The sequence below is a fragment of the Lutra lutra genome, chromosome 10 (genome assembly GCF_902655055.1).
Source record: "Lutra lutra chromosome 10, mLutLut1.2, whole genome shotgun sequence".
Taxonomy (NCBI): Eukaryota; Metazoa; Chordata; class Mammalia; order Carnivora; family Mustelidae; genus Lutra; species Lutra lutra.
Window position 1 is genome coordinate 19,237,815 of NC_062287.1, and position 70,998 is coordinate 19,308,812.

The 70,998-nt window shown below is 40.2% G+C and overlaps 6 protein-coding genes and 1 non-coding gene across 8 annotated transcripts; 2 read left to right on the plus strand and 5 right to left on the minus strand.

Moving 5' to 3' along the window:
• Positions 1 to 872: 872 nt before the first annotated feature.
• Positions 873 to 974, minus strand: LOC125080257 (U6 spliceosomal RNA). Its single transcript, XR_007121281.1, has one exon. It is a non-coding gene; the product is annotated as a U6 spliceosomal RNA (small nuclear RNA).
• Positions 975 to 1,523: 549 nt separating this feature from the next.
• On the minus strand, positions 1,524 to 2,465 carry LOC125080092 (olfactory receptor 6M1). The gene has a single exon (XM_047693935.1). The coding sequence runs from the start codon at positions 2,463 to 2,465 to the stop codon at positions 1,524 to 1,526; it is 942 nt and encodes a 313-aa protein (XP_047549891.1).
• A 10,052-nt stretch (positions 2,466 to 12,517) lies between these two features.
• On the plus strand, positions 12,518 to 13,815 carry LOC125079951 (olfactory receptor 6M1-like). The gene is made up of 2 exons (XM_047693696.1): positions 12,518 to 12,632; positions 12,839 to 13,815. Exon 2 carries the CDS (start codon positions 12,868 to 12,870, stop codon positions 13,813 to 13,815), a length of 948 nt encoding a protein of 315 aa, XP_047549652.1. The 5' UTR covers positions 12,518 to 12,632; positions 12,839 to 12,867.
• Positions 13,816 to 21,828: 8,013 nt separating this feature from the next.
• Positions 21,829 to 23,126, minus strand: LOC125079649 (olfactory receptor 6M1-like). Its single transcript, XM_047693454.1, has 2 exons — positions 23,012 to 23,126; positions 21,829 to 22,805 (listed from the first exon to the last, which is right to left on the minus strand). The coding sequence occupies exon 2, from the start codon at positions 22,774 to 22,776 to the stop codon at positions 21,829 to 21,831; it is 948 nt and encodes a 315-aa protein (XP_047549410.1). The 5' UTR covers positions 22,777 to 22,805; positions 23,012 to 23,126.
• A 16,634-nt stretch (positions 23,127 to 39,760) lies between these two features.
• On the minus strand, positions 39,761 to 40,753 carry LOC125079664 (olfactory receptor 6M1-like). Its single transcript, XM_047693471.1, has one exon. It carries the CDS (start codon positions 40,751 to 40,753, stop codon positions 39,761 to 39,763), a length of 993 nt encoding a protein of 330 aa, XP_047549427.1.
• A 7,143-nt stretch (positions 40,754 to 47,896) lies between these two features.
• On the minus strand, positions 47,897 to 49,576 carry LOC125079251 (olfactory receptor 8D4). Its single transcript, XM_047692738.1, has 2 exons — positions 48,600 to 49,576; positions 47,897 to 47,899 (listed from the first exon to the last, which is right to left on the minus strand). The coding sequence occupies exons 1-2, from the start codon at positions 49,500 to 49,502 to the stop codon at positions 47,897 to 47,899; spliced, it is 906 nt and encodes a 301-aa protein (XP_047548694.1). The 5' UTR covers positions 49,503 to 49,576.
• A 13,880-nt stretch (positions 49,577 to 63,456) lies between these two features.
• TMEM225 (transmembrane protein 225) lies at positions 63,457 to 66,223 on the plus strand. Of its 2 annotated transcripts, none has more exons than XM_047693119.1 (4): positions 63,457 to 63,842; positions 64,452 to 64,598; positions 64,855 to 64,989; positions 65,715 to 66,223. In XM_047693119.1, the coding sequence occupies exons 1-4, from the start codon at positions 63,665 to 63,667 to the stop codon at positions 65,930 to 65,932; spliced, it is 678 nt and encodes a 225-aa protein (XP_047549075.1). In that variant the 5' UTR covers positions 63,457 to 63,664; the 3' UTR covers positions 65,933 to 66,223. The 2 variants fall into 2 exon arrangements, with proteins under 2 accessions (XP_047549075.1, XP_047549077.1); XM_047693121.1 differs by having other exon boundaries at positions 63,729 to 63,842; positions 64,435 to 64,598.
• Positions 66,224 to 70,998: the final 4,775 nt, after the last annotated feature.

Genomic DNA, 70,998 nt, shown 5'->3' on the forward strand with positions numbered 1-70,998 from the left:
GGCCATGACTTTACTCCTCTAATCAATATTTTAAAAAGCAAACACATCTACTGTCAGAAAATAATATTTTCTAACCCATGTTACCTTTATATTACCTTACTGTTTATTTTCTCAGCTAACCTTCTTGAAAGTGTTGACTATATTTATATTCTGTTTCTTTATATATGCAGGCTATTCTCCTTACTCTATTTTGGCTTTCACCCCCCAAATTGTATTAAACATTTTACCAAAGTCACTCATGACCTGCCCTTCTTATGTTCCTTTTCTTAGCAAATATCTCCATTTTTCACTCAGGTTTTCTTTCTTTCTTTCTTTCCTTCTTTTTTTTTTTTTTAAAGATTTTATTTATTTATTTGACAGAGAGAGAGAAAGAGATTACAAGTAGCCAGAGAGGCAGGCAGAGAGAGGGAGAAGCAGGCTCCCCACTGAGCAGAAAGCCCAATGCGGGGCTCGATCCCAGGACCCTGAGATCATGACCTGAGCCGAAGGCAGAGGCTTAACCCACTGAGCCACCTAGGCACACCTTCTTTTTTATTTTTTTTTATTTTTTTATTTTTTTTTTAAAGATTTTATTTATTTATTTGTCAGAGAGAGAGCGAGCACAGGCAGACAGAATGGCAGGCAGAGGGAGAAGCAGGTTCCCTGACAAGCAAGGAGCCCGATGTGGGACTCGATCCCAGGACGCTGGGATCATGACCTGAGCCGAAGGCAGCTGCTTAACCAACTGAGCCACCCAGGCGTCCCACACCTTCTTTTTTAAATTGAAGTGTAAATGACATACAAGTTATTTTCAGGTATACATCTTAGTGATTTCATATTTTTAGACATTATGAAATGGTCCCCATGATAAGTCTAGTTATCATCTGCCACCAAATGATATGGAATGCTTCACAGATTTGCATATTTTCCTTGTGCAGGAAAGGTGATCTTCTTTGCATTGTTTTAATTTTAGTGTATGTCCTGCCGAAGAGAGCACTCACTCAGGTTTATAGCCAGAAGCTTGATGGCATCCTGAGTCTCACTTACCTCTTTCCCCTCACTTCTCACATCATATTTACTTGATCTAGGTAAATGGAACAAAAGGTGAAAACTGAATCTCTTGAAATTTTCAAGAGTGCCTAACCCAAGAAATTAAAATGCTCTAACTTCACATGTCTTGCTATGAGTTGTGATACACTATTATCTATTATTTCATTTAGAGATGGAAACATCAAGGCTCAGATGAGTTGTGACATGGTCAAAGTCACCTGGAAAATAAACTGATGGAGCCAAGACTGGATTTGGAAACCTCTGGATATTATTTAGGTGATGTTTCATGATTTAAAGCCATGAATATACAAGGGTTGGTGGGTTAGATTTTTTTTTTCCCCTAGATGTAAGCAGAATGTCCTTCAGTTTGCTGTGGCCATTGCTCATTCTGTTGACACAGTCTCAGGTTTCTGAAATGTCCACCTGGCACTATATTGATGCAGAATGAATGTGCTGAAGATAAAAAATGTTGTGTGATATAATGAACACTAATGTCAAGTTTTCCTAAGTATCAAGGACATGACTCTGTTCATTGTCTCTCTCAACATTTCTTTCACCTTTTCATTTCTCAAGCTATAAATAAAAGGGTTCAGAAGAGGAGTCACCACTGTAATGAGAACAGCAGCTACCTTGTCAAAATCCAGGGAATAGTTCTGATTGGGTCTCACGTACACAAAGATGTTGCTCCCATAGGCAATGGACACAACCGTGATGTGAGAAGCGCAGGTCGAAAAAGCTTTTCGACGGCCTTGGGCTGAGGGGATGCGCACGATGGTAGAGATGATATAGGTGTAGGACCCAGTCGTGAATGTCAGAGAGCTCAGAATGACAAGGGCAGATAGGAGAAAGTTGATCTGCTCAATGAGGTGCGTATCTACACAGGCCACCTGCAGAAGAGGGGCAATGTCACAGAAAAAATGATTAATTTCTTTTTTACAGTAAGGTAGCCTTGTCACCACAATGGTTGGTACCAGCACGGACAGGAAGGCACCCACCCAGCAGCCCAGGACCAGCAGGAGACAGACCCTGCTGTTCATGATGATGGTATAGCGCAAGGGTTTACAGATGGCCACATAGCGGTCAAAGGACATCACCGCCAGGAGGATAAACTCCACTGTCCCCAGAAAGAAGTAGAAATATGTTTGAGTGATGCAGCCAACAAAAGGTATGGTCTTCTTCTCTCCTAGGAGGCAGGCTAGCAACTTTGGAGTGACAACCGTGGTGTATAAAATATCTAAACAGGACAAATTACTGAGGAAAATGTACATTGGGGTTTGCAGACGATTATTGGTCCATGTTAGGAAGATGATAATAATGTTTCCTGTGACTGTTAATGTGTAAGTTGGCAAAAGAACCACAAAGAGGAAGATTCGAAGCTCTAGGAGAGCAGGAAAGGCGATCAGGGTGAATTCAGTCACTGTGCTCCGATTTCCCATGGCTGTGGCTACACGCGGTAGGCATGGTCTCCCTTAAAAAACAAGAAAAGGAAAATCAGCCTAGGAGGTACGTTTATAAATATCTGTAGAAAATGTGTTATGGAGCATGTCTTCCATTGGGAGATGGGTCAAGGGCTTAGCCGTTGATTGGAAGATCATTATTGGGCATCCTTGGGAAAATGAAAATACCATTTAGACACAACTTTTTCCATAAAACGACGAGAGAAGAATGGTTTAAAAAATCCTCTCAGCTTCCTTCCTCTGATAAAATTCTATTCATTCTCATTAAATGAAATTTCTCTTCTCTTCAGTGCACCCAGCTTCATTTTCCAGGTTAAAAATGTGCTATAAAGTACTGACTCACACTTTAACAAGAACTATTTTTTTTGAAGTTTACAGTCATTGAGAGGGAAATTCTTTTAAATACTTTCTGGCCTTTTCTATAACAAATTTTCTTTCACTTGAGCAGTTGACATTGGTGACCCGCCACAAGAGATAAAGGTTGATTTCTTTTTTCCCATATTTGGTGATCTCCAGAGTCTCAACTTTGAAAGTCTTTTCCTTGCATATATAGATCTATGGAAACAGACCGGAAGTATCTGAAAGGAACAATGGTTCATGGCTCCTGCTAATCACTTTAGATGACACATCAAAAGGGCATAGTGAGTATCTTATATTTAGGTTACACCCTGGGTCCACAACCTACCTTCTCCAAATTCTGTGAAGTATGTAAGCTATACATCACATATCTGGCTGATTATTTTTTTATTGAAGTATAATGAACATATAATGTTTCAGGTGTACAACATATTCATCCAATAATTCTATGCATTACTTGGTTTCATCACGATAAGTATAGCTACCATGGGACACCATATGTTACTGCAATATTATTGATTATATTCCATATACTATACTTTTCATCTCTGTGACCTATATATTTTATGACTAGAAGTTTAGCCCTCTTAATCCCATTTTCCCACCTCCTCCCCTCTGACAACCACCAGCTTGTTGTCTGTATTTACAATCCTGTTATTTTGTTCATTTGTTTTGTTTTTTAGATTCCACACATAAGTAAAATTGTACGATATTTGTCTTTGTCTGATTTATTTCTGGCTGATTATTTAAGGGGACACTAAACAATGTGATAAAATCAAAGAGGTACAGATTATACACAGGAGGTAAAATAGAGATAACGTAGCTCACTTTATTTACTTGATTAGTTGAAATAATAAAACTACATCAAGATCATCTAGTTGTTCTTTATCCCAGGATCTGAGAAATATTCTCTGGCACCGGTATCCTCATTTTAGGTTAAAAGCACCCATGCTCTAACGCCCATGCTCTCTTTGTCTAGATTTTACTGAGCACCTCCTTAACAAATAAGTTAGAGGTTATTCCCCTCTTTTTCCTTTTGCCCACCTCCCCTCATACTCCTTTACTAAGATAAAAATTTTGCCTTCCTATTTCATTTTTTAAGTGTTTCCCATTACAAAAAAAAACCCACAAAAAACCTCACATTTTTCAGTGGAAAGAATTTGAATATGCAAATGCAAAAAAGAAAATTACATTCTGTAAGCAAACCTGTTATATATTTTGGTGAATGTATTTCCATGCCATTTCAAAATTAAATTACTTACATATGTATCTAAAATAAATGAGGCTGACATACTATTTTATAACGGGCTTTTCTTCTTTTTCTTTTTTCTTTTTTTAAATAATAATCATCCTTCCATGTCAATTACTAGAACGCTGCACACTCATTTTTTAATATCAGCTTTTTTGAGGTACAATTGATACACAAAGAACATCACATGGGGTCCCTGGTTGGCTCATTTGGTGGAGCATGGGACTGCTGATCTCGGGGTCATGAGTTTAAGCCCCATCTTGCACGTAGAGATTACTTAAAAATAAAATCTTAAAAAACAACAGCGAAGAACAGCCCATATTTAATAGGCACAATTTGATGAGTTTTGTGTGATTTATGTGCAAGAATATTTACTCAGTCATTATCTATACAGGAAGGAAATGTTGATCATCTAAGTTAACCAACACCAAACAACCGGCTGACCTTCTCACGGGGCCATTGATGGAATCAGACAGTATATGACCCTTACAAGTGATTGTGTGAAGGAAACTCTGGGAGGTCTGGCGTGTGTCTGTCTCCTTAATTGTGGTGATGATATTATGGATGTGTGTATGTGCTCAAACTCATACAAGCTCTCAAATGTTTCTATAAATCATCGCACAGAAGTGGCTAATCATGAATACTGATACCAACGTAATAGCAAGTGAAATCTCATGTGAACTTTCTGTCTGAGGCACTGAGAGTCTGTTTTGTGTGTGTGTTTTATTATTTCCATGAGGCTGTTCAAAATGATAATTCACACTTCCAGATTCAAGTGTTAGATGAATATAACATTCAAGATGAGCTACTGCGAAGTTTAAATTAAATCATATGTGTGGCAATATCTAACAGAATCTTGCTAAAAAATATGGCTTCGTTCAGAAAGGATTGCAATAAACTCAAAGGAGATGAAAAATTAGAGTGATCTGTTTCTTGAATAAATAACAACAAATTATGGAAAGTTTAATTTGAGGAATATTCTTAGTGCATCCTTAATCTGAATCCCCCAGATTTGCATCTGACCCCACTAAGAATATGACAGATCAGAGAGACTACACACGAGAAGATACATTTAACAAAAGTGCTATATTAGTCAATAAAACATAGGTGAAAAGGTATACTTACATTTTATCGATTGTATAGATGATGCAAGATTCGTCCAGCATGTTTCGTACATGGAGACAGCAAGAGGGTCCAACTGTGATTATTGTGTGTGCATGAATCTACTCTAGATATTGTACTTTGAAATTGTTCTCTTGCCATTTCTATTTCTACGTCTAGCTCCTAGAAACATCTCTTAAAGATAAAATAAAATTGACTAGGTCACTGAACCACCTAACCCCAGTGTGTGTCCCTGTGATTACCAGCCTCATCACATATCCATCCAGCCATGGCTTGGATGACTTCAGTGAGTGGGAAATCTCTACCTTGCTTTAGCACTGGCTGAATGAAAAGCTCTCATCTTGAACGGAAAATTCTGTCTTTGTAAATTCCAAATACACGTTCATGTTCTGGCCTTTCCAACCAAACACTTTTTTCACCATAGTAGCCCTTAAACACCCTAATGATCTAGGTACCCCGATGAGTTCCACACAAAATGATTGTAGAGTCTGGTTTTGCAGTAGAAAATGTGGTAGTAAAGTGTTAAGAACCTGGAAAACCTTGCAGGAATAATCAGCTGGATAAGAGTAGATCGTCCCTGACTTTTTAAAAAAATTATCCTGGAAAATCATTGATTCTCAATTCACAGGTATTTTCCCTCTTACAAGAAGGCTAGTTCTGAGTCTTTGGTTAATTCTCCATCATTCGAATTATTTAGTAACTGGGCTGTTTTGGATATAAAACCAACTAACTCAGATGTGGCTGATGCAGAATCCTTCTTACGCCACCCTTGCCAAGTGACAGCCCAGTGAGGGGAACTTAGTGTAGTTTTTGGTATCGTGGTCCCTCTTTACGGTTACTAGAATACTAAATTTTCCACCGGAGATTTTACTAAATAGTCTTGAATACACTGAATTGCCAAGATTAAAGGTGAGTTGTATATTTTCTAAAAAGTTACCCTATTCTTTTTCTCTATAAAGTTTCCTCTCTTCTATGAATTTTTTTTCATAAGTGGATGAACTGTGCTTTTTCATGGGCTTATTTTCCTTAGAGATTTAGATGAAAACAGCTCTTGGGGATATGGGTCAAAGGAAGTTAATTAATAATATTGTTACAAAAGAATGTTGGTTTTGAACGACCTAATCACAATTACAAAGTTTTAGACGGTGCCAAATTGACCTGCTAGGGTTTCCTTGGGGATTTTCATGATATTTTGCTTTATCTATTTAAAAGAAAATTAATGCTTAAAAAACTTTTCATCCTTTTAAAGTCATTGACCAATAGAAAGTGTTCTCCACCAATAATTATTCTAGAGTTTCAGATGCCATTTAGGACCTCTGTATCAGCACAGCAAGTTTTTTAAGTTTTTTTTTTTTTAATCTTTTAAAAAAAGTTTTATTTAAATTCCTACTTGTTAACATACAAAGTAATATTAATTTCAGGTATTCAATATAGTGATACCACACTTCCGTACAACACCCAGTGCTCATCACAACAACGTGCTTCTGAATCCCCAAAACATATTTCACCCCTCCCCCCACCCACCTCCCCTCTGGGAACGGTCTCTTCTCTACAGTTAAGAGTCTGTTTCTTCACTTACCTCTCTTTCCCTATCCCCCCTGTTCATCTGTTTTGTTTCTTTTCTTTTTTTCTTTTTAAAAATATTTTATTTATTTATTTGACAGAGATCACAAGTAGGCAGAGAGGCAGGCAGATGGGGATGGGGGGATGGAAGCAGGCTTCCCGCTGAGCTGAGAGCCCGATGTGGGGCTCGATCCCAGAACACTGAGACCATGACCTGAGGCGAAGGCAGAGGCTTTAACCCACTGAGCCACCCAGGCGCCCCTGTTCATTTGTTTTGTTTCTTAAATTCCACAGAAGAGTGAAGTCATATGGCATTTGTCTTTCTCTTACTGATTTCGTTTAGTATTATACTTTATAGTTCCAACCATGTTGTTGCAAAACGTGGCAAGATTTCATTCTTTTCTTACGGCTGAATAATATCCCATCATTACGCCACCTCTTCTTTATCCATTCATCGGTCAGTGGACACTTGAGTTGTTTCATAATTTGACTATTGTAGATAATGCTGCTATAAACATGTCAGACAAATACCTTATGATTTCACGCACATGTGGAATAGAGGAAAATGTGGAGATGGTAGCCAAGGGCACAAAGCCTTCCATTATAAGATGAATAAACACTGGGTGTCTAACATACAGCGTGGTGACCACACTTAATAATACTGTATTGTGTACTTGAAATTTGCTAAATAGTAGCTAGTTTAAACACACTTACCAAAAAAAAAAAGTAACAATATGAGGTGAAGAATGTGTCAGGTAATTTATTGTGATAATCATTTCCCAAAATATAGATTTATGTCAAGTCTTCATGATGAACACTTTACATATATGCAATTTTATTTGTCAATTATACATCCCATAAACTGAAAAAGTAAAAAAAAAATATAATGCATCAGATATTTCCATCAACATGCACTAGACTGGCTAGAATTTAGAAGACTGCTAACACCCAGCATTAGTAAGGATATGGAAGTGTGAGAGTCACTCTATTACCAATACAACGGAAAATGATACAATGACTTTGGAGATCATCTTGACGGGTTCTTATAATTAAAAATATTCCTACTATAAAACACAGTCATCCCACTTTTCAGAATGTATCTAACAGAAGTGAAAACAAATATCCACATAAAAACATGACCTCAATGGTTCATAGAGGCTTTATTCACATTAACCAGTACTGAAAACAACTCAAGGCTCCACCGTCTGATGAATAAACAGGCTGTGATAATTCTGCAGAATCTATATTATACATAGTCCTCCATAATACAGAGGAAGAAACCATGGATACCCAAAACACGTGCATTAACTTTGAAGTATCTGATTAAGTGAAAGAAAACAAACACAAAAGACTACATGAAGTAGGACTGCATTTATATAAAATGCAAGAAAATGCAAATTACCCTGACAGGAAACACATCAGTGGTTATCAGGGGCTGAGGTAGGGGAGAGGAGAGCATTTCCTGCAAGGGAGCACAACAGTTTCTAAGAAAACGGAAATATTGTAAACCATCATAGCGGTGCTGGCGGCTACGTGAAGGGACACAGGTATCAAAACTCAACCAGCTCTACACTTAAATTGTCCATCGTGTGTACCTTGTACATCAATACAATGGATTTAAAATATGGACACAGGCATACCAATCTATGTAAAGGATCTCTCTTTGGAAAGCAGCTTAAAGCTTATTTCAATACATGACGATCATTTCAGAAAAAAACATGTTTTAGGTTCTCCAAGTTTCTACTTTTCTGATGCTTTAAAGCAGCTCTCTAAGTTTCTCTTTAAATAATAAAATAAACAACCAAGAGTGTGTCCCAGGAGACCCTAACTTTCTAACTGTGAGTAGTTACTGCCACTCTGATGTTCTGACTGCAGTAATAATCATTAACCTTTTTTTATGCCATAGTCCCAGGTGCCACTGTAACCCAAGTCCCTGTAGGTGAGCACCACATCTCATTAAACACCGCAGTTCACCCCCATGCAAGCACTTTCGTAGAGGCAGAGTCAGGCGATTCCTGCAGAGAGTAAGTGAAGGTGGTGCTACGTGAAATCAAGTCACGGGACACCTGATGAATGAGCAGGTGTGACCCAAGGAAGGGTGACAGTTTAGAGAGATGCTTCAGTGCATGCAAACATGAATTCTTCTGACAGTCCGGATGGATCCACAGAAGAACTTGAAATTCACTGAGTACACAAAAATTAAATTCCTGAAGCGAAGAAAGGAAAAAAAACCCAGCTGAAATTTGGGCAGCATTCAGCCACTTTTGCCAGAATAGAAGTCAGGGGACCTGCTCTAGATCTGGCTGCAGGTGACTCCTCCATTCACCACCAAACCTCGCTGCTCCGCCCTTCCTTACCACTACGTGCAACAGGATACATGGGACGTGGAACTTAGAGGAATGTTCTGAGGTTCACAGGAAACGTGAACAGATACTGTAATGCTTGGACTTCTCCCTGGTGTAAGTCCAGACTTCACTTTTGCTGTGGGCATTCGAAAAGGAACCGAGAAAAAGCCACAGACGTTATGGAAAAGGACAGTTTTTCATTCAGAGGAAGAAGGACGTTCTCCATAAGCAAACACTGAATAACCATTTGGTGTGGTTTGGAAAGGGGGATTAGTTACCACCCGGGGAAAAGTCTCAGACTCGGACTGAGATTTACACAGAATTCAACACTGAAGCAATCACAGAACTGACAGAAAAACAGAGGGAATGCAGTATGGAAAAAAACCCGCAAAGCTTGAGTTTCCTAACATACCCGAATAGAGAAAACACAAAGGGTGCTACAAAGAGTAGGAGGTAAGTATACTTTATTATGCAATTATCCATATTTATATGTTAAGCAGTCTGAGTCTCACTAAATTTCTTTACATGTATATTTTATGAATTAAAGTATAACTACTGCTCTTCCCAAAAACTATAGTGAAGGCAGCTGTCAAGTATGATAGCTTTACTCTAAGTATGTAAATGAAAGTCTTTAATGTACTCAGCTTCCAATTGAGCTTTGTCACATTTTACTGACAGCAGCAAAGATCCCAAAATTTCTCTAATCCCCAAGCCCCCCACCACATCTCAGTCCTTTTCTGTTCCTCCTTCCCTATCCTGATGTTCTTAACAAACATGTACTGAACACCAAGTCCGCATACATCACTCTAGTAGACATAGGCTCTAGCTGAGGAATTCAGTCTGTCCCTGTCATCACCCTCATTTTAGAAAACACGTAAGACACGAGGCTTAAGAGTGTCATGAAAGATCAAAACCTACAGTGGCCAAACAGGTTCTCTTCCATCAGTCCCCATTTCTGACTAAATCTGGCATCTTGAAATGTGCCAGTGTGCAAGTGAATGCCACTTTTTAAGGACCCACAAATGGTAATGAAGAACAATCCTCCCCCAAAATGAAAGTCTTAACATGGCAAGGTTATAATTAAATGCTTAGACGCAGATTGTCATAATCCAGAACCTTTCCCCCAAGACAGGATGGGCTCAGGAGGGCACAGAGGTCATCTAGAGAAGACCGACACAAAACCAGCTTGTTCTCCACTATCATGAAGTTCAGCAACTCCGCTAGGAGAGCAAGGCTACATCTTTCCCTCTTCTCAGCATTTATTTGACCCAAATACAGCAGAACAGAAAGCTCTCGATGCCTTTTTTCCATTCCTATATGACCCCATGACAACCACGGCCAACAGCAACCAAATTTGTGTCCGACCATCCCAGAATCTTTTTTTTTTATAAACATATAATATATTTTTATCCCCAGGGGTACAGGTCTGTGAATCGCCAGGTTTACACACTTCACAGCACTCACCATAGCACATACCCTCCCCAATGTCCATAACCCCACCCCCTCTCCCAATCCCCCCCATCAACCCCCATCAATCTCATTTTGTGAGATTAAGAGTCACTTATGGTTTGTCTCCCTCCCAATCCCATCTTGTTTCATTTACTCTTCTCATACCACCTTAACCACCCATGTTGCATCTCCTCTCCCTCATATCAGGGAGATCATATGGTAGTTGTCTTTCTCCGATTGACTTATTTCACTAAGCATGATACCCTCTAGTTCCATCCACATCGTCGCAAATGGAAAGATTTCATTTCTTTTGATGGCTGCATAGTATTCCATTGTGTATATATACCACATTTTCTTTATCCAACATCTGTTGATGGACATCTAGGTTCTTTCCATAGTTTGGCTATTGTAGACGTTGCTGCTATAAAAATTCGGGTGCACGTGACCCTTCGGATCACTATGTTTGTATCTTTAGGGTAAATACCCAGTAGTGCAACTGCTGGGTCATAGGGTAGTTCTATTTTCAACATCTTGAGGAACCTCCATGCTATTTTCCAGAGTGGTTGCACCAGCTTACCATCCCAGAATCTTGTTTAAAAATGGCACCGAGCTATTGCAGATCCCAACCTGTCTAACTTACAACACCAGGGGGGAATCAAGCTCCTCTCAGTGTCATCAAAGAAGAAATACCCAGGAAGGAAAATGGAGGACTTTGGGGGAGGTTGGGAAACAATTGTCGAGATAAATGGAAGCAACAGTGGGATGGATGATTGGCAGCTGCGGGAGACTCCACCTCTGTCTGCCTTGACACCTGCTCCTCTCCAGTGGGGGCAGTGAGGAAGGTGGGAAGGGGGAAATGAAGGGGATTTCAAAGCATTTCCACTTGTCCACAGACCATGCGCGCTTCTGTGTCTATATTAGACCTCAGCAACATTAACACGCGCCCACCCAGATATGGTTGATATGGTTATGCCTTTCTGTGCTGTAGTAATCAGTCAGGAAGTGTATGACCTGGGTGCAGGAGCAGTGGGGGGAGGGTGAATATCACAATATTTATGGTGCAAGGCAACCGACAGTACAAGACCCTATTTCAATAGATGAGCCTCTGTGAGGTCCTTTGATAATTTAAAAGCAATTGATTTTTGGAATAAATGGATGGGAAATACAAACAATGAGCAACTACAAGGACCAGAAAAGTCACAGCAAAATTTTCAAATGGAAATTGATTCAGGAAAAGAAAGGAGGGAGTCTTTAAGGCAAAAAAAGGCTGCTAGGAGTTACTTTTCCCAGACAGAGTGCCTGGGGAAAATGATTTCCTTTCAGGAGGAACTCGGTGGCTTCAAACCTAGAGGGAGCCTAGCTCAGGTTCTTGAATTGGTCATTTGCACATAAAACTAAAGAATTAGCCACAAAATAAAACACCCAAGGACCCCAGCTTCAACGGAGTTACACAAGCATGCACTAGAAGTTCACCAAAGTTGAGCACTATTCCGAGAGGAGCATTCCAAACACCGCCCATCTGCATCCACTTTCTTGCACTACTATTAACAGACTCCTGTTCCAGTTGCTGAAAAGAATATAAGGTATAAGAGACCTATAGAAGAGGACCTGTAAAATATGCGTAGGTGGGGAATGGGAGGTGAAATTTCTGTTATTCTTTTGGAAGCTGCCATACACATGACATTGCAAAGAACAATGACCATTTTCCCAAAAGAAGTTTTCAAATGCATGAAAGAGATTATGCAAATTATGAAGCATGCATAGTGTACCTATGTGCTCTGTCACTGTGTGGACCTCAAAAACTCCAGTTTCTGCTCTTCTACGTGGACAATACATGAAGGGTTGAAATAACTTGGAGAAAAGGAACTCAACTTTTATTAACATTCCCTTTGTCCTTTTGCAACTTGACTGTCTGGATTCTCAGTTAAGTATTCTCTCTTCTCAGGCACAGAACTGACAGGGGAAAACAGGAGACCAGGAAGAATGAAAGGGAAAGGGGAAGGAGCCCTGGGTCAGAGAGAAAAACCATCATGAAGACCAGAGTTTAATGGGACCACAGAGGTAATTTCATTCAACCAAAAATTTTAAATATGAGAATCCTGTGGTGAGAAAAGTCGTGTCGTTTACCCAGGGTCCTACCTGTTTTACGGTGAGTGAAATGACTCTTGACTCTTCATCCAAAGCTTTTACTACTTCATCTTTAGCACTGACATTCAAAGTTGAAAACTTATTTTTGCTAATTTTCTTCTCTATAATTTTTTTTTCAGAGACTTTCTGCCCACTGATACTGCATGCAATGGATATGCAGAATCAGACCACAGTGACTGAATTTATCCTGACTGCCTTCCCTATGATCCCAAAGCTTCAGATCTCCCTCTTTGTGGTCCTCCTGTTTACTTACATGCTAACTCTAACGGGAAATACTGTCATCATTTCCTTAATCTGGGCTGATAATCGCCTCCAAACCCCAATGTACTTCTTCCTCAGTAATTTGTCTTTTTTGGACATTTCATACACTACCTCAGTTACCCCAAAGCTGTTAGCTTGTCTCCTAGAGGACAAAAAGACCATAACTTTTGTGGGCTGCATCACTCAAACATACTTCTTTTTTTTCTTGGGGACAGTGGAGTTTATCCTTTTGGCGGTGATGTCCTTTGACCGCTATGTGGCCATCTGTAACCCCCTGCGCTATACTATCATCATGAACAGCAGGGTCTGCCTCCTGCTGGTTCTAGGCTGCTGGGTAGGAGCCTTCCTCTCGGTACTGTGCCCAACTATTGTGGTGTCCAGACTGCCTTATTGTTATAGAGAAATTAGTCATTTCTTCTGTGATATTGCCCCCCTGTTACAGGTGGCCTGCATAGACACTCATTTCATTGAGATGATAAACTTTCTCTTATCCTCCCTTGTCCTTCTGTCCTCCTTGGTATTCACCATTGTGTCCTACACCTACATCATCTCTACCATCCTGCGCATCCCCTCAGCCCAAGGCCGTCGGAAGGCCTTTTCCACCTGTGCTTCTCACATCACAGTTGTGTCCATTGCCTATGGGAGCAACATCTTCATGTATGTGAGACCCAGCCAGAGCCACTCACTAGAATTTGACAAGGTGACGGCCGTCCTCACCACAATGGTGACCCCTCTTCTGAACCCTTTCATTTATAGCCTGAGGAATGAAAAAGTAAAAGAAGTTTTGAGAGACACAATCCACAAAATTATGTCCTTATGGCACAAGAGAACTTGAACTTTATTGCACAGGACAGCTTGAAAGTTTGTGTGCTAATAATGACGATATTCAGCACTTGGACTCCAGGTGGAGGAAAGCATGCTTGAAGACAATAAAGTCAAAGATTTGTGGGAACACATGAAGAGGCTTCTTGCCACATCAGAAACAAGGTATTACAGTCAACGTCCAGAGCAGGCATTCAAGCATAGAGAAAATAATGTGTTTTGGAAGGCAGCTATGCACACCACTATACCACCAACGCAAATAATGTGTTTTGAACCCTATTATTGTACTGTCTCACACACAGATTATCATGAATTAATGAAAAATACTTAACTGAAGTCAGAAAACCTGATTTGTAAGCCTGGGTTTATTGCTGTTTTATCACATAACACTTACACTATCTGAACTCTCATTTTTCTCATTGGTACAGTAGGAAATACCTCACAGCCCCACCCCCCCCTTTTTCTTTAGTAGTCTTAATCTAGATGACCTAAGAAAGGGAACCACAGATAATTGGAAGTTAATGCTTTCTCTAGGTATTAGGATGATGCAAGATAGTTGACTTCATCCCTGACAGCTAAATACCATAGAAAATAATAGTAATAATAATAACAACAAAAACAAGGAAGAGCAGTAACCTATCCCAGTGTTTGTACAGTGTGCTTAAATTTGAGCTTATATGTTGATACACATGGAGTTTATAAGAATATAGATTTTAAATCACCCGAGTTCAAAATCCTAATTCCTGGAAGGAGGATCTGATTGGTGCAACTGACGAGAGATGTCCTCTCCTGATTCATTTCTTTGTAAGAGGAAAGATTGGCAAGGAGTTAAGTTGCCCTCTGTCCTTACCACCATGGAACCCGTGCTATGGGATGGGTACTCTGAACGACATGGTAAAAACAGGAACAACACCATAGGCATTCCTAAGAGCAAACAAATTATGGCTAGTGTGGTCATTAACCTTCTAGCTACATGGACGATGACTGAGACCCTAAACTGGCATGGAATCTCTCACCGACAAGCAGATAGAGAAAGTGCTACCTCAGGAATGGACTCAGAATACTATGGAAGAACCCAGTGTGTCATAAGGTATTGTAACGAACAAATGTTTCCAGATCGAAAGAACATAGAACAATGTCACCAGGGCTGAAGCAGTCATATAAGGATCTGGTCTGTACTCATTATCAGACGCTCCATAAGTTAAGATTTGGAAAGTTACCATATCAGTTCCTATTGCTGCCATAACAAATTTGGCAGCTGATAACGACTCAGTTTTATCATCTGACCTTTCTGGAGGTCACATGTCCAAAATCTTCCTACTCATCTGAGTTGTTGACAGAATTCCCTTCCTTGAAGATGTGGGCCCAAGGTCCTGCTATCTTGCTGCTATCAGCCAAGGGCCATTTCCAGTTTCTAGAAGGTACTTCAGCTCTTGGCTCATTGTCCCCCTTCCTTCACCTTCAAAGCCAACAATAGTGGGGCGAGTATCTCACAAGTTTCAAACCTCTCTTCTTTCCCTCTCTTTCCAACTTGGCTGACAACGTTCTCCACTTCTAAGGACTCACTTGATTGGATTAGGCCCACCCCAATATCCAGGATATTATCATGGACTCAAGGTCCTTTTCCTGAATTACATTTGCAAAGTCCCCTCTGCGAAGTCAAGTAACATATTCACAGATTCCGGGGGATTAGGACATGAATATCTTCAGGTGCCATTACTCTGCTTGTCAGCATTGGGTTGCTAGAGGTAATGATCCAAGAAAGAAAAAATAAAGAACAGAGCACAATAGGATTATTTTGAGCCAATACTCATTCCTAAACTCCAAGTTTCATCACTTAAAGCAGAAGAGTTTACAAATCCCGGAATGTGAAAGACTAGTGAAAAGCAGCAACATAGGAAATACATGTATGAACTAGCTACATGTGTTTTTATTTAAATCATTGTGAGGTAACAATGAATATAATTGTCGCTTTGTGCTGTTTTACTGTTTTCACGAGTGCCCACATCACTCAGAAACTCTGATCTGGTATCACGAACACAGAAAAGAAAACAAATAAGAGAATTTAAACACAATTTTGGTACCCAAAATTATACCTGGCCCCAGGTTAGGCCAGGCTTGAAACTGAAAATATAAAAAAGACTTCATAAACTCTGAAAAATAACATAAATATACTGTTTTGCCTTGATGTCGATTATTATTCTTATGATCAACATTGTTATAACACAAGATAATAGTATCTATCAGTTTCTACATTGACTCTAGTTAGTTACTTGTCCCAAATTTGGGGACACCTGGGTAGATGCTTACTTTTCCCTCACTCAACTAGGACTAGGTATTTAAACTACTCCTCTTCAGTATGGGGATAGAAGAGGGAACAGATCAACATAACCTCCAGAAATGTCAAACAATATCCACTTGCTAGATAAACTATATCCCTCCAGCTGTGGACGCAGGGCAACCCAACCAGAGAACCCCTGTTGTATGTAATGAATTCTGTGATCCTTCTCTTTGCCAGCTAACCCTCACGTATTCCTTCCTCCTGACTCAGTCGTAATAAAGGTTTCGGTGACAACAACTGTGAACATACATCTCAATTACATCACAAGATTCTCAAAGGCTGCAGTGAAACATGTCAAATTATTTATTATCGGTGGTCAAGAGTTTAGCTAAACTACTCCGGGGTATTGCTGCCTTGGCCCCCATTTGGCCCAGCAGCCTGCTGTGACGTTGAACTGCTATTAGTCCCCTCATGCAAGCACATGCAGCTGCAGAGTCAAAACACATGTGACTTTCTGACATGACCACCCCAACAGCCCTTGTGCTCAACCATCTTCCCCGCCTCCCAGCCCCTTCCCTTTATGGGCCCCGTTAATAAGGCCCCAGTGTCACTGACCAAAACTCACTCTTTTGGTTGCAGCTGACTAATCTGGCCTTGGCCTGGGAACCCTCAAACCCTCTACCCATAGACTTTAATGAAAGGATGTGCCCCAGGGCCTGCTTCTCCATACTGTCCCCCTCCAAGGGTGCCCCCTCCCCCCAGTCATGGCATGGACCTCCTCCAGGACCCATGAGTAATAAACTCCATGGTAATTCCTGTTACAGTCTGTTGAACTGCAGCTCACCATCTGGTCTCCTCTGCTCTACTTAGGAAATGTTAACTTGGGGGCACCTGGGTGGCTCAGTTGTTAGGCATCTGCCTTTGGCTTAGGTCCCAGGATCTCAGGGTCCTGGGATTGAACCACTTGTCAGGCTTCCTGCTCAGCAGGAAGCGTGCTTCTCCCTCTCCCACTCCCCCTGCTTGTGTTTGCTCTCTCTCTGCCTCTCTCTGTCAAATAAATAAATAAATAGAATCTTAGAAAAAAAGAAATGTTAACTTGATAAATTAATAACAAGGTGGTACCACCACAAATGGCAATTTCCTTCATTCTTGAAATGTACTAAGAAGTGTTTGTGTGTGTGTACGTGTGTGTGTGACACTTCAGAGGTATGTACTTTGTCTGAGATCCTTAAAAACTCTTTATTAAATAAAATTTTGGTGGGTACCTGGGTAGCCTATTTGGTTAAGCGTCTGCCTTCGGCTCAGGTCATGATGATCCCAGGGTCCGGAGATCCAGACTGCCCTGGATTCCCTGCTCAGCAGGGAGCCTGCCTCTTCCTATTCCCCTCCACTGCCTCCTCCTGACTCTCCCTCCTGGACTCCTCCCCTACCCTCCCCTGCTCACTCGCTTGCGAGTTCTCTCTTAAATAAATTCTTCAAAAACAAAAAGGTTAACAGTGAAAATATATTAATTACTAAAATTTTTATAACTGGAAAGAGCTTATGCATTATCGTTTTCAACATTATCATCTTTTTTTTTTTTAAGATTTTATTTATTCATTTGACAGACAGAGATCACAAGTAGGTAGAGAGGCAGGCAGAAAGAGAGGGAGAAGCAGGCTTCCTGATGAGCAGAAAGCCTGACATGGAACTCGATCCCAGGACCTTGAGAGCACGATCTGAGCTGAAGGCAGAGGCTTAACCCACTGAGCCACCCAAGCACACCTACATTATCATCTTTTTTAAAAGGGGGCTTACTTTCTCCAAATGCTGAAAGTAAGAAAGCATATTAATGAATGAATCCCTAGTTAGCTGTAAACAATATCCTTGGGGCACGCCTACAGTCCAAGATGATAAATGATTTTTTTTTTAAGATTTTATTTATTTATTTGACAGACAGAGATCCCAGAGAAGGAGGCAGAGAGAGAGGAGGAAGCAGGCTCCTTGCTGAGCAGAGAGCCTGATATGGGGCTCTATCCCAGGACCCTGGGATCATGACCTGAGCCGAAGGCAGAGGCTTTAACCCACTGAGCCACCCAGGCACCCCGATAAATGATTTTTTTTAATAAAAGATTTTAGGGGCGCCTGGGTGGGTTAAGCCTCTGCCTTTGGCTCAGGTCATGTTCTCAGTGTCCTGGGATCGAGCCCCACATTGGGCTCTCTGCTCAGTGGGGAGCCTGCTTCCCCCTCTCTCTCTGCCTGCCTCTCTGCCTACTTGTGATCTCTGTCTGTCAAATAAATAAATAAAATCTTAAAAACAAAAAGAAATACATACTTCTGAAATGTACCATACATATGCACACACACACACACACAAACACTTCTTAGTACATTTCAAGAATGAAGGAAATTGCCATTTGTGGTGGTACCACCTTGTTATTAATTTATCAAGTTAACATTTCTTTTTTTCTAAGATTCTATTTATTTATTTATTTGACAGAGAGAGGCAGAGAGAGAGCAAACACAAGCAGGGGGAGTGGGAGAGGGAGAAGCACGCTTCCTGCTGAGCAGGAAGCCTGACAAGTGGTTCAATCCCAGGACCCTGAGATCCTGGGACCTAAGCCAAAGGCAGATGCCTAACAACTGAGCCACCCAGGTGCCCCCAAGTTAACATTTCCTAAGTAGAGCAGAGGAGACCAGATGGTGAGCTGCAGTTCAACAGACTGTAACAGGAATTACCATGGAGTTTATTACTCATGGGTCCTGGAGGAGGTCCATGCCATGACTGGGGGGAGGGGGCACCCTTGGAGGGGGACAGTATGGAGAAGCAGGCCCTGGGGCACATCCTTTCATTAAAGTCTATGGGTAGAGGGTTTGAGGGTTCCCAGGCCAAGGCCAGATTAGTCAGCTGCAACCAAAAGAGTGAGTTTTGGTCAGTGACACTGGGGCCTTATTAACGGGGCCCATAAAGGGAAGGGGCTGGGAGGCGGGGAAGATGGTTGAGCACAAGGGCTGTTGGGGTGGTCATGTCAGAAAGTCACATGTGTTTTGACTCTGCAGCTGCATGTGCTTGCATGAGGGGACTAATAGCAGTTCAACGTCACAGCAGGCTGCTGGGCCAAATGGGGGCCAAGGCAGCAATACCCCGGAGTAGTTTAGCTAAACTCTTGACCACCGATAATAAATAATTTGACATGTTTCACTGCAGCCTTTGAGAATCTTGTGATGTAATTGAGATGTATGTTCACAGTTGTTGTCACCGAAACCTTTATTACGACTGAGTCAGGAGGAAGGAATACGTGAGGGTTAGCTGGCAAAGAGAAGGATCACAGAATTCATTACATACAACAGGGGTTCTCTGGTTGGGTTGCCCTGCGTCCACAGCTGGAGGGATATAGTTTATCTAGCAAGTGGATATTGTTTGACATTTCTGGAGGTTATTTTGATCTGTTCCCTCTTCTATCCCCATACTGAAGAGGAGTAGTTTAAATACCTAGTCCTAGTTGAGTGAGGGAAAAGTAAGCATCTACCCAGGTGTCCCCAAATTTGGGACAAGTAACTAACTAGAGTCAATGTAGAAACTGATAGATACTATTATCTTGTGTTATAACAATGTTGATCATAAGAATAATAATCGACATCAAGGCAAAACAGTATATTTATGTTATTTTTCAGAGTTTATGAAGTCTTTTTTATATTTTCAGTTTCAAGCCTGGCCTAACCTGGGGCCAGGTATAATTTTGGGTACCAAAATTGTGTTTAAATTCTCTTATTTGTTTTCTTTTCTGTGTTCGTGATACCAGATCAGAGTTTCTGAGTGATGTGGGCACTCGTGAAAACAGTAAAACAGCACAAAGCGACAATTATATTCATTGTTACCTCACAATGATTTAAATAAAAACACATGTAGCTAGTTCATACATGTATTTCCTATGTTGCTGCTTTTCACTAGTCTTTCACATTCCGGGATTTGTAAACTCTTCTGCTTTAAGTGATGAAACTTGGAGTTTAGGAATGAGTATTGGCTCAAAATAATCCTATTGTGCTCTGTTCTTTATTTTTTCTTTCTTGGATCATTACCTCTAGCAACCCAATGCTGACAAGCAGAGTAATGGCACCTGAAGATATTCATGTCCTAATCCCCCGGAATCTGTGAATATGTTACTTGACTTCGCAGAGGGGACTTTGCAAATGTAATTCAGGAAAAGGACCTTGAGTCCATGATAATATCCTGGATATTGGGGTGGGCCTAATCCAATCAAGTGAGTCCTTAGAAGTGGAGAACGTTGTCAGCCAAGTTGGAAAGAGAGGGAAAGAAGAGAGGTTTGAAACTTGTGAGATACTCGCCCCACTATTGTTGGCTTTGAAGGTGAAGGAAGGGGGACAATGAGCCAAGAGCTGAAGTACCTTCTAGAAACTGGAAATGGCCCTTGGCTGATAGCAGCAAGATAGCAGGACCTTGGGCCCACATCTTCAAGGAAGGGAATTCTGTCAACAACTCAGATGAGTAGGAAGATTTTGGACATGTGACCTCCAGAAAGGTCAGATGATAAAACTGAGTCGTTATCAGCTGCCAAATTTGTTATGGCAGCAATAGGAACTGATATGGTAACTTTCCAAATCTTAACTTATGGAGCGTCTGATAATGAGTACAGACCAGATCCTTATATGACTGCTTCAGCCCTGGTGACATTGTTCTATGTTCTTTCGATCTGGAAACATTTGTTCGTTACAATACCTTATGACACACTGGGTTCTTCCATAGTATTCTGAGTCCATTCCTGAGGTAGCACTTTCTCTATCTGCTTGTCGGTGAGAGATTCCATGCCAGTTTAGGGTCTCAGTCATCGTCCATGTAGCTAGAAGGTTAATGACCACACTAGCCATAATTTGTTTGCTCTTAGGAATGCCTATGGTGTTGTTCCTGTTTTTACCATGTCGTTCAGAGTACCCATCCCATAGCACGGGTTCCATGGTGGTAAGGACAGAGGGCAACTTAACTCCTTGCCAATCTTTCCTCTTACAAAGAAATGAATCAGGAGAGGACATCTCTCGTCAGTTGCACCAATCAGATCCTCCTTCCAGGAATTAGGATTTTGAACTCGGGTGATTTAAAATCTATATTCTTATAAACTCCATGTGTATCAACATATAAGCTCAAATTTAAGCACACTGTACAAACACTGGGATAGGTTACTGCTCTTCCTTGTTTTTGTTGTTATTATTATTACTATTATTTTCTATGGTATTTAGCTGTCAGGGATGAAGTCAACTATCTTGCATCATCCTAATACCTAGAGAAAGCATTAACTTCCAATTATCTGTGGTTCCCTTTCTTAGGTCATCTAGATTAAGACTACTAAAGAAAAAGGGGGGGGTGGGGCTGTGAGGTATTTCCTACTGTACCAATGAGAAAAATGAGAGTTCAGATAGTGTAAGTGTTATGTGATAAAACAGCAATAAACCCAGGCTTACAAATCAGGTTTTCTGACTTCAGTTAAGTATTTTTCATTAATTCATGATAATCTGTGTGTGAGACAGTACAATAATAGGGTTTAAAATGTATTATTTTCTCTATGCTTGAATTGCCTGCTCTGGACGTTGACTGTAATACGTTATTTCTGATGTGGCAAGAAGCCTCTTCGTGTGTTCCCACAAATCTTTGACTTTATTGTCTTCAAGCATGCTTTCCTCCACCTGGAGTCCAAGTGCTGAATATCGTCATTATTAGCACACAAACTTTCAAGCTGTCCTGTGCAATAAAGTTCAAGTTCTCTTGTGCCATAAGGACATAATTTTGTGGATTGTGTCTCTCAAAACTTCTTTTACTTTTTCATTCCTCAGGCTATAAATGAAGGGGTTCAGAAGAGGGGTCACCATTGTGGTGAGGACGGCCGTCACCTTGTCAAATTCTAGTGAGTGGCTCTGGCTGGGTCTCACATACATGAAGATGTTGCTCCCATAGGCAATGGACACAACTGTGATGTGAGAAGCACAGGTGGAAAAGGCCTTCCGACGGCCTTGGGCTGAGGGGATGCGCAGGATGGTAGAGATGATGTAGGTGTAGGACACAATGGTGAATACCAAGGAGGACAGAAGGACAAGGGAGGATAAGAGAAAGTTTATCATCTCAATGAAATGAGTGTCTATGCAGGCCACCTGTAACAGGGGGGCAATATCACAGAAGAAATGACTAATTTCTCTATAACAATAAGGCAGTCTGGACACCACAATAGTTGGGCACAGTACCGAGAGGAAGGCTCCTACCCAGCAGCCTAGAACCAGCAGGAGGCAGACCCTGCTGTTCATGATGATAGTATAGCGCAGGGGGTTACAGATGGCCACATAGCGGTCAAAGGACATCACCGCCAAAAGGATAAACTCCACTGTCCCCAAGAAAAAAAAGAAGTATGTTTGAGTGATGCAGCCCACAAAAGTTATGGTCTTTTTGTCCTCTAGGAGACAAGCTAACAGCTTTGGGGTAACTGAGGTAGTGTATGAAATGTCCAAAAAAGACAAATTACTGAGGAAGAAGTACATTGGGGTTTGGAGGCGATTATCAGCCCAGATTAAGGAAATGATGACAGTATTTCCCGTTAGAGTTAGCATGTAAGTAAACAGGAGGACCACAAAGAGGGAGATCTGAAGCTTTGGGATCATAGGGAAGGCAGTCAGGATAAATTCAGTCACTGTGGTCTGATTCTGCATATCCATTGCATGCAGTATCAGTGGGCAGAAAGTCTCTGAAAAAAAAATTATAGAGAAGAAAATTAGCAAAAATAAGTTTTCAACTTTGAATGTCAGTGCTAAAGATGAAGTAGTAAAAGCTTTGGATGAAGAGTCAAGAGTCATTTCACTCACCGTAAAACAGGTAGGACCCTGGGTAAACGACACGACTTTTCTCACCACAGGATTCTCATATTTAAAATTTTTGGTTGAATGAAATTACCTCTGTGGTCCCATTAAACTCTGGTCTTCATGATGGTTTTTCTCTCTGACCCAGGGCTCCTTCCCCTTTCCCTTTCATTCTTCCTGGTCTCCTGTTTTCCCCTGTCAGTTCTGTGCCTGAGAAGAGAGAATACTTAACTGAGAATCCAGACAGTCAAGTTGCAAAAGGACAAAGGGAATGTTAATAAAAGTTGAGTTCCTTTTCTCCAAGTTATTTCAACCCTTCATGTATTGTCCACGTAGAAGAGCAGAAACTGGAGTTTTTGAGGTCCACACAGTGACAGAGCACATAGGTACACTATGCATGCTTCATAATTTGCATAATCTCTTTCATGCATTTGAAAACTTCTTTTGGGAAAATGGTCATTGTTCTTTGCAATGTCATGTGTATGGCAGCTTCCAAAAGAATAACAGAAATTTCACCTCCCATTCCCCACCTACGCATATTTTACAGGTCCTCTTCTATAGGTCTCTTATACCTTATATTCTTTTCAGCAACTGGAACAGGAGTCTGTTAATAGTAGTGCAAGAAAGTGGATGCAGATGGGCGGTGTTTGGAATGCTCCTCTCGGAATAGTGCTCAACTTTGGTGAACTTCTAGTGCATGCTTGTGTAACTCCGTTGAAGCTGGGGTCCTTGGGTGTTTTATTTTGTGGCTAATTCTTTAGTTTTATGTGCAAATGACCAATTCAAGAACCTGAGCTAGGCTCCCTCTAGGTTTGAAGCCACCGAGTTCCTCCTGAAAGGAAATCATTTTCCCCAGGCACTCTGTCTGGGAAAAGTAACTCCTAGCAGCCTTTTTTTGCCTTAAAGACTCCCTCCTTTCTTTTCCTGAATCAATTTCCATTTGAAAATTTTGCTGTGACTTTTCTGGTCCTTGTAGTTGCTCATTGTTTGTATTTCCCATCCATTTATTCCAAAAATCAATTGCTTTTAAATTATCAAAGGACCTCACAGAGGCTCATCTATTGAAATAGGGTCTTGTACTGTCGGTTGCCTTGCACCATAAATATTGTGATATTCACCCTCCCCCCACTGCTCCTGCACCCAGGTCATACACTTCCTGACTGATTACTACAGCACAGAAAGGCATAACCATATCAACCATATCTGGGTGGGCGCGTGTTAATGTTGCTGAGGTCTAATATAGACACAGAAGCGCGCATGGTCTGTGGACAAGTGGAAATGCTTTGAAATCCCCTTCATTTCCCCCTTCCCACCTTCCTCACTGCCCCCACTGGAGAGGAGCAGGTGTCAAGGCAGACAGAGGTGGAGTCTCCCGCAGCTGCCAATCATCCATCCCACTGTTGCTTCCATTTATCTCGACAATTGTTTCCCAACCTCCCCCAAAGTCCTCCATTTTCCTTCCTGGGTATTTCTTCTTTGATGACACTGAGAGGAGCTTGATTCCCCCCTGGTGTTGTAAGTTAGACAGGTTGGGATCTGCAATAGCTCGGTGCCATTTTTAAACAAGATTCTGGGATGGTAAGCTGGTGCAACCACTCTGGAAAATAGCATGGAGGTTCCTCAAGATGTTGAAAATAGAACTACCCTATGACCCAGCAGTTGCACTACTGGGTATTTACCCTAAAGATACAAACATAGTGATCCGAAGGGTCACGTGCACCCGAATTTTTATAGCAGCAACGTCTACAATAGCCAAACTATGGAAAGAACCTAGATGTCCATCAACAGATGTTGGATAAAGAAAATGTGGTATATATACACAATGGAATACTATGCAGCCATCAAAAGAAATGAAATCTTTCCATTTGCGACGATGTGGATGGAACTAGAGGGTATCATGCTTAGTGAAATAAGTCAATCGGAGAAAGACAACTACCATATGATCTCCCTGATATGAGGGAGAGGAGATGCAACATGGGTGGTTAAGGTGGTATGAGAAGAGTAAATGAAACAAGATGGGATTGGGAGGGAGACAAACCATAAGTGACTCTTAATCTCACAAAATGAGATTGATGGGGGTTGATGGGGGGGGATTGGGAGAGGGGGTGGGGTTATGGACATTGGGGAGGGTATGTGCTATGGTGAGTGCTGTGAAGTGTGTAAACCTGGCGATTCACAGACCTGTACCCCTGGGGATAAAAATATATTATATGTTTATAAAAAAAAAAGATTCTGGGATGGTCGGACACAAATTTGGTTGCTGTTGGCCGTGGTTGTCATGGGGTCATATAGGAATGGAAAAAAGGCATCGAGAGCTTTCTGTTCTGCTGTATTTGGGTCAAATAAATGCTGAGAAGAGGGAAAGATGTAGCCTTGCTCTCCTAGCGGAGTTGCTTAACTTCATGATAGTGGAGAACAAGCTGGTTTTGTGTCGGTCTTCTCTAGATGACCTCTGTGCCCTCCTGAGCCCATCCTGTCTTGGGGGAAAGGTTCTGGATTATGACAATCTGCGTCTAAGCATTTAATTATAACCTTGCCATGTTAAGACTTTCATTTTGGGGGAGGATTGTTCTTCATTACCATTTGTGGGTCCTTAAAAAGTGGCATTCACTTGCACACTGGCACATTTCAAGATGCCAGATTTAGTCAGAAATGGGGACTGATGGAAGAGAACCTGTTTGGCCACTGTAGGTTTTGATCTTTCATGACACTCTTAAGCCTCGTGTCTTACGTGTTTTCTAAAATGAGGGTGATGACAGGGACAGACTGAATTCCTCAGCTAGAGCCTATGTCTACTAGAGTGATGTATGCGGACTTGGTGTTCAGTACATGTTTGTTAAGAACATCAGGATAGGGAAGGAGGAACAGAAAAGGACTGAGATGTGGTGGGGGGCTTGGGGATTAGAGAAATTTGGGGATCTTTGCTGCTGTCAGTAAAATGTGACAAAGCTCAATTGGAAGCTGAGTACATTAAAGACTTTCATTTACATACTTAGAGTAAAGCTATCATACTTGACAGCTGCCTTCACTATAGTTTTTGGGAAGAGCAGTAGTTATACTTTAATTCATAAAATATACATGTAAAGAAATTTAGTGAGACTCAGACTGCTTAACATATAAATATGGATAATTGCATAATAAAGTATACTTACCTCCTACTCTTTGTAGCACCCTTTGTGTTTTCTCTATTCGGGTATGTTAGGAAACTCAAGCTTTGCGGGTTTTTTTCCATACTGCATTCCCTCTGTTTTTCTGTCAGTTCTGTGATTGCTTCAGTGTTGAATTCTGTGTAAATCTCAGTCCGAGTCTGAGACTTTTCCCCGGGTGGTAACTAATCCCCCTTTCCAAACCACACCAAATGGTTATTCAGTGTTTGCTTATGGAGAACGTCCTTCTTCCTCTGAATGAAAAACTGTCCTTTTCCATAACGTCTGTGGCTTTTTCTCGGTTCCTTTTCGAATGCCCACAGCAAAAGTGAAGTCTGGACTTACACCAGGGAGAAGTCCAAGCATTACAGTATCTGTTCACGTTTCCTGTGAACCTCAGAACATTCCTCTAAGTTCCACGTCCCATGTATCCTGTTGCACGTAGTGGTAAGGAAGGGCGGAGCAGCGAGGTTTGGTGGTGAATGGAGGAGTCACCTGCAGCCAGATCTAGAGCAGGTCCCCTGACTTCTATTCTGGCAAAAGTGGCTGAATGCTGCCCAAATTTCAGCTGGGTTTTTTTTCCTTTCTTCACTTCAGGAATTTAATTTTTGTGTACTCAGTGAATTTCAAGTTCTTCTGTGGATCCATCCGGACTGTCAGAAGAATTCATGTTTGCATGCACTGAAGCATCTCTCTAAACTGTCACCCTTCCTTGGGTCACACCTGCTCATTCATCAGGTGTCCCGTGACTTGATTTCACGTAGCACCACCTTCACTTACTCTCTGCAGGAATCGCCTGACTCTGCCTCTACGAAAGTGCTTGCATGGGGGTGAACTGCGGTGTTTAATGAGATGTGGTGCTCACCTACAGGGACTTGGGTTACAGTGGCACCTGGGACTATGGCATAAAAAAAGGTTAATGATTATTACTGCAGTCAGAACATCAGAGTGGCAGTAACTACTCACAGTTAGAAAGTTAGGGTCTCCTGGGACACACTCTTGGTTGTTTATTTTATTATTTAAAGAGAAACTTAGAGAGCTGCTTTAAAGCATCAGAAAAGTAGAAACTTGGAGAACCTAAAACATGTTTTTTTCTGAAATGATCGTCATGTATTGAAATAAGCTTTAAGCTGCTTTCCAAAGAGATCCTTTACAAAGATTGGTATGCCTGTGTCCATATTTTATTTTATTTTTTTAAAAAAGATTTTATTTATTTATTCGACAGACAGAGATCACAAGTAGGCAGAGAGACAGGCAGAGAGAGGAGGAAGCAGGCTCCCCGCTGAGCAGAAAGCCTGATGCGGGGCTGGATCCCAGGACCCTGGGATCAGGACTGGAGCTGAAGGCAGAGGCTTAACCCACTGAGCCACCCAGGCGCCCCTGTGTCCGTATTTTAAATTTATTGTATTGATGTACAAGGTACACGATGGACAATTTAAGCGTAGAGCTGGTTGAGTTTTGACACCTGTGTCCCTTCACGTAGCCGCCAGCACCGCTATGATGGTTTACAATATTTCCGTTTTCTTAGAAACTGTTGTGCTCCCTTGCAGGAAATGCTCTCCTCTCCCCTACCTCAGGTCCTGATAACCACTGATGTGTTTCCTGTCAGGGTAATTTGCATTTTCTTGCATTTTATATAAAGGCAATCTTACTTCATGTAGTCTTTTGTGTTTGTTTTCTTTCATTTAATCAGATACTTTGAAATTAATCCACATGTTTCAGGTGTCAGAACTCTCTTCCCTTGTATTATGGAGGATTCTTTATTATGTAGATTGTGCAGATCACATTTTTTTATTCACCAGACGTTAAACAGTTGTGTTGTTTTTAGTCTTTGGCTATTATGAATAAAGTTCCTATGATCAGCTGGGTTCATGTTTTTGTGTGAATATTTGTTTTCATTTCTTTTGGATACATTCCTAGAAGTAGAATTGCTATGTCTTTATGGCAAATATATGTTTAACTATATAAGAAACTGTCATGGTATTTTCCAAATTTATTTTCATTTCCTTGCATCTTATTGTTTTTTGTTTGTTTGTTTGTTTTTGTTTTTGTTTTTGTTTTTGTAGTTCCCTATGTCTTTCTTCCTCCCTTGCTTGTCCTACTTGGTGAATTGATGATTTTCCACAGCAGTGTGCCTTGATTCCCTTCTCTTTGTCTCTAGGGTATCTGCTGTTGGTTTTTGTTTTGTGGTTACCATGAAGCATCCATAAAATATCTTATAGTTTGATCAGTCTATTTTATGCTGATAATAATAACTTTGATCACATATAAAAACTCTATCCTTTTATCTCCCACCTCCCCACATTTTATGGCTTTGATGTCACAAGGTACAGTTGATCCTTGAACAACATACGAGTTAGGGCACTGACCTGCACAGTTGAAAATTCATGTAAAACTTTTGACTCTCTCAAAACTTAGTACTCTTAGCTTCCTTTGACCAGAAGCTTTACCAATAACAGAAAGAATTAATTAACACACATTTTACTTATGTATTATACACTGTATTTGTACAATAACATAAACTAGATGAAAGAAAATGTTATTAAGAAAGTATACAGGAAGAGAAAATACATTTACAGTACTGTATTTATGGAAAACCATGTGTAAATGGACTTGTGTAGATCAAACTCGTGTTGTCCAAGGGTCAGCTGTATATCTATTATTAAAAAATTATTATAGCTATAGTTAGTTTTTTTTTTTTTAAGATTTTATTTATTTATTTATTTAAGAGGGAGAGCGCGCGTGTGTGAGTGGTGGTAGGGGCAGAACAAGAGGGAGAGAATCTCCAGCAAATTCTGTACCAAACATGTAGTGGGGCTGGATCCCAAGACCCCAAGATCATGACCTGAGCTGAAACCAACTGAGCCATCCATGCTCCTCGCCATTGTTAGTTTTAATATTTTTTTTAACTTACATAGTAAGGTTCAGTGATTAACATACCACCATATTTTAGTAATATTGCTTATGTTTTCCTTCTGAGCATGTCAAATTCATTGACTTCTATGGTCTTAGGTTTTAGCCTCATTGTGTATATCCTGAATTGCTTTCTCCTGATCTTTCCATAGCTGACTTGTCATTAAATTTCAACATAAATGTTATTTTCTCAGAGGTGTTTACTCTAACCATTTAATCTGAAGTTTCCTCAGCCATTTTCAGTCAGTTCACTCTGATTCAGTTCTCTGTGTAGTATTAGTCACCACTTGATATTTTGTAATTTATTTATTTAAGTCCTACCTCTAGCTACTTACTAGAAAATAGTAGGCTCACTGAGAACACACTGTTTCTTGTGTTCCTCGCTGAGCCCCCCAGTGCCCAGGGAAGTACCTGGCACATTTAGGTTCTAAATAAATATTTTTTAGGCACCTGGGTGGCTCAGTCATTAAGCGTCTGCCTTTGGCTCAGGTCATGATCCCAGGATCCTGGGATCGAGCCCCACATCGAGCTCTCTGCTCGGTGACAAGCCTGCTTCTCCGTCTCATCCCCACTGCTTGTGTTCCCTCTCTCGCTGTGTTTCTCTCAGTAAAATACATAAAATCTTAAAAAATAAATAATTAAAAATAAATAAATAAATATTTTTTGACTGGATGATTAAATACATGTTCATTAAATGTAGCTAACTGATGTTCAGAACTAGCGACACTGCAACAGATTAGAGGAAATACCGCCTTCATGGAATTCACAGGGAGATGATGAGAAAATTCAAGGACTATTGTGGGACTGAGAGAGGGAGGAAAGTTTTATGGGAGTGTTAGACAAGAATGCTGTCAGAGAGGAGGTAACGACTCTTGAAGGATAAGGAATATGTTTTTAGGCAGATTAGTGGTACTAGTGCTGGAGGGAAACATTTATGTCAAGACAAACAGAATTTTATAAAAGACTTTGAAGTGGGGTGTCTGGGTGGCTCAGTGGATAAGTGTCTGCCTTCAGCTCAGGACCTGATCCCAGGGTCCTGGGATGGAGCCCCACAGGATTGAGCAGGGAAGCCTGCTTCACCCTCTCCTTTGGTCTTTCCACCCTACTTGTGCTCTCTTTCTCTCCCAAATTAAAAAAAAAAAAAAAAAGACTTTGAAGGGCATGGAGCATCTGGAGACTTCAAGTTATTTGGTGGTACTGGTGAGGTTGACACAGGTGAGGGACAGATATAATGGCTTTATATGACATACTGTGAGAAGTCATTTGGAACCATTGAGAAAATGTTATTTGATTATCTTTGTTTTTTAGAAAGTTACTGCACCAAACCTATGGAGGGTTACTTAGATGGAGATAAGTCTAGAGATAGGGAGATTGGTTAATAGGCCTTTCCAATAATCCCAGGATGTATAATAAATGACTTGATTTTTGAAATGTAATAATGGTGAAGAGGAGAAAACAGTTTTGAAGGATAGTTTTGAAGGATAGGAAGCAAAATAAAGGGCCTGACCAATGGTTATGGGCACTGAGGAAGGAGTCTATGATTTATTCCAGTTTCTGACATAGATGTCCAGATAGCTTTTGGTGGCTTTTAAAATTATTCAGAAACTCTTGGTTAAACACACAATGTGTCACGTAGCTTCAGCTTCTCTCTCGGTGTGCTTCTTTGCACATGGAACCAAAGTACGTCAGATTGGGCTTCCCAAATAATCACAAATAATAAATTCTTTCAGAAGTTTATAGAATTGTCACTTGAGATGAGGTGGGGCCCTGATTATCATGATAATGATCTTTTGAAGATGAGTGAGATTATGATGTTTTTAAATGAATTTCACTTCTGCCCCAAAGCTATGATTTATTTACAGTGGGTATGGGACCTAGAGTCCCAGATGAATCACTGTATTCTTAATTAGTATGACCATTTAGGGACGTTACCAGTAAATTGTTACAGGGGGAAGTAGTCTGAAAATAGTGAATGTTGTAATCAACTCACTTGGGCTCAATACATTTCCCTCTGGGTTAATTTGCAAACTTTGAACTTTAGGAAAAGGAAATTCCATAGGACATTTAACTATTCTAACAAAGCAGGATAAACAATTGTTTTTTTTTTAAATGGAGGAAATTTTAGATATTTACTACTACTCCTAAAATGGATATCGAGGGGCACCTGGGTAGTTCAGTGGGTTAAAGCCTCTGCCTTCAGCTCAGGTCATGATCCCGGAGTCCTGGGATTGAGCCCCAAATTGGGTTCTCTGCTCAGCAGGGATCCTGCTTCCCCCTCTCTCTGCCTGCCTCTCTGCCTACTTGTGATCTCTCTCTCTGTCAAATAAATAAATAAAATCTTTTAAAAAATGGATACTGAATTGGAGAGTATGAATTACAGAGTTTAAAACAGATTGAATAAAATAAAAATAATTTCATTATTTATATACCAAGTATGGGAATCACTTCTTAGATATATACCTGTGCATCAGTATGGAAATGAATTTAATCTCTTTCAAAAAGTGCCCATCCAAATATTTTTAAATTAACTTTTATGCCTCCTGAGCACAGAAAATGCAGGAAATGTAGAAAAGTAGAGTGTTAAAAAAAATATATCGTTTAATGGCAAAAATGGGTGGAAGGGAGTGGGAGGTACAGTCTACCAGTGGTGGAATGAGTTAATCAAGGGCATTAAAGGTACAGCATAGGGAATATAGTCAGGGCTACAGGAATCGTGTTGTATGGTGACAGGTGGAAGCTACGCTTGTGGTGAGTACAGCATAAATGTGCAAACTTCTTGAATCACTATGTTATACACCTGAAACTAAAATGTAACATCGTATATCAACTGTACTTCAATTAAAACAAAAAGTCACCTAGAATATCAGCCAGATTAACCAGCATTAACCATTTGGAATATTTCCTTTCAGCCTCTGAGAGATTGTAAAGTGTAAAATAACTATGAATAAATTAATACTTTTTGAAAATCCCTTTTCTAATTATTTACATATTTGTCCTTATAGGCTTTCCTTTGTAAGCCTTTCCCTTCTCATGTGAACATCCTTTCCCCTCCTCCAAACCTCCACTGTGTAAGCTGAACAAAATGTAGGTCTTCTTAAAGCAAATATGACCATCCTGGACATTTAAGCACTTGACTGAAATCAGTTACTGCTACTTGGATTCAATCTCTACCAAGATGTCAAATACATATGCATAAAAAACTATTAACATATAAATAATCTCAATTTAGCCTTTTAGTATATAGGATATAAGCTTGTCTTCTCCAAGAGATTTGGGGTGGCTGTCTGACAGTCTGCTCTCTTATAAACCAATGATAGTGGTGAGCAGCAGAGAGAAGAAACAAAACAAAAAAGACATTCCAAAAGTAGTAACTGATTTTATAACTGGCAAGTTTAGGTAACAATATGATAATGATGATGATGCATTTATTGAGGGAACAGTGGTGTTAAAATTTGACTACAAACAGTAATCAAATATGTATCAGTGTTAATTTACTATTCACTTTATTAAATTACACATAAATATTTATCTTAAATCACTTTTCTTTGTTTTTTTAATGTTTCAAGTTTTTATTTAAATTCTAGTTAGTTAACATACAGTGTAATATTACTTTCAGGAGTAGAATTTAGTGATTCATAACTTATATACAACACCCAGGGCTCCTCACAAGTGCCTTCCTTAAAGCCCATCACCTGTTTAATTCATCCCATGCCCACCTCCCCTCCAATAACTCTCAGTTTGTTCCCTATAATTAAGAGTCTCTCTGATAGTTTGCCTCCCTCCCTCTCTCTTTTTTTTCCCTTTCCCCTATGTCCATCTGTTTTGTTTCTTAAGTTCCACATGTTAGTGAAATCATGTGGCATTTATCTTTCTCTGACTTATTTCCCTTAGCACAATACACTGGCTCCATCCATGTCTTTGCAAATGGCAAGAGTTCATTCTTTTTTATGGCTGAATAATATTCTATTGTATATATATATACCACATCTTTTCTTTAAAATTTTTAAATTTTTTAATAAACATATAATGTATTATTATCCCCAGGGGTACAGGTCTGTGAATTGCCAGGTTTACACACTTCACAGCACTCACCATGGCACATACTCTCCCCAGTGTCCATAACCCCACCACCTTCTCCCAACCCCCTTCCCCACTGACAACCCTCAGTTTGTTTTGTGAGATTAAGAGTCTCTTATGGTTTTTCTCGCTCCCAATCCCATCTTGTTTCATTTATTCTTTTCCTATGCCCCAAAACCCCCATGCTGCTTCTCGACTTGCTCATAACAGGGAGATCATATGATAGTTGTCTTTCTCTGATTGACTTATTTCACTAAGCCCAATACCCTCTAGTTCCATCCATGTCATCGCAAATGGCAAGATTTCATTTCTTTTGATGGCGGCATCGTATTTCCATTGTATATATATACCACATCTTCTTTATCCATTCATCTGTTGATGGGCATCTGGGCTCTTTCCATATTTTGGCTATTGTGGACATTGATGCTATTAACACTGGGGTGCAGGTGTCCCTTCGCTTCTGTATTTTTGTATCCTTTGGGTAAATACCCAGTAATGCAATTGGTGGGTCTCAGGGTAGCTCTATTTTTAATTTTTTGAGGAACCTCCTTACTGTTTTCCAGAGTGGCTGCACCAGCTTGCATTCCCACCAACATGTAACATTCTTTGCATCCTCGCCAACACCTGCTGTTTCCTGTGTTCTTAATTTTAGGCATTCAACAGATTTCTGTACATTGATTTTGTATCCTGCAACTTTATTGAACTTGTGTACCAGTTCTATCAATTTTTTGGTTGGAGTCCTTTGGGTTTTATACATAGAGTATCATGTTATCTGCAAATAGCAGAAGTTTGACTTCTTCTTTCCCTATTTGAATGCCTTTTATTCTTTTTGTTGTCTGATTGCTGAGGTTAGGACTTCCAGTACTATGTTAAATAACAATGGTGAGAGTGGACATCCCTGTCTTGTTCCTGACCACAGAAGAAAAGCTCTCAGTTTTTCCCCTTTGAGGACGATGTTAGCTGTGGGTCTTTCATATATGGTCTTTCTGATGTTGAGGTATGTTCCCTCTATCCCTACTTTGTTGAGGGTTTTTTTAATCAAGAATGGATGCTATACTTTGTCAAATACTTTTTCTGCATCTATTAGGAGATTCATGTGTTTTTTATCCTTTCTTTTATTAACATGGAGTGTCACACTGATTGATTTGTGAATCCTGAACCACTCCTGCAGGCCAGGAGTAAATCCCACTTGATGGTGGTGAAGTACATTTTTAAAATTTACTATTGGATTCAGTTTGTTAGTATCCTGTTGAGAAATTTTGCATCCATGTTTGTCAGGAACATTGGTCTATAATTCTCCTTTTTGGTGGGGTCTTTGTTTTGGAGTCAAAGTAAAGCTGGTTTGGTAGAATGAGATTGGAAGTTTTCCTTCCATTTCTATGTTTTGGAACAGTTTGAGAATAGGTATGAACTCTTCTTTAAGCATTTGGTAGAGTTCCCCTGGGCAGCCATTTTGCCCTGGGCTTTTGTTTATTGGGAGATTTTTGATTACTGGTTCAATTTCTTTGCTGATTATCAGTCTGTTCAAATTTTCTATTTCTTCCTGTTTCAGTTTTTGTATTTTATATGTTTCTAGGAATTTATCTATTTTTTCCAGATTGCCATTTGTTGGCATATAATTTTTCATAACAATCTCTTGTAATTGTATTTCTGTGGTGTTGGTTGTAATCTCTCCTCTCTTATTCATGATTTTACTCATTTGGGTCCTTTCTCTTTTCTTTTTGATAAGTCTGGCAAGAGGTTTTTCTGCTTTCATTAATCCTTTCAAAGAACAAGCTCCTGGTTTCATTAATCTATTCTACTATTTTTTTTTTGTTTGTTTCTATATCATTTGTTTCTGCTCTAATCTTTATTATTTCCCTTCCAATGACTTTAGGCTTTATTTGCTGTTCCTTTTCTAGCTCTTTTAGGTATAAGATTAGGTCGAGGATTTGAGATTTTTCTTGCTTCTTGATATAGCCTGTACTGCTATATACTTCTCTCTTATGATCATTTTTGCTGTATCCCAAAGGTTTTGGATTGTCCTGTTTTCGTTCTCACTTGCTTCCATGTGTTTTTTTTTTAATTTCTTCTTTAATTGCCTCATTGACCCAGTCATTTTTTGGTAGTTTTTTTTTTTTTAAAGAGTTTGTTTATTTATTTGACAGAGAGAAATCACAAATAGAAAGGCAGGCAGAGAGAGAGAGAGAGAGAGAGAGAGAGAGAGGGAAGCTGGCTCCCTGCTGAGCAGAGAGCCCGACGCGGGACTCGATCCCAGGACCCCGAGATCATGACCTGAGCCGAAGGCAGCGGCTTAACCCACTGAGCCACCCAGGCGTCCCTATTTTTTGGTAGTTTTTTAACCTGCATGTTTTTGTGATCTTTCCAAATTTTTTCTTGTCGTTAACTTCAAGTTTCATAGTGTTGTGGTTAGAAAATAAACATTGTATGATCTCAGTCTTGTTGTACTTGTTGAGGCCTGGTTCGTGACCCAGTATGTGATCTATTCTGTGAATGTCCCATGTATTCTTGAAAAGAATGTGTAGTTTGCTGCTTTAGGACAAATGTTCTGCATGTACCTGTTAAGTCCATCTGGTCTAGTGTGTCATTCAAAGCTATTGTTTCCTTGTTGATTTTCTGCTTAGATGATCAGTCCATTGATGTAAGTGGGGTGTTAAAGTTCTCTGCTATGATTATATTATTATCAGTGAGTTCCGTTTTTTTCTCTTAAAGTTTTATTTATTTATTTATTTGACAGAGAGAGAGAGAGAGAGAAAAAGATCTCAAGTAAGCAGAGAGGGAGGCAGAGGGGGTGGGGGAAGCAGGCTCCCTGTTGAGCAGACAGCCTGATGTGGGGCTCAATCTCAGGACCCTGAGATCATGACCTGAGCCGAAGGCAGAGGCTTAACCCACCAAGCCACCGAGGTGCCCCAGTGAGTTCTTTATGTTTGTTATTAATTGTTTTATATATTTGGATGTTCCTAAATTGGGGGCAAAAATATTTACAATTGTTAGATCTTCTTGATGGATAAACCCTTTAATTATGATATAGTGCCCTCCCCACTTCTTGGTGCAGTCTTTGGTTTAAAATCTAGTTTATCTGATATAAGTATGGTTACTCTGGCTTTCTTTTGCCATCCACGAGAGTGATAGATGGTTCTGCATCCCCTCACTTTCAGCCTCCAGGTGTCTTTAGGTCTAAAATGAGTCTCTTGTAGGCAGTATATAGATGGGTCTTGTTTTTTTTTTTTTTTTTTTTTTTTTTTTTTTTTAATCCATTCTGATACCCTATGTCTTTCATTTGGAGCATTTAGTCCATTTACATTCAAAGTGATTTTTAATATGAATTTAGTATCATTGTATTATACCCATAAAGTAATTGTTTCTGGAGATTTTCTCTGTTCTTTCTAGTCTTTGTTGCTTTTGGTCTTTCTTTCCCACTCAAAGAGTTTCTTGTAATACTTCTTGCAGGGCTGGTTTAGTGGTCACAAACTCCTTTAGTTTTTGTTTGTCTGGGAAACTCTATCTCTCCTTCTATCCTGAACGGTAGCCTGGCTGGATAAAAGATTCTTGGCTACATATTTTTCCCACTCAGCACTTTGAGTATATCATGCCAGTCACTTCTGACCTGCCAAGTTTCTGTGGCTAGGTCTGTTGCCCCCTACTTTGTCTTTCCTTGTAAGTACTTCCTTTCCCTTGTTGGTTTTAGGCCTTTCCCCGCCTTTTCTCTGTATTTTGCTAATTTTACCACAAACTGTCTTGCTTGCTGTTGGCCAGTTTTGATTTTGATGGGAGTTCTCTGTGCCTCCTGGATTTGGATGTCTGTTTCCTTCTCCAGATTAGGGAAATATTCATCTGTAATTTCCTAAAAGCAAACTTCTGCCTATTTTTCCCTCTCTTCTTATTCTGGGACTCCTATGATATGAATATTATAATGCTTTATGGAGTCACTGAATTCCCTAAGTCTATGTTTGTGATCCAATATTTTTCTTTCCCTCTTTTTTCAGCTTCGTTATTTTCCAAAAATTTATCTTCATATAATTAACCCATTTTTCTACTTCTTCCATGCTTGTGGTCATTATATTCTGTCAGTTTTGCATCTCAGTTATAGCATTTTTTTTTTATTTTGGTCTGACTAGTTTTTAGGTCTTATATCTCTGCAGTAAGAGACTCTCTGGTGTCTTCTATGCTTTTCCTAAGCACAGCTGATATCGTCATGATTGTTGTTTTCAATTCTGGGATCAGGTATATTACTTACATCTTATTCAATGAGACCCCTGGCCATGACCTTTTCTTTTTCTTTCTTTTGGGATGAATTTCATCATCTTGGAATTTTGTCAAGGTCTCTTTCTTCTTCTTCTGCCTGTTACGTTTCTTGCTGCTGAGAGTAATGGCTTTAAGAAGGGTTCTTATCCTGTCCAGAGCCTGGTCCTTCAGGAAGTGTCTCTGAGGTATGTTGTGTGTACTCTGTGGCTGCATTTTGGCTGCTCTTTCCCTCAGGTCAGGCTGTGCAGAGTTTCTCTTTGCCTGCAGTGGGGAGTGTTCAGACCTTGTCCAGAGTGTGGTGAGTTGTAACTAGGTAAGCTCTGGTCTGCTTGTTGAAAGAGGCCTGATCCTATTTTCACTAGAGCTGAAGGTCTGCAGCCAGTGTATGGTCAGTAGGCTCGGTATGTGTGTGTGTGTGGGACACTTGCCCTCATACAGAAGCACCCGCATTGTGTAGGGAGGAGGGGCTTGGCATATGTGGCTCAGGTCTCCACTGTGCTCCTCACTGAAGATAGTCCACGCTGATGGGTGGAGGGAGAAAAATGGTGCCAACCCACTCTCTTGTCCCCAGAGAAGGGTGTTTGCACTCATGCTGTCCAGGAAGCCCTCACAGAGGAGCGAACAATTTGCCCTCTCGTGTCCTGCAGATTGTTGCCTTCACCCTGTCTGTGGTCTGGCCATCTGCCCACCTGGCAGCTCAGTGCACCTGTATTTTGAAACTCAGCTGGCATGAGTTTCAAAACTCCAAATTTTAGGGATCTGCCTGGCATGGATCCATGCTGCTCCTCTAGGGGTGGGTCTTACCACGCTGGGTCTGATGCAGATTTGTCCTAGAAGGTCAGTTGCACCAACGTGCAGAAACTTGGAGTTTAGAGGGAAATGCAGCAGGGAAAAAAAAAAAAAAAAAAAACAAGAATCAGCATCCAGGTTAGCTGCCCTCAACTGGTGTCTCTGCTCCTGTGCTAACAAATGGGGCAGCTCAATGGCACCCACTGGCTCTTGTCCCTGAGAAGGAGTGCCACCTCTCCCAGATGGACTTCAAGAAGGGGAACCATTTCTCTAGTGGGCCAAGGGGATCCTGAGAGCATGCAGTCCACTCCTGGGCCTCTGTCCTCCTTCTCCATTGGAGCACAGCTACACCTGCCAGGCTCCACACTGGCCATGGCAGGACTTCTAAAACTTCAGACTTTGAACTCCACTGTTTGTAAAAACTCATGATAAGTAGCCCCTCTTGTTTTCCTAGTCAATGCCTCTGGGGAAGTGTTTCTTCTGCAATACTCTGTGTCTCTCTGTCTCTCACTTCTCTCTCCATGATCAGGACTCTCTCCCCTATGCATCACTAGTAATTCTTTTACCCCTCAAAGTACATATCTGCTTCTACCTTCCACGATGTGGCCTCTTCTCTCCCTCTAGTTGTATAGTTTGTTCTTCCAGTCCTCAGGTCAATTTCTTGGGGGATTCGGAATGATTTGATATTTATCTAGCTGTGTTCAAGGGAGAAGGCAAATATAGGGTCTCCTTTTTACTCTGTCATCTTAACTCCCATAACAATATTTTCAACTATCACGAAATTGTATGAGAAAATCTAGTAAGTGAGAGCATTTGGGTAAATTAGATTGATAAATGAATTCAAACAGATTTATTTGGGTGTTGGGTCTCAACCTGTGAGCAAAGATAATACAATTTAAAAAGTGGGCAGTTCCAAAGGAAAAAATCAAAATCAAAGTAGGATTTGGGGAACATATAATCAAACTAAGACTCTACTGGATACAAAGTGTTATAATGACAGATCTATTTGTTAGTCTCTATGGGGCCATTCCTTTTGCATGCTGGCTGGGTTACAAGTGTTCCCATAACTGCTGCCCTCGTAGGCCTCTGGCACAAAACTCATAAACAAATATTGGTTGGGGTGCCTGGGTGACTCAGTTGGTTGGGTGACTGCCTTTGTCTTGGGTTGTGGTCCCGGAGTCCTGGGATTGAGTCCCACATCAGGCTCCCAGCTCCATGGGGAGTCTGCTTCTCCCTCTGACCTCCCCTCTCATGCTCACTCTCTCTCTGTCTCTCTCTGTCTCTCAAAATAAATAAATAAAAATCTCAAAAACAAAAACAATAACAACAACAACAAAAAACCCAAATGTTCGTTGTACTCAATTATATCTACATGCCAATTCCTGCCATCATTTTACAGTTGGGCAGCAGGAGGCTTAGAGAAGTCATATAACTAATCTAAGTCCACTGAAATCAGTACCTCAACAAATACTAAACATTAGCTCTTATGACTCAAGGTCTGGAGTGCTTCCATGATCCCATGTTATGATACGCAAAATATTTTAAGGACTGAGTGGACATAGAATTCTTTTTTTTTTCTTCTGATTTTGCATGCTTCACTATTGATGATGTGTTTGATGCTAATTTATCCTGCCAACAGATGCTAAGAGTTCAGTCCACTTTGGTGTCACTCTTCATACAGCACGAGATGCCATATGAAGAAAGCATAGCTTAGATGCCCTGAAATGGGTTAGAGTCATGTTCCCTTGGAATGTGGCAGAACTTATCAAGACCTCCTTTACCTTTTCATTCCTCAAACTGTAAATGAAAGGGTTCAGTAGAGGGGTCACCACTGTGGTGAGGACGGCTGTCACTTTGTCAAACTCCAGCGAGTGGCTCTGGCTGGGCCTCATGTACATGAAGACGTTGCTCCCATAGGCAATGGACACAACTGTTATGTGGGAAGCACAGGTGGAAAAGGCCTTCTGACAGCCTTGGGCTGAGGGGATGCGCAGGATGGTAGAGATGATATAGGTGTAGGACACAATAGTGAGTACCAGGGAGGTCAGAAGGACAAGGGAGGATAAGAGAAAGTTTATCATCTCAATGAAATGAGTGTCTATGCAGGCCACCTGTAGCAGAGGGGCAATGTCACAGAAGAAATGACCAATTTCCTCAGTGCAGTATGGCAATCTGGACACCACGATAGTTGGGCACAGTACTGAGAGGAAGGCCCCTAACCAGCAGCCCAGAACCAGCAGGAGGCAGACCCTGCTGTTCATGATGATGGTATAGCGCAGGGGGTTACAGATGGCCACATAGTGGTCAGAGGACATCACCGCCAGCAGAATAAACTCCACTGTCCCCAGAAAGAAGTAGAAATAAATTTGAGTGATGCAGCCAGCAAAAGATATGGTTTTTTTCTCTTCTAAGAGACAAGTTAGCAACTTGGGGGTAATAGTAGTCGTGAACAAAATGTCCAAAAATGACAAATTACTAAGGAAGAAATACATTGGTGTTTGGAGATGATTATCAGTCCATACTAAGGAAATGATGACAATGTTTCCTGTTATGGTGAGCATATAAACCAGCAAGAGAATGACAAACAGCAAGATTTGAAGTTCTTGGATGACAGGAAAGGAGACCAATGTGAATTCAGTCAAGGAACTCTGGTTTCTCAGAGCCATTTCTACTGGAGGGATAAAGAAACAAATGAAGAAAAACAGAAGAGTTTAAGATCTCTTCCAAATTTTGCTAGAGAGAACATTCAAGAGCCGGGGTCTTGGTCCTCTCTCTGGCTGTATTATGTGGCTTCTGGTAAATCAAATTCCTTTGCTTGGCCTCTGTTCCCATCCTCATAGTTGATGAGTTGGGAAAAAAACCTTTCTGTGGTCTCTTTAAACTTTAACTTTTCAATTCCTATTACATGCATATATTTCTTTTCTTTACTTCCTTCCTTACATCCAAATCCATTCAAGCTAACTGATATGTATCATTCACTGAAATTCACTCAAGACATTTTGAACATGTTACAATTTAATACTATGGATATCTTAGCTGAGAACTTCATATCAGACTTCATTGAGGAAAAAGAAGTCATCAGACAAAAATTCTATTATCCTTCCTGTATGGAGGCTGACCAGCATATGATGATCTGAAGGATTCTCTTAAGCAGCAACAAGAATTGGATAGGACACACTTTCTGAGACATTGCTGGTTGCATCAAAAGTAAGGGGAGGTGTCTGGATCCATTTTCTTTTTTTCTCTTTTAAAGATTTTATTTATTTATTTGACAGACAGAGGTCACAAGTAGGCAGAGAGGCAGGCAGAGAGAGAGAGGAAGAAGCAGGCCTCCTGCTGAGCAGAGAGCCCAATGCGGGGCTCGATCCCAGGACCCTGGGATCATGACCTGAGCCGAAGGCAGAGGCTTTAACCCACTGAGCCACCCAGGCACCTCTCTCTCTCTCTCTTTTTTTTTCAAAGATTTTATTTCTTTTTTTGACAGAGAGAGACACAGCGAGAGAGGGAACACAAGCAGGGGGACTGGGAGAGGGAGAAACAGACTCCCTGCTGAGCAGGGAGCCCCATGTGGGGCTTGATCCCAGGACCCCAGATCATGACCCAAGCTGAAGGCAGAAGCTTAACGACTGAGCCACCCAGGCACCCCCCGCCAAACCCCCTCTTATTAGGTCATCTCATCCACTCTGAAAACAAACAAACAAAAAAACCAGATTAGTAAATAGGAAGATATATAAAAAGAATTTCTCTTTAATGAAACAAAGAGAGATAAACTTGCAAAATATTAGTGTTCAAAGGAATGGAATTTTGTTAAAACAACCAAAACAAAATCAGGGAATGGGAATATTTACATGTGTAGTGTGGTATCCTGCAGGAGAGAACACAGACACTGAAGATGGATAGTATTTACAGAGAAGCAGAGCACCAAAGGGAGGCAATGAAAAACAGCAAGAAAAGGCAGATCACTTACATGGGAAAGCAGAATGACTATTGGCTCCAACACAGCAGCAGTGAAAGCCAAAAATTAGTTAAATAACATCTTTAAAGCGTGGCGAGAAAGTACCTGCCAACTCACAATGAGATATCCAGTAAAAGTATCTCCCATTGTAAAATAAACATATTTCAGATAAAAACTTCAGGAATTTATTACCAAGGGACAAATTATAAAGTAATTTCTAAATATAATTCAAGCATAAAATAATGGAGATACTTTAAGGTATTAAGAGGAATAATAGAATGGTAAACGTGCACATAGATCTAAATAGAAATTCTTTTTTTTTTTTAAGATTTTATTTATTTATTTGACAGAGAGAAATCACAAGTAGGCAGAGAGGCAGGCAGAGAGAGAGGAGGAAGCAGGCTCCCTGCTGAGCAGAAAGCCCGATGTGGGGCTCAAACCCAGGACCTGGGATCATGACCTGAGCCGAAGGCAGCGGCTTAACCCACTGAGCCACTCAGGCACCCTTAAATAGAAATTCTTTGTAAAAAGTAATAGCAGTGTTGAATTTGTGGAGTTAAGCTAGAATTGGTATATGGGTGATGATAAGATAAAAGTGTGGAGAGGGAAATTGGAGCTAAAGCCCTCATGTATCATTTGAGAGGGGATGAAACATTGTTTTCTTTTAGGTTTTAAGTTAAATAAGCCCAGTAATTTTTCTAGGGTATTCAGGGAAAGAATAGAAACAGAATAGATAATTTCCAAATTTGTAGAAAGGACAAAGGGAAACAGGGAAGACAAAAATTCAACTATAACAATGATACAAATAAATACCAAGTCAAAGTAATCCATTAATTAAAAAAAAAGAAAAATTATGGAAAAAGAAACAGAAAATTGGGGAAAATAAAAAATAAAAAGTAAGCTGTAGAGACCATTTCTAATTCATTAACTATTAAAATAAAGAACAAAACTAAATAAAGACAGATGTAATATTATATTTAAAAAAACAATTCCTGCTCTATTCTGTTTATAAGACATACATAAAAGGTAAGAACATGGAAAAATAGAAAATAGAAGGATTTTTTTTTTTTAAGATTTTATTTATTTGACAGAGAGAGATCACAAGTAGGCAGAGAGGCAGGCAGAGAGAGAGGAAGGGAAGCAGGCTTCCTGCTGAGCAGCGAGCCCGATGCGGGACTCGATCCCAGGACTCTGGGATCATGACCTGAGCCGAAGGCAGCGGCTTAACCCACTGAGCCACCCAGGCGCCCCGAAAATAGAAGGATTTTTAAAAAGATTTTTCAAGGGTACCTGGGTGGCTCAATCAGTTGAGCATCTGTCTGCCTCTTGGTTTTGGCTCAGGTCATGATCTCCGGGTCCTGAAATCGAGCCCCAGGTCAGCTTCGTGCTCAGCCGGGAGTCTGCTTGAGACTCTTTCCCTCTGCTGCTTCCTCTGCTCTCTCTCTCTCTCAAATAAATAAATAAATCTTTAAAAAAATTGTCAAACATATGCTAATCACAAAGTAAGTTAATGTGGCTATGCAAGTATCCTCCACTTTTCGAAAGTTCCCATTTTGCCACTTCATTCAAGGACAACATACTTTGTACTCGTTTTTGCTATCTTAAAGGAATCCAGAAACCCCGTGATTTTGTGTGTGTGTTTTGCGGGGAGTCAAGCCATAGTAGTGAGCAGCACCCAAGCAGAGCAGAGAGTGGCGCCACCAAGCTTTTCCCCAGGGAACTACACTCAGCATCTCAGCATTGAACTCAGCTTTGAGCTGCGTCTGTTAATATCTGTTTTTTTATCTTGATTTATTTTGTGAATCTATTAGCAAGATGTATGCTAAAGGTATCAAAAAAGTCTAAGAGGGGTTATTTTTTGGTGTCTAGGGATGCTCAACAAATTTCCATATAAATTAATGGTAATTCCTTCTTCACTTGATCCTCTCTTGGTTTACAAAAGGTTTCATAGAAATGCTAATACTTTTGGATAGTGGGGGAACTTGTATTAATAATTGGCAAAATAGACACTAAGACAGAATGGGTCATTAGGAATTGACAGGGCTGCTCTGTGATTTTATAAGTTTCAACCCATCATGAACTTATTATGATTCTAAATACGTAGATACCTAATAAACAGCTTTAACACACATAAAGAAAAAAAATCACAGAATAGTAAGAACAAAATATCATCATAGTGGAAGATTTTAGTAAATACATTTATTTTATAATATTTTAAATTTTAAAATATTTGTGTGTATGTGTGTGACAAGCTCAACAAGTCACTGTTTATATGAACAACTCATTAAACACACAAATAACCCAATTTTACATGACTTCTCTTGCTAGTTACTAAGCCATAGCTCTTGCAAAGTTTACTGAAGGATCCTGTGATTGTGTCAGTATTCCCTGTAGCCAAATAAACTTGTTCCTTGCTGACTGGACTATAGACAAAACAGGTAACTGAACTTCTACTAAGTAAAATCTGAAGATAATTAAATAATTTATCCCTTAACAATCTCTTTCAAAATCCAGGTCTCAGTCTCCTTACTAAGGTTTTTATTTTCCTTCATTTCCGCTGGTCAGCTCATATAAATACAAATTACTTTGAAGTCCTTTCATAAGCCCTTCATGTCTGAAATTGTGGATGAGTCTTTAAAAAAATAATTTCTCATTCCAAGTTTTATGTGTAAGCTGAGCCATGTAGTACAGTAGTAAGTGTGTTTGCAGTGGGAAGGCTCCAGTAGGAGTTCCATAGCTGTGATTTCTGCATGTGACTTTAATTTTCTCACTGGTAAACGGAAATGCTGTAACTATCTTCTGTTTATGTTCATAGTAAGGATTGGAATGATGTCAGGTTCTTATCAGCAAACAACTAACGTAACATTACTTGGCACAAATGTTCAATAAATGTTTTGCTAATAAAACCAAGCAAGACAAATAGGACTGGGAGCCTTTGGTGGGAGTGAGGAGGCACCTATTATGGACAAACCATGAAGGAAAAAAAATATTGTCAACCCCATCTCCGTGAGTAATAAAAATGTAAAAACGTTAATACGCAGTGGAGATGTGATAACAGAGATCTCTACGGAACCTGGACTTCTGTCCACAATAAATAAATAAAATCTGTGTGAGGGTCCTAAAAGGATTCGACCTTATAGCCACACTGCTTTCTCATATGCATGTTTTAGCCTATGCCTCTATCATAGAGATAAAAGGGAAGATATTCTTATACCTTGCAGATTATTCAAAACTGATCCCATAAGCATGTGTTTTTTATATTTAAACATAAAAGGAAACTTAATTTTTCAGAATTGTATTTGTTAGATTCCTTTTAAATGTTGAGTGATGGGGCACCTGAGTGGCTCAGCGGGTTAAAGTCTCTGCCTTCGACTCAGGTCATGATCCCAGGGTCCTGGGGTTGAGCCCCGCATCGGGCTCTCTGATCAGCAAGGAGCCTGCTTCCTCCTCTCTCTCTGCCTGCCTCTCTGCCTACTTGTGATCTCTGTCTGTCAAATAAATAAATAAAAAAATCTTAAAAAAAATAAATGTTAAGTGATGAAATTTTTTTTGCCCCCTCTCACTTGGATTTCTTGGAAAACTTCATAATATTGGTTGTCCACGGGTCATTACACAAACTTACTGTTTCTTCCTCAGCAAAAGTCAAACCATCTATACTTAGAATCTTTCAACTGTGGGAAATTCACTGCTAATTCATTATCTATTTTCATATTGGTGATTTCTGACCCTTTGAAAATTCTTTATTAACTTGAGGTAATACTTTTTCCCAGTTACTTCTACCACTTGGTCCCAGTACTGGCCCGAAGCTTGTTCAGACAAAGCCACTATTCTCATCTCTTCAAAAGGCCTTGATTTCTACTTTTAGGTTTCAAGTCATAGGAGTGATACTAGCTAACATGCATTGAGTTCTTGGTATTCTGTGTCAGGCATTGTTACCACTTGAAAACTTTAAGTGGCATCAGAAAGGAATGTGTATCATCCATTTCTGAAATGTAATATTTTCTGGCTAAATTTTAGATTTGCAGCTTTTGTTTCCACACAACCTTTCTGCTTTGAGCTGTTTCTGATAGGTGAATATTAAAGTATCCCTATGACTGATTTGGAGGTTGTCATATTTTCCTGACAGTTGTTTTAAATTTTTCAAGGCTCTTCTCTTTCATATGTATAGATTCAATGACCTTCTAATAGGTATTGTCGTGATCTACATTTTGCCCACAAAAAAAAAAAAAAAAAAGAAAAAAGAGAGAAAAAGAAAAAGAAAAAGAAAAGAAATTTATAGAGGTTGAATCACTCACCTAGAGTGCCATAGCTAGTGTGTGGCAGAGTCACATTGGAGTACTGAATTCATTAGAGATAAGCAAAATATGGACTCTTAGTCCCACTTTTTCAGAGAGGAGAGAAAAGGTCAGAGAATCTCTGGTTATGGTCTAAGTTAGTGATAAAACACATGAAGCTGAGTCAAGACTCAGCTCTCTAGGTAAGCCAGAGCAGAAATGTCATCGTCACCTCGTGTTCCAAGTCTGGAAATGCTGGTTTTGCTGTGTTGAGGAACTGAATAACCAGAACATTTTAGATTCAGAAAAATCTCAGGATTGGAAGGGATAGTTAGGATCATGTAGTTCCATGAGGGTCTAAATGTCAATATCCTTCCCAAATATTTCTCTACCCTGAAGATGTACTAAATCCATTGTATCTTAGGACAGCTCTATTTCAAAGTCAACCATTACATTGACCTGGAAGCTGAATGCCACCTGTTTTCTATATTTATTCTGAAAACTCTGAAACCTTTATAAGATAAATGGAACTTTGGCTTTCTACCTCTTTTTTCTGTATCTAGGATGGGATGTGTCCTTTCCTCTATGAAAATAGGCCATGAATAAACAGTAATACTTGAAGCTCTTGCTTGCTCTCAAGGATTTAATTGAGAATAGTAGCTCTTGGGAATATGAGGTGAAATGAGGTTAATTACTATTTTGTAATCAAGGAAGTTTAGTCCTAAAAAAACAATCACAACCACAAAGTTTAGTTGGAGATGCCAAATAGACATGTTCAGGACTCCAGGGGGATTATCCCAGGCCTTTTGTTTTATTCAGTTAATAAAAGCTTGGTGGCCTCATTTAGAACTTTAGAGAAATCAAAACATAGAAAACTTTTGATGTTCCCCAATAATTGACAACATGATGCCCGTTTTCCTTTCCCAGGGATGCTGGCAATAATAATCCTTCCAGTGCTCTGAAAATGATACATTTTCCTCCCCCCGCCCCTGTTAAAAATGAAGAAAAATTCTCCTATTCTTGCCAGAACCTACAAAAGGTGACTTTCTCTTCATTTATATTCATCCACACTAATCCTTATATTAGCCTAAAAATCCTTAGGTTGGTGAATTAGAGTGATGGTTAAGTGCCATGAATGCAGACATTTTCTGAATTGACTGAATGTAATCTCCAAAAGATACGGGGTAGGGACCTTCCAAAGCAGCTGGAGAGGTAATGGAGAAGTGTCCACTGGCATTATCCTCTGATGGTGTCATTTCCTGTGTGTTCTTCGCTTTGTGGCTTTTTTCCATTGCATTTTGTTCTACATTACAGCATCACTTAGTTTCTGGAACCTATTGATTCCTCTAATCAAAGCCTTGAAACTTTAACATTTCTATTAAAAGCCAGAAATTGTTGGATTAGGTTAAAAAAATCAAACTGTAGTCTTGTTACTGGAGACACATCTAGATCAGAAGCAGAAATGGCTGAAAAAATTAAAGGGTAGAAAAAGGATATATAAGGTGAACATTAACCAACTTTGCTGGATCGTATTGTGGTTCCAAGTTATTATTCACTTTTCTTCTTTCTGTCAAAATTTTTTACTGAGGTATAGTTGACACACAATGTTACATTAGTTTCAGGTGTATAATATAGTGATTCGAAAAATCTATATATTTTGCTATGCTCACCCCAAGTGTAGCTACCATCTGTCACCGTACAATGTTAACCGAAATTTCAGTTTTATTGTGTTGTGGTTAAAGACTTGTCTGAAGCTTGAATTTGACTTTTCCTCCATAAAATTCTATCTGTTTTATTTTTTAAAAGATTTTATTTATTTATTTGAGATAGAGAAAGCACACACGGAAGTGGGGGGAGGGGCAGAGAGAGAAGGAGAAGAAGATTCCCCACTGAGCCAGGAGCCCCCATGGGGCTCGATCCCAGGACCCTGGGGTCATGACCTGAGCTGAAGGCAGATGCTTAACCGATTGAGCCACCCAGGCGCCCTGTATCTGTTTTATACATCGTGTATGGAAATAAAGAGGTATTCTCAGGAGAATACCAATGTTAATAAACATATTAATTATATTTTAAATATTACTAATTGATACTAAATTTATATATATATATATATACATACACTAATTCATAAAATTATGTATAGAATTTCACCTCACTTCAAATGACTTTTAAAGAGTCAGGGTATAAACACATACACATACATATTATGATTATAAATATGTAAATACATCTTACTAAAGAGCAAATTCATTATAAAGATAATTTTTTTTTTAGGAGCTTCACAAGTGCATTTTTCACTTCCTTGTTCCTCAGACTGTATATCAGGGGATTCAACATGGGAATCACAGTGGTGTAAAATACTGAGGACACTTTCTCCTGGATGAGTGAACTGCTGGAGGCAGGTTTGAGATACATGAACATGAGAGTCCCATAAAATATGAGAACGGCAGTCAAGTGGGAGCTGCAGGTGCTGAAGGCTTTGGACCTGCCCTGGGCAGAGTGGATGCTGAGGATTCTGGAGAGGATGAAGCCATAAGAAATGATGATTGTCAGGCTGGTGGCTACCATGTTAAACCCGCCAATGACAAAGATCAAAAGCTCGTCAATATAAGTGCTTGAACAAGAGAGTTGAATAAGTGGGATAATGTCACAGAAATAATGCTTAATGATGTTTGGGCCACAGAAAGTCAGCCTTAGTATACAACCTCCGTGAATCATCGCGTCGGTTAGTCCTACCGAGAAGGCAGCAGCCACCAACAGAAAACAGGCCCGAGGGGACATGGTGACATGGTAGAGCAGGGGGCTGCAGATGGCCACATAGCGGTCATAGGCCATGGCAGCCAACACGTAGCACTCGGAAATGACAAAAATGCAGAAGAAAAATAGCTGAGTCATGCATCCAGAATAAGAGATAGCTTTATCGCTGCCTAAAAAGTCTGCCAGCATTCTGGGGGTAATAACAGAAGAATAGCACACATCTAAAAAAGACAAACTACTGAGGAAATGGTACATAGGGGTGTGGAGTTGAGAACTCAAGCCAATGATTGAGATCATGCCGAGATTTCCCACCACTGTGACTGCATAAATCCCTAGGAAGAGGCAGAAAAGAGGCACCTGAAGTTCGGGTTGGTTGGTTAGTCCGGAAAGAAGAAATTCAGTCACTGTGGAATGGTTTCTGATGCCCATTCTCTTCTGAGAGATCTGTGGAGATGAGAGAAAAGAGCCAAGTCAGGCAGGCAGAATCCTAGCTTGTCTCCCATTCCCTGTAGTTATGAAAACGGACAATGAAGGTTATCTTATCTCCTCGGCACCAAGCCCATGCCTCCAATGATGTACATAGGCTTTGAGCGCCGCCCCCCCTCCAACCCCAAAAGTCTGCGTTCAGATTACAATAGGAGGTAAACATCTATTTAACTATAAGTTTTAGGAATTATGAATAAACTTTAGCAATCTCTCCAGTGTCTCAGATTCTTTTAGCCAAGTATGAAACCTTTAACTCTAGAATCAGAGGGAAGACTAAAGACACAGGAGAGGCGATCTAAAGCAAGTCAGCCAAAGATGTTCTTAAAGAAAGGGCTGTGGACTGAGAAAAGAAATATTTTTGTTAATGACACATTTGCTAAGGGCTGGACTGCCTCCAGGATTTCCTACAGAGAAGATGTCCATTGTCATGGTTGACTGTGGTTTCCACGTCAAGGATTCTGGGGGTGTTCAGCAGAATATTAATTCTAGGGAGATGTTAATAGGTGTGACATGGAATATGTAGCTCACGATTTCAGACACAGAGTTACATACACAAAGTTAAAAATGTTTCTGAACTGAAGGATATTTCAGAATCTCCTACGGAGCTATAAAACATACAATGTTTTCCAAACTTATCTGATGGTAGAGCCCCCCTCTCCTTTTTAATAAAATGTATTTAGCAATGGTGTGGCTCAGAACCTTCGAAGAAACTATGTTTTCATAGGCGTGTTCATTCTATTTTTAGTCTAATCGGAAGCTGATTTCCAGGTAGGAAGTTGATTCTTCATACACTTTAGTAAAGCTGAGTGATGGTAGAACAGCAAACCTTCTAGAAGGCAAAGCTGTCATTGAGCCCTGTCTACACACTCGTGTTCACCCACAGTTTATACAGACCCTTGCTCGGACATCTGGTTTAGTATTTTCTTGACCTGCGCTGCCCAGGACCTACCTTTCTGCCTGGCTCTTCAAGAAGCTGTTCATGTCCTCCTACTTTCAATCTGTTACTGTCACAGCAGGACAAGGCCCATTTCCTCTGGCCACTTGCGTTCTCAAGGATGCCGGCGCCTCCTCCCTATTTCCCAAGTCAATTGACAACAAAGGGACTTCATAATACTGGATACCTATTCTCTAAGAAGGTTTCCAAGCTCTATAGAACACAAGACTTTTGCATCTGCTCTTCTTCTCCCATCCTGAGGGATGAAATAGGGGAGCCAGGTGCAAAAGAGAAAATGTCCAATTGCCCTTAGCCTAATGCTGGAATAGTCCAGAATCTTCCTTTCCCTTCATCCCTTACCAATCAGCATACACAGGTATAGTCTAGTCACAGAGACCATACAGGGAAATACCAAAGGATGTTCAAGAAGACACATATACTCAGTTTTGGCCTTTAATCTCCTCTTATGTGTACCTTCAGACTGTCCTGAATGTCTGGCCACGTTTCTAATTCTCCCACACTTCCCCTAATTCCTGCTGGGCTCTCCATCAAAGTAATGTCTTCTGTCCTGCCCCCGTTCCTAGCTCTGATCCAGGGCCCTGAACCCATCTGCCTTCTGCTGAGGTTAGTTATGATTCTCTCTCCTACATTTCCTGCTTTTCACACATTTCAGTGTTTTAGGTCCTTGTTACTCATTTTGCAGTCCACAGACCCAGCACTAGCACTGTTTGGAAATTTGTAAGATTTGGAAATTTATGCACCATCTCAAACCTAACCCATGCCAGTTGAATCATTGCCAAAATTTTGGCAAGATCCCCACAGGATCTGTGTACACATTATAGTGTGAGAAGGGCTATTTTCGGTTTTTATCTCCTGGAGCTGAAATCACCTTTCTTTGTTCTCGTTTCTTCCTCTGAAATTCTGCTTCTTCTCTGTGCCAGAAACCATTATGTGCTCATGTGAAGTGTTTGAAAACAGCTTCTCAAGAATAGGCTTCTTGGATGAAGGATTAAATTGTATTTTGCCTTTCAGTGTTTTAGCACCTATACGTAGACTCAGAGACCTCACAGCAGTGAGAGGTGCATGTCTGAGAGCTTATTACAATAAATTGTATTATACTTTTGTGTTTGCAGGGAAGAAATGTTATAAAATTATACCCTAATCCACTTAGGAGTGAACAATGTTAGCAGTGTTTACATATTAGCCTTGCTAACAATGTTAGCAACGGGAGCTAGCAATGCTAACATTGCCCAAAAAAAGGTATCGGCTTTATCTGATCATCTACTTAATAGTAAGTTCCTAGACTCTGGGGTTAAAACTTTTTACATTGGGGGCGTCTGGGTGGCTCAGTGGGTTGGGCCTCTGCCTTCAGCTCGGGTCGTGATCTCAGGATCCTGAGATCAAGCCCCACATCGGGCTTTCTGCTCAGCAGGGAGCCTGCTTCCTCCTCTCTCTCTGCCTGCCTCTCTGCCTACTTGTGATCTCCCTCTGTCGGACAAATAAATAAAATCTTAAAAAAAAAAAAAAAACTTTTTACGTTGTGTTTGACCGCTTTTCAAGATGATCTACTACAATGACTCGGACCTGATTCAGATCTCAAATAATTTCAGAAACTCAAAAGTCATCTAGTAGCTTAAAACATGTTTTTAAACATTTTAATGCACCCACACAGTGCTGTTAAAACTATGACAGTTTTAAGTATTTTACAAAAGTGGTGTCTGGGTCAGCATTGCCCGATAGAAATATATGCAGTCATAGGGGTCATTTGAAATTCCAGAAGTCTATTTTTTTTTAAAGTAAAACAGGCAGTTGAAGTCAATTTTAATACTTCAGTTTATTTAACTTGATACATGTAAAAATTTACTCATTCAACATTTAATATATAAAAATTCCTGTTTTAAAGATCTATGCATTATGATATAAAAATTCTAACAAATTATTATTATTATTTTTTGTACAGAACTTTGAATTCTTAATTTATTTTATACTTACAGCCCTTCTAAAATCAAACTAGCCATATTTGAGATGCCCAGTAGCCTCATGTGGCTAGTGTCTACAGTATTGGACAGCACAGGTCCAGAATTTTTTTCCCTATGTCTGACTTAAATGTTAAATCTCCATGGCCCCCTTTTAAAGAAAGAAACCATTAGCACAGAGGTAGCAAAAGGAGCACTGAACTAGGAGCCATAAGATTTAATTCAACCATTGCTCTAAGACTTATGGCATAATATATATATATATTTTTAAAAGATTTTTTATTTATTTATTTGTCAGGGACAGAGGGAGTGAGAGCGAGCGAGCACAGGCAGACAGAGAGGCAGGCAGAGGCAGAGGGAGAAGCAGGTTCCCTGCCCAGCAAGGAGCCCGATGTGGGTCTCGATCCCAGGATGCTGGGATCATGACCTGAGCCGAAGGCAGCCGCTTAACCAACTGAGCCACCCAGGCGTCCCACGGCATAATATTTAATTCATAAATTCTCTTAGAGGTTCATATTTTAACCTGTAAAAAAAAATAAATACTTGAAAATTCTGCAAATTAAATAAGACATAAGCGTAAACACATTCTGTGCATTTTAAGATCTCTATAAAAACATTTGTAAAATTCCTATTTTAGATGCTGGCGATTTCACAGATTAATTCACAGATAAGGCACAAGGTTTATTAGGCGGAGGTGAGGGGACATAGCACAGCTAAGTCCAGAATGAATGCCCATAGCTTCTGCCCTCCATTCCTGAGTCTGAGTGGCCTGCAAACACTGGAACCTCTAGCGCTCCTGTGGATAATCGGGAGTTGAAGTTAGAATGCGTTTTAATACCTAAACCGTACAAACATTACAGTTGTGAAACTCACTTTCCTCCTCTGAAGACTCTTGACAAATGCCTCTTCTTTTTCCTATCCTTTTTATTTTAGGAATAGAGATGGGTTAATTATACCTTTTCATCCTTAAGTATCCAAACAACCACGGCAAAGAGCAGGTTTAAATGAATCTGTGACTTCTAGTCTTAGTTCAAGTGTCGCATGTCTGGAAAAACAAAGACAAGTAATCCTCACAGGTTTCCTATCTCTTGAGGTTTGGTGTATTTGTAGATTTGTAAGTACTGTCCCTGTGCTGTCTTATTATCCACCCTTTACATAAGTAAACTTGGCCATTAAATGTGATCATGTTTCTAGAGGAATGCAACTAATATGGCCCAATGTTAGGAATTATTTAGAATACATATTAAAGGGTGCCTGGGTGGCTCAGTTGGTCAAGTGACTGCCTTCTGCTCGGGGCACGATCCCAGAGTTCCTGGATCGAGTCCCCCACTGGGCTCCTTGCTCAGCGGGGAGCCTGCTTCTCCCTCTCCTCCCTGCTCTTGCCCTCTCTCACTATCTCTGTCTCTCTCTCTCCAATAAGTAAGTAAATAAATCTTCAAAAAAAAAAAAAAAAAAGAATACATACTAAAGAAATGGGGTAGATTTAAAAAAGATATTATTTTCTCACATGAATTCTTTTAAACTATAGAAGTAGATTTCCAGTCTCATATATATATGTATATACATATATATATATGTGTGTGTGTGTGTATATATATATATATATATATATATGTAAAATATTCATTTATTTATTTTAGAGAGAGAGAGTAGGGGCAGGGAAGAGGAAGAGATCCTCAAGCAGATTCCCTGTTGAGTGTGAAGCCCTACACGGGGCTCGATCCCAGGAGCCATGTGATCATGACCTGAGCCAAAATCAAAAGTTGGCCACTTAACTGACTGAGCACCCAGGTGACCCAAATATGAGGTCTTTTTATTTTTATTTTTTAATTTAAAACACTTTTTAAGGTTTTTATTTAAATTCCAGTTAGTTAATATAAAGTGTAATATTAGTTTTAGGTATACAATATAGTGATTCAACACTGCCATACAACATAGATTAGGCACTCTGAGGGAGGGTTTGACACGAATCCCTTCAGAATTTTGCAGTCTAGCGAGAACAACAGTATTGTTCAACACACGACTTGCCCTGACAGACTAGTGAGTGAGAAGCACCATATCCAGCACTCTACGTGATAAGCAGTAGGTAAGGTTTGAGCTCAGAGATGGAACAAAGCACTACTGTCTATGTGTTAAAGATCATTTTTATGGAAGGGTAGGTTTTAGACAGCACCTTCAAAGGAGGAGAGAATTTGCTTAAGCTGAGTGGATACAAAAGGAGGTTCAAAGTAGACATTGCTTTTGCTGAGTCAATTTTGACTTACCCACATCATAAGGAAGAATATCATGGCCCCCTTTTAAAGAAAGAATCTGAACATTTCTCTTGGGTTTTGGATTCTATTTTTTTCATTTGTATTTTGTAGTCAGAGACCTCCACATATTTGTATAACAAATTACAAATAGCTTTTCCTTTAAAAGATTTTATTGCAGGGCAAGCGGTGGCTCAGTTGGTTAAGCAACTGCTTTTGGCTCAGGTCATGATACTGGAGTCCTGGGATCGAGTCCCACTCATGCTCTTTCTCGCTTCCAAATAAATAAATAAATAAATAAAATCTTTAAAAAAGATTTTATTGCTTTGAAATAGTACATGGAGTTCAAGAAGTCACACAGAGATATAAGTGTAAAGACAGAGAATGATTTGGATGCAATTCTCTTCTTCTTTTTCTCAATTTCCTATACTCAAAGACTAAGACTAAGATTCAGGGTGCTGTCACAAGGCAGAGAAATGAGAAAATTATAAAGTGAGGTAAGATAGTATAAAGCCAGGACACTAGAGGTGGCTTTGTTATTTTTTTGTTTTTGTGATTGTATTTTTTTTCCTTTTGCTTTTAACCCCATTTAAGCTAGAGCCTTTTAAAAATGATTTAAAAGAAAAGGGGCGCCTGGGTGGCTCAGGTCGTGATCCCAGGGCCCTGGGATCGAGCCCCACATCGGGCTCTCCCCTCGGCGGGAAGCCTGCTTCTCCCTCTCCCACTCCCCCTGCTTGTGTTCCCTCTCTCTCTGTGTCTCTCTCTGTCAAATAAATAAATAAAATCTTAAAAAACATAAAATGATCAAAAAACCCCATTTTATTTTATTTCACTTTTTGTTAGAGAGACAACGTGTGTGTGAATGGGGGGTGGAGGCACAGATGGAGAGAGAGGGGATCCCAAGCAGCCTCCACACCCAGGCAGAGTCCTGCGTGGGGCTTGATTTCACAACTCTGAGATCATGACCTGAGCTGAAATCAAGAGCTGGTTGCTTAACCAACGAGCCACCCAGGCACCCCAAAGCTAGAGCCTTATGAGGCTTTTAGTTAGGGTTCTTTGGTTTGGGCAGAACCTCAGGACCCACACACAGCCTCATATACCCATGTTGTCACTCTCGTCAGTATTGGAAACACCTCGCTCCACTCAGGAGAGTCCCTGCCCCACCACTTCCCAACCGTGCCCGGCAGCTGCCACCAAGCATGCTAGCTGTAAGGGAGTCAAGGTCAATGAGGTGAAGACAGATTTTTACATTTTGTCTGCATGTTGTACTTTGCTAGCTGTCAATCCAAGTGATGCTAATGGTGCCACAATGTCTTACAGAGGTTTCTACTAAAATTCGATTTTTGGTTTTTGTTCCCTCCAATATTATGAAAATGCAAAGGGAGATGGCCCAGAGTCAAATCTCATGATGGCTCTGTACTATTCTTGGATTTTATACATCTCTGAGGGTGGATATAGTTTATCTTACTGGGTTGAACTCATCAAATCAAGTTCCTGCTTCTTCTTCATTTGAATTCTTCAAGAACTCTTGGTCTAGATGTAAATGGAAACTTGAAGATGGCCCCCATTATATCATCTTACATGTCCCTGCTTGCTGCCCAAAGACATACCATGTAAGCACACACACAGACACACAACATATGTGTGTGTGTACACACACACACACGCACACGCACTCGAGGTGAAGATAAGGTGAAAAGATTTGATATGTGCTGAGTACTGCTCCAGACATTTGGTAAACATCTCATTTACTAGCAGTAACTGCTCAATGTGGGGAACGTGGAGCTCCATTTCACCCTTGAGACCACGAAGCTCAGAGTGACTGCGAAATGAGCTCAAGGTCACACAGCTGGTAAAGTGGTGGGTCCATAAGCAGCAAATTTGCAAAGCCTCGTCCCAGAGCCTGTGTCTTGCTGCCCCAAGAGCAAAGCAAGCAAGAAGGTGTCTGCTTATATTTGGAGTGAGACAAAAAGAACTCTAAGTGTCTCCTAGGGGATTTAGCACACATCAGTAAGCTTGAAAAGCAAACCTATTTGGAGCAAATATTTCCCTAGTAATAAAGCTGGTGCATTTGGCTAGAAAAATATCTGCTAATCTCTTTTATCACTGACCTCTTCAGAAAATGCACCAGACTCATATTCTGGATAGATATTCAGGAGATTCATGAAAAGAAGACCCGAAAGTAAAGCCCCTCTCATTTTAGGATCCCTGGACTTGTGGGTTTCTTGTAGTCCATCTCAAAGACCCTGATCACCATGGAAAGGGTCCGAAAGGATAAGAACACATCCAAAGACAATGTACTACAACATTTCCAGGCAGTCAGGCCTATGATTCCAAGAGATTCTTTTTTTTTTTTTTTTTAAATATTTTATTTATTTATTTGAGAGAGAGAGAGAGAGAGACAGTGAGAGAGAGCATGAGCGAGGAGAAGGTCAGAGGGAGAAGCAGACTCCCCGTGGAGCTGGGAGCCTGATGCGGGACTCGATCCCGGGACTCCAGGATCATGACCTGAGCTGAAGGCAGTCGCTTAACCAACTGAGCCACCCAGGCGCCCCAATTCCAAGAGATTCTTAAGGTTTGTGTGCCAAAATTCTTTCATGGCACCTGGCCCAAGTGGGTCCCACCCCCTACAGTTCTGATTCCATAAATCTGGGGTCAAAAAAAAGAATCTTCAATTTCAGTAAGCATTCCAGAGGGATACAGAATCAAGAAATCTTGGGCTAGCATGTGGCAAAATGTCATCACCTAGTTCTGTACTTCAGGGAATCCTGAAAGCCCAGGCCCAACCTCAGGAGGACATCCTGATGAAGAGGAGAATCGGGAAGCCACGTGACAGGAGAAATCATCTGAGTGGAAGTTTTCACACAGGCCATGAGCCTGTGTGGTGTAGATGCTGTCTTCCCGTCAATGCCACAATCACCACCATCCCCGGGGCAACGGGTGGAAGGGGAATTTCCAATTTCATGTATGTGCCCCAGGGTTTCACGTGGAGTCTTTCTGCCTTTCGTTTCAGGAAGATGTCAGGAATAGCTGTTTCAGCCCCAGGGGTATGATGCAGTGCGGCCTTGAATCCATGATCCTCCAGCAGGAATCCGACAAGCCAGGTCTCAGGTAGCGAGGTCTGTTAGCACATGGTCCCTCAATCCCAGACTGGAGTGTTGCTAGTGGAGTACAGGGAGGTAGGCACCTTTCCCTTTAAAGGGAAGGAAAACTCTTTATCCAGGTGAGAGTCCCAGAATAGTACAGTTAAAGAATCACCCATTAATTCCCAGCCCTGGTAGACAGAGGCTCACAATGCTCTCGTTCTTGAAATTATCGTTTGGATCCTGGAGGTCCCTAATCAAGCTAATAAGTGACCTAGATGCTGATTTAGATGAATAGCACCCCATTTTCTTTTATGGTCTCTGGAGTTCATTTTGTTTAGGGAAAGTTTTAATTGCCCCAGATGGGACTATGTTCAATTATTTATAAGTGAATCCTGTAATCACGAGTGTGACAATATTATAGTTTCTACTTTCTCCAGTGCCTTCAGGTGAGAGAACATTTGTGCATATGTTTACTGTCCCCAGTGGATTCCAGTTTTTATCATTATAACTGGCCTTTCCTTGGCTCTCTGTCTCAGGAGTGACATGATTCGTGATCTGTGCTGTGTGCTTCTTTTGTGGACCCTTCTAATTTGATGGCTAATGTGTGCATGGAGTGGATATTCAGAGAAAGAGAGAGAAAACACACATAGGCTTCTCATCTTGAAGATTTTTTAAGATCTCTTCCCGTTGTTTACTAGCTGTTATGTGACCTTTGGTCAGGTTATCTAAATAAGGTTTCTTATTGATAAGATACATATAATTCTAACATGTTCTATCTGAATTTTAACATTTTTTTGAAGGTCAAATAAGAAATACACAGGAATGTTCTACAAAATAAAAAGAGATTATACTAATGTGTCTATTGATTATTTTGGGAGGAAGAAGGAAGGCAGGAAAGACACAGTGAGGGAATCAGCTGTGTGATCTGCTAATTCCTCTGATTCCAGCCATTTTTTCAAGATGGCTGCCAGTATAATCCATGAAAACCAACTATTAGAGGAAAACGGGATCACATACTTTTGTATATTAACACAGTGAACTATTGTGTGTTCTTTCAAATTATCATTTTAAGGAGTTTCTAAATGCTCATGCTATTCATTATGTACACTACATTTTTTTTACATATAGTACATTTTTATTATAGCCATGTAGAATCATGTCCAACACACGTCATTGTAATGAAGAAGGAGAAGAAACTGGAAGGTAATAAGCAAAAGGAAATTAGTTGTTGCTGTAGGATAGTATCACTTATGCTTTTTTTCCCTAAATATTTCTTCACATGTTGCTCTCTTCTTTTTTGATATTGGTTTTTTCTCTTCTTTTTAATAATAGTTCAAAATGCTTTGTTCCTCACAATTTTGATCTTTTCCTTTTTGTAAAAAATATTTATTTATTTAATTGAGAAGAGCGAGGGGGAGTGAGCAGGGGTAGGGTGAGGGGCAGAGGGAGAGGAAGAGAGAATCCTGAAGCAGACTCCCGGCTGAGTGTGAAGCCTGATACGGGGCTGGACCCCAGGACCCTGAAATCATGACCTGAGCCAAAGTCAAGAGTTGGCCACTTAACCATGCAGGGGCCCCTATTTTGCCTTTTTTAAAAAACAAAGATATTTTCTAATTTTGTCTGTTTCTAAGTCATTAAGGACTACAAAGTTTTGCCTTTCCAAGACCTCTGTCTTTAACTTGTTTTTGCAGTTAGAGAGATAGAAAGGAACCCCACATCATGTAATTCACATCTGCGGTTAGAGAGGATTCTATCACCATTGGGTCTCTCTACTACATGTCATCTGCAGCAACAGCCTGCTGAAGAAAGCCCAGAGTTTCTCTCCCCTCAAGAGAACCAAATGGTGGCAAAAAAAAAAAAAAAAAAAAAAAATCACAGCAAAGGGGTTGAGATGGAGGAGGGCCTTAGTTGTATTCATATCAAAGAGAACAAAGGTGTGAATGCTTCTGGAGGTCATGAAGGGAACTTCCTTCATGAACTATAATACGAAAAGAGAAATGAGGGAAAAGCCTAAAGTTGTGAATAAATTAAAAATAAGGTTTTCAAATGGATAAATACATAAAGAGGTTTTGAAACGTTGAATGAAAATGATAACCCTCTAATAAACTAGATAAGAAGAGGTGGGGAGGGAGAGGGGAGGAAGAAAATGTAGAGGGGGGAAAATCAATCCTTTTCGTGACACAAACAAATATTTAAAAACGAAATTGTCTTGGATTATTTCAGAATAATTCCGGGAACGATCACTGAAGCTGGATGTAGGATATGTGGGCATCATTGTATTATTCTCTAATTTTTCTAAAATTGCATATTATCCTCTTGAAACTATAATTCTACTTTCCTTTTCCCCTTTTTGTTATTGATGTCATCTAGTTGCCATTAAAAAACAAAACAACAACAAAAACTCTCTCTCTTCTACTTCCACTCCTGCCCTCATTCTATTGAAAATGCTAGGACCCATGGGACGCCTGGGTGGCTCAGTTGGTTAAGCAGCTGCCTTCAGCTCAGGTCATGATCCCAGCGTCCTGGGATCGAGTCCCACATTGGGCTCCTTGCTCATCAGGGAGCCTGCTTCTCCCTCTGCCTCTGCCTGCCATTCTGTCTGCCTGTTCTTGCTCTCTCTCCCTCTCTCTCTGACAAATAAATAAATAAAATCTTTAAAAAAAAAAATGCTAGGACCCAAACCACCAAAGGACATTCTGATTATCAATAAAATGACATACGTTCAGCTTGTACCAAACCTGATTTCCTTACAGCATGAGGTATCATTGCCCAATGTCTTCTTAAAACTCTAGCTTCTTTTAAGTTACTCACCAACATTTATATTTCTCTGACTCATCCTCTTTGCTTTTTCTTTTTTTTTTTTTAAAGATTTTATTTATTTATTTGACAGAGAGAAATCACAAGTAGGCAGAGAGGCAGGCAGAGAGAGGAGGAAGCAGGCTCCCTGCTGAGCAGAAAGCCCGATGTGGGGCTCGAACCTAGGACCTGGGATCATGACCTGAGCCGAAGGCAGCGGCTTAACCCACTGAGCCACCCAGGCGCCCCCTCTTTGCTTTTTCTTATAAATGCTAATGCTATCCAGAATTCTCTTTTTTTAAAGGATTTTTAAAAAAAAGTTATTTATGTATTTGAAAGAGAGAGAGAGAGAGCACGGAGCGAATGAGAGAGAGCATGAGTGGGGGAGAGGTGCAGAGGGAAAGGGTGAAGCAGACTCCCTGCTGAACAGGGAGCCAGATGTGGGATTTGATCCCAGGGCCCCAGGATCATGACCTGAGCTGAAAGCAGGCACTTAACCCACTAATCCATCCAGGCGCCCCTCTCCAGAATTTCCTTCTCTACTTCTTGTCACATCCTTACACGGGTATATGCACATCTATGTTTCAACTGCCATCCCCAGGCTGATAACCCCTAATGCATCGGCAAGTTCCAGAACTAAATTCCATCTATCATATGAACCCAAACCAGTATTTTACTTACTAGCTTCTTCCTCACCGGGCTTGTGCTTCTGCGACCATATTTTATATCTTACTTAATGGCATCATGGACTACTGTTCTCCCAAGCTGGAAACATGGTTTCTTCTTAGACCTGTCTCTCACAAATCCCTCATATCCCACCAGGTTCTCTAATCTGGCTACCTCTTCATATTCTTGTACCATTATCTCTTAAAGTTTAAAGGAGATATAAATCTTTCGGCCCCGAATCCTACTCTTAGGGACCAATTGCATAGGTATAAAATCATCACTATATAAGAATGTAATAATATAAATTGTCATGGCTATTACCCTCTTGGTCCCTCCATTACACTAGTCCTCAAGCATCAAGGGTCAAACCGCTAGGTGATTCCACAGCAGGTGGCAGCTCTCAGAGCAAGCGGGCTCTGATACAGGAGAGGACAAGGGTGGGAGCTCATTCCCATGACTACCAGAAGGGAAGGCCTCTGAGGCTGCAGTTTCTGTGAGGAAAGGAATTGTCCTGGACACAGAAGGGAGATACTAGCCCAGGGACAGACTGCATTCTACAGCAAACTAGGCTCTCTTGCTCCATCTGAGATGACTCCAGAAAGCTGCTCCCAATCCAGAGCTCCTGGTGGCTCCGGTCGGCTCAAGTTTCTTTTGTTGCAACTCCATCTCAGTTCAACTTCTGACAAAACCCGCTCCCCTCAGACACTGGCAGGTGTGACTGCTGGACATGCTCCCCAATAAACTCTCCACATACAATTCCTGCCTCAGAGTCGCTGTCCCAGGGAGTCCAAATGAATACTGTGGTAATTGCTTTCATATCATTTGTCATGTGCCGAGAACTCTTTTGAAGTGCTTTACCTCTCTGAACTCATGTAGTCTTTACAAAATTCTTATGTAGTAGGAAGCATTATTATCTGTAAGATCACAAAGCTGCTCAGTGGCAGAGCCAGGATGGAAAGCCAGGACTGTGAGTCCCTTTTTTTTTCTTTTCTTTCCTTTTTTTTTTTTTAGAGAGGAGAGAGATAAAGAGAATGTGAGCAGAGGAGCAGAAGGAGAGGAAGATCTCAAGCAGACCCCCCACTGAGCATGGAGCCCCACTTGGGGCTCAATCTCACTATCGTGAGATCATGACCTGAGCTGAAATCAAGAGTCGGCCACTCAACCCGGGCGCCCCTTGAATCCATTTTCTTAACTACAAAGTCTCCCTTGTAAGATTAAAGATATTGAACATTGTTCTAAAAAGTTTTTTTTAAAAAAAGATATTACTTACTTATTTGACAGAGAGAGATCACAAGTAGGCAGAGAGGCAGGCAGAAAGAGAGGAGGAAGCAGGCTCCCCGCCGAGTAGAGAGCCTGATGTGGGGCTCCATCCAGGACCCCGAGATCATGACCTGAGCCAAAGGCAGAGGCTTTAACCCCCTGAGCCACCAGGGCACCCCTAAACAGTTTTTAAAATACAATATACCAAGAAATGTAAAGAGGTTTAGAAGAAAGACCGCACAGCATGTTTGAGGCAATGAAAGAAATCCAGTTTGGCCCATGGAAAGGGGTCTGCCATAAGGTCAAAAAAATAGGCAGAAAAAGGCTGTTAGATAGGACTTTCATCTTAGTTCAGTAAAAGGCTTTTTTGGGGGTTTTCATATAAGTCCTCTGACTCTGCGCTTACTGCATACCGTGGTTGCCTACTCAAGGAATAAGTAAATGTTTTCTCTTCCGAGTTACTAAGGCAACTGTCAAAAAATAATAGTCTGTGCCTTCTAAATGATATTGGACTGCAATGCTTCAGTGTATGAAGCCATTTTCTGTGGCTTGTCCATTTCCCAGATGCCTGCCTAACTCAACTTCTTTAGGCTCTCTAAATGAGGACACAAGTTTCTCCAAAACGTCCTAAATTTTGAGAGGTCATGCTCTTTGTGAGGCTAGCTGGCCGACTCCTCCTTCAATGATCTTGAATTCCTTCTGCTTTTCACTGATCCTTCAACTCTAAAATTGGACCTCTTTGGTCAGGCATGTTTAACTTCTTTCAAGGTCTCTAGTTATCACTACGTCTGGCAGCTCTAATATGTGATATTATATGTCCCTCTATAAAGGGTAACTCTCTCAGGACCTGTAGTCCCCTTGGTCCTTCCACTGTGCTAGTCACCGGGGTCAAGGGTCAAGCTAAGAGATGATTCCATGGCAGTTGGCAACCCTGACAGCAGGCCGGCCCAGATATAGGAGTAGTGGGGAGTGGGATTTATCGTCTCTGTTCCGGAGGTGACATCAGCTCCGCCACGTCCAATGCCTCTGCAATCACTGAGAGTTTAGACTTTGCTTGTCCTCCTGTGAAGGAGTAATGGAATCAGAGAAGAGATATGTGAGATACCGGTAGTGGTCTCAGCTTGAAATCCCCCTCGCAATGGTGAATGTCTCATTCAGAAATATCCAGGCCATGAACGTGATGTTCTCCTCCTGGGCCTTAGTGTTCATGGCAATAGGAGTCCTCACAGAAGAATGGGTTGAACTGACACTGGAAACAAAGAAAAATACAATAAGCCACAGCCCCTGGATATGTTGTACCACTCTTTGGCCAGAAGGTCAGAACGACACTATGGAAAGAGATGGGGGGAGAGGGAGCGTTCCTCTTTCCTTGACTTCTACTTATCTCACCAGCTTACTCTCTGTTCTCTGGTGCAGCTTCCACAGGCTGCCCTGCGCCCAGTTCCATAATCAATGGTCAAGGCCGACTCCCAAATCTCACCATTCTGCATATTTTGGGGAAAAGTTTAGAAGCTCCTAGACTTAATTGCTGGACATCTGAGAAGTGTTGGCAGTAGCCCTAGGGTAGTCAGTGCACCTAGAACAGGAGGCCATAAAAGAAAGGTAATTGGCAACAAGGAAATATCTTGTATTAGCACTAAAGGAGGACAGGGTGAATTGTATTGAACGAGAAATCTGAGAAAAGAAAAGGAGAAGAAGAGGCTTATAGAGACGCTAAGATAGAGAGCAGTTTCCTCTGGGTCTCGCTCCCATTCAGCTTCAGGCTCCCTGCCTCTTTTTTCTTTCCCCTTGCCCTCTTTATTATTTAATCAAATCTTTTTACCCCAATTCCAATTTTTACCTAGAGATTTGTGTGGTCTTCAGGTGGAAATGAGCCTAGAAGAAATCTCTGTCCTTCTTTCAACACAGCTTCTGCTTTCCAACAGATGGCCTGGAAGTGGTCAGGATCATGATGATTTTGGTTCTCAACCTTTCTCTCTTCCATAACTTGTTCCTGGGTTTGGAAGTCACTTATCTGATTCCTTCAACTAAATGTATCCTCTTCATCACTGCCTTCCTCAGTTTCCTCACAGGTAACTTCCTGGTTCCCTTGACACAGGCTTGGAGATTGACTTCATTTATGGGTCTGGGCTGCAGCCTTCCTAGTTCTCTGGCTCAGAGATTGAGCCTCTGAATTGGAATGACCCCTGAGGGGGACGGGTTTTGGACAAGGTGCTAGTGTACAGGGTGGAGGCTTGGAAGTCAGGCATATCTTGGGTTAAAGGCTTGAGTAGAAGAGCCCAGGTTCCTCAGAAGGGACTTTTTTTTCTCCTTGTGTCTGGACAAAAGGTATCCTCCTGCTCTGTGCACTCCTCCTGTATCATCAAAAGCTAAGGCAAGGTCGATCTGTGTACTACTCTAGTTACAAAATCAGCTGGATCATCGTCACTGGCTACTTAAGCTTTTGCCTTTTTATGGCCTCTGGTGAGTATATTCAGGGCCCCTGACTGGTGATAAGAACTGATCAGTCCCTGATAGAAAGGAGAGGAAAAAAGGATAGGGAAGGGACATAGGGAAAAGGTGCCAACTCTTGTGTATTAAATGACCAAGTTTCAAGTGGACTCACTCTCTGAGGGCAACTCCTCTAAGGGTAGAACTGGAGATTAGGGCTATGTGAAGTGTTCAGTAAGCTTGCTCCAAGGGCAGCTCTCATGTCTGCCATTTCTACTGCCTTTCACCCCCTCCCCACTTCAGGGCAGAGATAGCCAGCAAAGTCATGACTAAGGAGGATGGCTGATACGGAATGTTTACTACTGTGAAGAGGGACAGGGTACCCTGGGTGTCCAGGGTGGTGCTGAGGCACTCTGAGGTCAGAAACAAGCAATTTCTGATGTTAAATGACCACGTGCCAACACTGGAGACCCTCCTTTTCTGAAAAATTCTTTAAAATTTCATTTGGAAATGCACTTACAAACTCAGAAGCATGAGTCTTCAGTCTTCGGTGCTCTTGACATGCGCAGCATTTAAGCTATTTTGCATAGGCTTCTCATCTCTGCCGCTAACACCCTCCCTCTCCCCCACGGTTTGGTTTGGGGCGGTTCAAAGGGACCCACTGGGCTCTGGGTAGGGGCCTCTCTGCTGGCACAGACGGACAAGTTTCTGTGACTCTCCATTGTTCATCACCCTCTCTTGGCTTCTCTTTTCCCCAGGAACCATGTCTTTGCTAGAGTGCAAGCAGTCCACCAAGATTTGTGCCTGCGTGACCCTCCTCCCTACCTCTCAGAGAGAAAGTCAGGACGTAGAGGAGTCGGAGGGTTCTGTTGTTTCTTCACCAAAGGCAGCCATGCCTCGTAGTATTGTTCACACAAGGGAAGATTCTCCAGACAGACCACAATTCCAAATGCGCCGTGTAACCTGGGCTCTATGATTTGACATTCGATCTTTCAGTACATTCATAGCGTAATGGAAACCGCTTTGCCTAATGCGCTGTGTCTCTCTACAGCCGTATTGTCTTTGTTCGGCATTATTTAATGACTGTGCCTGGGTGGGTGTTTGTAAGAAGATCCAAAGGGTGACTTTTTTTTTTTTTTAATCCTGGCCTGCTGAACAAATAGTTTCTATTTGTTCTTACCATTTAAGAACATGTGTTATTCACACAATAAATATTATCTTATAACTAATACTTGCCGTATTGTTAACTATATACACCACAAAGATTTAAATAACGTAGAATACCTTTTGTACTTTAATTTTATTGTGAAATATTTCATTCAGAACACAAAACCATATGATAAATGCCTGTGCACACATCATTCAACTTTATGAAATTTTAACATTATGCCTTATTTGCTTTTAGATGTTTTCAAATTAAATTTATAGATAAAAGTGATATTCAGCTAAAAATTTCCCTAATCTCATTTCCCTCCCTTCTTTTCACAAAATAATTTTAATGATGCATTCCTGATCACTTTACATTCATGTTGTCATTTTTACAACTTTATGCTTCCTTAAAAATGACATAGATTAGCTTTCCAAGTGTTCAAAGATTTATTAAAAGACTGTACAGATCATTTTTCTGCAACTTTTTTTTTTAAAGATTTTATTTTTTTGACAGAGATCACAAGTAGGCAGAGAGGCAGGCAGAGAGAGGGAGAGAGAGAAGGAGGATCCCCACTGAGTAAAGAGCTCAATGGGAGGCTTGATCCCAGAACCCTGATGAGATCATGACCCGAGCCGAAGGCAGCGGCTTAACCCACTGAGCCACTCCGGCACCTCTGCAACTTGCTTTTTTTCCACTCAACTACGTGTATGGTTTTGTGATTCATTCAGCTTTGTTCTACTTCGTTCATTGAAACTACAGTAAAGCTTTTAACTAACTTAAAGTTAAGTTGATGAAAATCTAGTTGTTTTCTTTTATTCTGCTATAGTGCTGCTATAAACTTTCTTATACACAGCTGTCTATGAGCTAGACTTTCTCTAGGGTATTTATCTGGGACTGGAAGAGTTGGATCAGAAAGTGTCTTCATTTTCAAGTTACCTAAATGTCGACAGAATGATGTCAAAAATGGCTGTTACAATTCATACTTCTGCCAGCAGTGTATGGGTGTTCTAGTCTCTGCACCTTGCCAACACTTGGGTTTAATCAGTCTTTTTACTTTTAATCTCCTCTTGAACGATTGCTGAGTCTGCTCACCTTCTCATTTCATTATTGAGCTCTCGGATTTCCTCTTCTGTGAATTGCTGTTTGACCATTTTTTGAAACGAATTGTTTATTTTTTATCGATTTGTAGTTCTTATACATTGGAAACTAATATTAAGTGGTGGTGTCTTGGGTTTTATGTCTTTTTGTTTTGCAGAGGTATTCAGATGAAATGTAATACAATATATTAACTTTTCCTTTTAGTTGGTGCTTAACAGTGTCTTGTTTAAGAAATCCTTCCTTACTTGGGGCGCCTGGGTGGCTCAGTGGGTTAAAGCCTCTGCCTTTGGCTCAGGTTATGATCTCAGGGTCCTGGGATCGAACCCCACATCGGGCTCTCTGCTCAGTGGGGAGCCTGCTTCCTCCTTTCTCTCTCTCTCTCTCTCTGCCTGCCTCTCTGCCTGCTTGTGATCTCTGCCTGTCAAATAAATAAATAAATAATCTTAAAAAAAAAAAAGGAATCCTTCCTTACTCTACACTTACTAGGAATAATCTTTGTGAAGTATATAAGGCATAGATGCAAATTTTATTTACTTTCCACGTGGATAGTTATTTATTCAGAACATTTTTATGACTCAATTCCTTGTCTTATATATTTGTAACATAATTCCTACATGCATCAAATACATAGTTGTGAGTGTGTTTCTGATCTCTATAACATATTTCATGGGTCTGTTTTTATATCCCTGTATGATACAGCACTCTAAATTACTATAGGAATAGAAAGTGTTGGTGTTTAATATGTCCAAGTGCTTGTTCTTGTTCCAAATGATTTTGATTTGTTGTTGGCCTTTTGGTCCCCATATAAATAGCAGGACTAGCTTATACAGTTCCACAAAAATCCTACTTTGATATGATTCATAATCATATTAATTTATTAATTTATTTGGGGAGAATTAACAATGCTAATAATATTTATCCATCCAATCCAAAAATATGACAACATGTATTTAGGGGTTCTTTCATGTCCTTCAACAATGTTTTATGATTTTTTTTTCCAGAAACATCTTTTGTTAGGTTGATTCATAGGTAACTTGCAGTTTTGTGCTTTTGTGAATTGAAATACTTTATAATATTTTCTAGTTGCCTATTATTGGTGTAAAGTTGTTGATTTTTGTCTCTAGAAACTACTAAACCCTTTTTAAAATTTGTCTTAATTAGGCCTTTTAATTTGTCTATATACTCTCTTATGTTATTCTTGGAGGAAGACATATTGTCTGCTGAAAAGATATTTATTTCCTTCCAATACTTTTATCACTTATTTCTTTTTTATTGTGTTGTCTTATTCATTGGCTCAGACTCCCAAGATAAGGTGAATGGGAAAAAAAAAAAAGATAATAAGCATCCTTTCTGTGTTCTTCATCTTAATTAAAATGCCTATATAATCCTAATAGTTGGTATTATATACACTGTAGAATTTGGCATATTTGCCTCATCAAATTAAAGGACTTCTTCTTATATATCTCATTTGCAGAGTGAATTTACCAGAAGTAAATGTTTAACTTTATTGAAAATTTTCATGCATCTACTGAAATATCAATTGATTTTTTTCCTATCCCAATAATAAGATGGATCTTATATATAAATTATCATTTGTGGAAAATTTTCTGTATTTTATTGTGAAATATTTCAAACATACAGAACAAAGTAGAAAACAATGTAATAACCACCTGTGTACTTATTGTCTAAACTTATAAAGCCTTAACACTATGTTCCATTTGGTTTAGATTGTTTTAAATTAAATTTGCACTCATCTATGTCCCTGTACAAATTTTCCCAAACTAATTTTCTTCTCTTGTTTCTCATTGTTAAATACTTTGAGTTCCTGGGAAAGTCCCTCTTTAGTCATGTTATGTTTGTCTTAATAAACTGCTGAAATAAATTTTCTAATTATTTTAGAATTCTTGAATCTATCTTTGTAAGTAAACTTTGGCTACAATTTGTCTTCTTGAACTCTCTTTGCCCAGTCTATTTTTATGTGTTATTTTCTTTTTTTTTTATTAAAGATTTTATTTATTTATTTGACAGAGATCTCAAGTAGGCAGAGAGGCAGGCAGAGAGAGAGAGAGGAGGAAGCAGGCTCCCTGCTGAGCAGAGAGCCTGATGCAAGGCTCGATCCCAGGATGCTGAGACCATGATCTGAGCTGAAGGCAGAGGCTTTAACCCACTGAGCCACCCAGGCGCCCCGTATGTGTTATTTTCTTATTTTTATTTTGACTTATTTTGGAAGAAAGTTTGAGTAACCTTTTTTTGAAATATAAAATGCATATAGAAAAGATCACAAATGGTAAATGTATAGCTCTTTAAATCTTCACAAAGAGAACTCGTCAGTGTAATATGCACTCAAAGAAACAGAATGCTAACAACACCCTTGAGGTCTCCTTCATGCTGTTCGAATACAATATTTCACATTATCATCGTGAGTTTTTATTATAAATATATTTTAAACTTCATAAAATAGCTATCATAGAAGAAAACATAGGAGACAGTCTTTATAACTTTGGATGCAGCCATGATATCTTGGTTATGACAACAAAAACATATGAAACAACAGAAAAAATAACTTAGACCGCATCAAAATTAAAAATTTATAATCCAAGAACACTATTGTGGATACTATGTGCGAGCTACTGTTCTAAGTGCTGGAATATTATGGTGAAGTAGATGTACAAGTTCTCTCCTTTTGGTGGGTAGGGAGTAGCAGATACTATAGAAGTAAATAAAAGAACAAATTATAATTACCGATATAGATACAAGCTTAGATAAGGCAAAAGGGATGAATAACTAAAAAAAAAAGAATTAGGCTGACAAAAGACTTCTCAAACACAACTTATATCAAGGCGTGAAGCAACACTTGAAGAAATTAAGGGGGGGGGGAAAGCTGAAATGATTTTATATCCAACTAAGCATTCCTTCAAGTATCAAGGCTATTGAAAACAGAATTAAGCATGTGAAGAGCTCAAGGAATTCTTTATAAACTGCTCTTGAGGAATTTACTAGAAGATGGTGGACTTCATTCAAAGAAGAGGATTGTAGAAATACCACTATAAATACTGATGGTAAATATTTAATACATTTGATTGTAGGTCTAAGACAAGAGCAAAGTTTGGGATGATGATAGAATGATAATTTTGTCATATGAATATAACACGTGTTATGTGTTGTTTGTTCTGAAAACACTGGAAGCAATGCCCTAAAATAAGGGAGAAAAGAGGAAGGGGAAGAAGAAAGTTGAAAAAAAAAAAAAAATCTCATTGTTATATAAGCAATAGGTGATATTTAAGGGATACCACTGAAAACTAACCACCACATAGTCCAAAAGTAAATGAAAAGACAGAGGAATAAGGACTTTGAAAAGGTATATAAGCTTAGCACAGTGGCAGTGTTATAGTCAATGAGATTTGCCTGAGGCATGATTATTACTAGTTAAAAAAGGTATAAATATCATTCATCATTCCATATCTTGGCTATTATTATTATTATTATTTTAAAGATTTTATTTATTTATTTGACAGAGATCACAAGTAGGCAGAGGCAGGCAGAGAAAGAGAGAGGGAGGCAGGCTCCCTGCTGAGCAGAGAGCTCAATGCGGAGCTCGATCCCAGGACCCTGGGATCATGATCTGAGCCCAAGGCAGAAGCTTTAACCCACTGAGCCACCCAGGCACCCCATATTATTATTACTTTTTAAAGAATTTATTTATTTATGCATGAGAGACAGAGAGAGAGAGAGGCAGAGGAAGAAGTAGGCTCCCCGCTGAGCAGGGAGGCCAATGTGGGACTCCCATCTCAGGA

What these genes read in the sequence shown, in the direction of transcription:
- LOC125080092 (XM_047693935.1), bottom strand. Translation starts at nt 2,465, where the DNA reads ATGGGAAATCGGAGCACAGTGACTGAATTCACCCTGATCGCCTTTCCT.
- TMEM225 (XM_047693119.1), top strand. Translation starts at nt 63,665, where the DNA reads ATGGTGAATGTCTCATTCAGAAATATCCAGGCCATGAACGTGATGTTC. An exon ending in CTTCCTCAGTTTCCTCACAG is followed by an intron (nt 64,599 to 64,854) that starts GTAACTTCCTGG and finishes TCTGGACAAAAG; the next exon opens with GTATCCTCCTGCTCTGTGCA. An exon ending in TTGCCTTTTTATGGCCTCTG is followed by an intron (nt 64,990 to 65,714) that starts GTGAGTATATTC and finishes TCTTTTCCCCAG; the next exon opens with GAACCATGTCTTTGCTAGAG.
- LOC125079664 (XM_047693471.1), bottom strand. Translation starts at nt 40,753, where the DNA reads ATGGCTCTGAGAAACCAGAGTTCCTTGACTGAATTCACATTGGTCTCC.
- LOC125079951 (XM_047693696.1), top strand. Translation starts at nt 12,868, where the DNA reads ATGGATATGCAGAATCAGACCACAGTGACTGAATTTATCCTGACTGCC.
- LOC125079649 (XM_047693454.1), bottom strand. Translation starts at nt 22,776, where the DNA reads ATGGATATGCAGAATCAGACCACAGTGACTGAATTTATCCTGACTGCC.
- LOC125079251 (XM_047692738.1), bottom strand. Translation starts at nt 49,502, where the DNA reads ATGGGCATCAGAAACCATTCCACAGTGACTGAATTTCTTCTTTCCGGA.